We start from the raw sequence: 72,089 nt of genomic DNA on the forward strand, positions 1-72,089 counted from the left end.
CCGCTGGCACTGACAAGCTCAATGCTTGGTTTTCACCCAGATTTTTGCAACCCACCTCCACTGTATTCTAGGCAGCCGGAGCTCCGAGAGAAATCACTGCCAGCCGACCAGCACCACCGAGCACATGACTGGGAGGAACCGAGCTAAACATAGGGACCGAGGAGGCCTGTGCATCACCACTCACCAAAGCTCGTATAAAGGAGGAACTCGGCCAGCTTCCGCCATCCTCCGCCGCTCGAGCCAAGTTCAATAGGAAGCCTCACCGCCACCTCTGAGATCGACGTGCCCATGCGTTGCACCACCGAAAACCGCTCACCACTCCACCATCACGCGCATGGCCATAGGAAAATGAAGCCCCCACCACCCTGCTCCTGCGTGCTGCCCATATACAATAGTCAATGCTCCTGTGGACGAAATCCAGGAGGACGCAACTGCCGACTGAGGACCACGCCGAACCATTGTCCCCGGCGCCATCCGAGCTTTGCCTGTGGGTGCCTTAGGCAGCGGCAAGGGAAGGGGTGAGATGAAGGGAGGTGGCGGCGGGGTTATGGGTGCGCCCCCGAGACACCAGAGCAGGTGGCGTGGGGGTACCGTTTCGATCAATCGATCTTTTTTAAGCCCTCTCAATCGAGAGGGTCCAATCAAGATTCAATGCAATGAGAGGTAATTGCTGAAAACCACCAAATATGAGACTAGGGTAACCGATTGATGCCACTTTTGAGACAACTCACAATGCATCACCATTTTTGAGGCTAATTGGTAATAAAAAGCACTAACGGTCGTTTGAGATCGCGAAGGCAGTGGATCCCAGTTGTTAGGCTGAGTTGGCCTGCCGATGTGGACAATACGCCGAGGTGGATGAGGGACCCATGTGTTAGCTTCACATCTTTCCTCCTTATTTTCTTACTCCTCATCATCTCACTCTTCGTATCCCATGCCACTGCACGCCCGTCTAAACTGTCGACGGTCGCCATGCTACTCGTGCTCACAACAACGAGGTCCCACGAGGCTGCGCTGCAGATGGCCAGGGTGGGTCGTGGCAGGTCCATTCACGAGACGATGACGTCAGACGCTATCGAGGCACGCATGACCTGTAACTCCCACACCTCGCCTCACGCTCCCGCAACCCCCACACCCCACCGTACCCATCATCTGTCCTAACTGCTCACCACAATGGCCCGATACATAAAACCATTGGAGAGAGAAGTGTGAGGAGATTGCAGAGGACGACACAACTAGTGCCATGAAGGAGAAGTTGGAGGCGCTACTGAGGCCTACTCCTAGCTGTGCACGCACGTGTGCGCCTGCTTGGTACGCCGTGGACGCTGACTGATACGTCTCTGACGTATTGGTAATTTTTGATTGTTTCATGCTATTACCATACCACTTTTCCATATTCTTTGACAACAATTTATATTATTTTTATTTGTACTAACTTATTAACCTAGTACCAAAGGTCAGTTTCAGTTTTATAATGTTTTGGGGGTTCTAGGTGAAAAATTCACGGAGCCGGAATTGCCTAATTTTTTTGTGATTTTTATTGGAATTATTAGGGTTTTTGGTGCAATAATCAATGCAAGACGAGACCCATGGGCCCCACAAGGGTAGGCCGCACGGGTACTCCATGGTCACTAATACGTCTCCAACGTATCTATAATTTTTAATTGTTCCATGCTGTTATATTATCATTCTTGGATGTTTTACAATCATTTTGTAATAACTTTATATTATTTTTTGAGACTAACCTATTAACATAGTGCCCAGTGCCAGTTGATGTTTTTTGCTTGTATTTTACTTGGCAGAATATCAGTACCAAACGGAGTCCAAACGCAACGAAATATTTTGGAGATTTTTTTGGACTAGAAGACATCCAATGTGCCGAAGAAGTATGAAATACCCAAATATTCCAAAAACTCTAGGAGAGTCGATGAAACACAATTCCAGCCGCCGCAAGTTCCAGAACCATGGGATTTAATCTAGACACCATCATAGAGGGGTTCATCATCCTTATTGGTGCCTCTCCGATGATCCGTGAGTAGTTCATCATAGACCTACGGGTCCGTAGTCAGTAGCAGATGGCTTCCTCTCTCTTTTTTGATTCTCAATACAATGGTCTCTTAGAGATCTATTTGACGCAACTCTTTTTGCGGTGTGTTTGTTGGGATCCGACGAACTTTGAGTTTATGATCAGATCTATATCCATGAATATTATTCAAGTCTTCTTTTGATCTCTTATATGCATGATTATTTATAGCCTCGTATTTTTTCTTTGAATCTTTGGTTTAGTTAGGCCAACTAGACTGATTTTTCTTGCCATGGGAAGAGGTGCTTTGTGATGGGTTCGATCTTACGGTGTTCTTTCCCAGTGACAGAAGGGGCAGCAACACGCATGTATCGTTGCTATTAAGGATAATAAGATGGGGGCTATTCCTACATGAATAGATCTCGTCTACATCATGTCATCGTTCTTATTGCATTACTCTGTTTCTCCATGAACTTAATACACTAGATGCATGCTGGATAGTGGTCGATGTGTGCAGTAATAGTAGTAGATGCAGGCAGGAGTCGGTCTACTAATCTTGGACGTGATGCCTATATATTGATCATTGCCTTGGATATTATCATAACTATTCGATTTTCTATCAATTGCCCAACAGTATTTTGTTTACCCACCGCGTGCTATTTCTTGAGAGAAGCCACTAGTGAAATCTACGCCCCCCGGGTCTATTCTTCATCATATTTGCTTTGAGATCTATTTTTCTTCGCTTTTGTTTTCTGATATATTATTCCAAAAGCCCAAAAATACTTTGCTACACTTTTTTATTACTTATTTTTTTCCGCGTTTTATCGAGATCTATTTGTCCAATCTATCACAAATTTATCCCATCAACTTGACAATTTCTTGCCTTGTTACCCGAATAATGATTGACAACCCCTCATACGCGTCGGATTGCAAGTATTTGTTCTTTGTGTGCAGGTACCGTTTACATGGTGTTGCTTGGTTCTCCTACTGGATTGATACTTTGGTTTCACAACTGAGGGAAATACCTACCGTGTTGTACTGCATCATCCCTTCCCCTTTGGGGGAAATACCGATGCAGTTTCAAGCGACATCATGCTGGTATTGGATATACTCTTGATGATCTTGAGAGCATTAGTCCCACTCTATGTCAGCACAAGATTAATATCGAACTTGATGCCAAATCCGTTGTTGATCACCAACGGCGTTTGAATCCTAATATGAAAGAAGTGGTAAGAATTGAAATACTAAAGCTTCTGGAAGCAGGTATAATCTATCCCATTGTTGACAGTAGATGGAAAAGTCCTGTTCATTGTGTCCCTAAGAAAGGAGGTATTACCGTTGTTCCTAATGATAAAAATGAACTTATTGCACAAAGAATTGTTACTGGCTATAGAATGGTAATTGATTTTAGAAAATTAAATAAAGCTGCTAGAAAATATCATTACCCTCTGCCTTTTATTGATCAAATGCTAGAAAGATTATCTAAGCATACACACTTTTGTTTTCTTGATGGATGTTCTAGTTTTTCTCAAATACCTGTTTCACAACCTGATCAAGAGAAAATCAGTTTTACTTGTCCTTTTGGAACCTATGCTTATAGACATATGCCTTTTGGTTTATGCAATGCACCTGCTACGTTTCAAAGATGTATGACTGCTATATTCTCTGATTTTTGTGAAAAGATTGTTGAGGTTTTCATGGATGATTTTTCCGTTTATGAAACTTCTTTGATGATTGCTTAATCAACCTTGATCGAGTTTTGCAGAGATGTGAGCAAACTAATCTTGTCTTGAATTGGGAGAAGTGCCACTTTATGGTTAATTAAGGTATTGTCTTGGGGCATAAAATTTCCGAATGAGGTATTGAGGTGGATAAAGCTAAAGTTGATGCAATTGAGAAAATGTCGTGTTCTAAAGATATAAAGGTATTCATAGTTTCCTTGGTCATGCTGGTTTCTATAGGAGGTTTATTAAAGACTTCTCCAAAATTTCTAGGCCTCTTACAAATCTTTTACAAAAGGATGTCCCATTTGTTTTTTATGATGATTGTGTAGAAGCCCCCGAAACACTTAAGAAAGCCTTAACTTCGGCACCTATAGTTCAACCACTTGATTGGAATTTGCCTTTTGAAATAATGTGTGATGCTAGTGATTATGCTGTTGGTGCTGTTCTAGGACAAAGAGTTGATAAGAAACTAAATGTTATCCATTATGCTAGCAAAACTCTAGACAATGCCCAAAGAAATTATGCTACCACTAAAAAAGAATTTTTAGCAGTTGTGGAAAAGAAATATTCACACTGATCATGCTGCTATAAAATATCTTATGGAAAAGAAATATGCTAAACCTAGACTCATTAGGTAGGTTCTCTTGCTACAAGAATTTTATTTACATATCACTAATAGGAAAGGAGCTAAGAACCTAGTAGCTGATAACTTGTCTAGGTTAGAAAATATTCTTGATGACCCACTACCTATTGATGATAACTTCCCTGATGAACAACTAGATGCAATAAATGTTTTTCATAATACTCCTTGGTATGCTGACTATACTAATTACATTGTTGCTAAATACATACCACCAAGTTTCACTTACCAACAAAAGGAATTTTTTTTTATGATTTAAGACATTACTTTTGGGATGACCCACATCTTTATAAAGGAGTAGATGGTATTATTAGATGTTGTGTACCTGAGCATGAACAAGAACAAACCCTACGGAAATGTCACTCCGAAGCTTATGGAGGACATCATGCGGGAGATAGAACTGCTCACAAGGTATTGCAATCTGGTTTTTATTGGCCTACTCTCTTCAAGGATGCCCGTAAGTTTGTTTTATCTTGTGATGAATGTCAAAGGATAGGTAATATTGGTAAGCGTCATTCTTGTATGTTTTACAATCATTTTATAGCAACTTTATATCATTTTTTGGGACTAACCTATTGACATAGCGACCAGTGCCAGTTGCAGTTTTTTCCTTGTTTTTTTACTTCGTAGAATATCAGTACCAGACGGAGTCCAAACGCAGCAAAACTTTTTGGAGATTTTTTTGGACCAGAAGAGACCCAGTGGGCCAAAGAAGTACTAGAGGGGAGGCCTGTGGGGAGCTGATGTCTACTACACAACCTTCTTCTCGTAGACATTGTTGGGCCTCCAAGTGCAGAGGTTTGTAGGACAGTAGAAAATTTTCCTCAAGTGGATGACCTAAGGTTTATCAATCCGTGGAAGGCGTAGGATGAAGATGGCCTCTCTCAAACAACCCTGCAACCAAATAACAAAGAGTCTCTTGTGTCCCCAAGACACCCAATACAATTGTAAATTGTATAGGTGCACTAGTTCGGCGAAGAGATGGTGATACAAGTGCAATATGGATGGTAGATAAAGGTTTTTGTAATCTGAAAATACTCCCTCCGTCCGAAATACTTGTCATCAAAATGGATAAAAAGAGATGTATCTAAAACTAAAATACGTCTAGATACATTTCCTTTTATCCATTTTGATGACAAGTATTTCTGGACGGAGGGAGTATAAAAACAGCAAGGTAAGTAATGATAAAAGTGAGCACAAACGGTAATGCAATGCGTTGAAATAAGGCCTAGGGTTCATACTTTCACTAGTGCAAGTTCTCTCAACAATAATAACATAATTGGATCATATAACTATCCCTCAACATGCAACAAAGAGTCACTCCAAAGTCACTAATAGCAGAGAACAAACAAAGAGATTATTGTAGGGTATGAAACCACCTCAAAGTTATTCTTTCTGATCGATCTATTCAAGAGTCCGTAGTAAAATAACACGAAGCTATTCTTTGCTTTCAATCTATCCTAGAGTTCATACTAGAATAACACCTTAAGACACAAATCAACCAAAACCCTAATGTCACCTAGATACTCCAATGTCACCTCAAGTATCCGTGGGTATGACTATACGATATGCATCAAACAATCTCAGATTCATCTATTCAACCAACACAAAGAACTTCAAAGAGTGCCCCAAAGTTTCTACCGGAGAGTCAAGACGTGTGCCAACCCCTATGCATAAGTTCATGAGGTCACGGAACTCGCAAGTTGATCACCAAAACATACATCAAGTGGATCACGTGATATCCCATTGTCACCACAGATAAGCACATGCAAGACATACATCAAGTGTTCTCAAATCCTTAAAGACTCAATCCGATAAGATAACTTCAAAGGGAAAACTCAATCCATTACAAGAGAGTAGAGGGGGAGAAACATCATAAGATCCAACTATAATAGCAAAGCTCGCGATACATCAAGATCGTGCCAAATCAAGAACACGAGAGAGAGAGAGATCAAACACATAGCTACTGGTACATACCCTCAGCCCCGAGGGTGAACTACTCCCTCCTCGTCATGGAGAGCGCCGGGATGATGAAGATGGCCACTGGAGAGGGATTCCCCCCCTCCGGCAGGGTGCCGGAACGGGTCTAGATTGGTTTTTGGTGGCTACGGAGGCTTCTGGCGGCGGAACTCCCGATCTAGGTTTCTTTCTGGAAGTTTGGGGTTATATAAGAGGTGTTGGAGTCGGGAACAAGTCAGGGGGGGGGGGTCCCCGAGGCGGCCACGAGGTAGGGGGGCGCGCCCCCACCCCCGTGGTGGCCTCGGGACTCTTCTGGCACATCTCCGGTACTCCGTGGGCTTCTCCTGGTCCAAAAATGATCTCCGTGAAATTTCAGGTCAATTGGACTCCGTTTGATTTTCCTTTTCTGCGATACTCAAAAACAAGGAAAAACAGAAACTGGCACTAGGCTCTAGGTTAATAGGTTAGTCCCAAAAATCATATGAAATAGCATATAAATGCATATAAAACATCCAAGGTTGATAATATAATAGCATGGAACAATCAAAAATTATAGATACGTTGGAGACGTATCAGGAGCACAACCCACCAGGGCATGCCCAGGAGCCCAGGCACGCCCAGGGGGTTGTGCCCCCACGGATGCACCTGCATCGCCTCTTCGCCCTATAAATTCCAAAATATTCCAGAAACCCCAGGGGAGTCGATGAAACACAATTCCAGCCCCCGCAAGTTCCAGAACCACGAGATCCAATCTAACACCATCACAGAGGGGTTCATCATCCTCATTGGTGCCTCTCCAATGATGCGTGAGTAGTTCACCATATACCTAAGGGTCCGTAGGCAGTAGCTAGATGGCTTCCTCTCTCTCTTTTGATCCTCAATACAATGGTCTCTTGGAGATCTATTTGATGTAACTCTTTTTGCGGTGTGTTTGTTGGGATCCGATGAACTTTGAGTTTATGATCAGATCTATATCCATGAATATTATTTGAGTCTTCTTTGATCTCTTATATGCATGATTATTTATAGCCTCGTATTTCTTCTTTGAATATTTGGTTTAGTTAGGCCAACTAGATCGATTTTTCTTGCCATGGGAAGAGGTGCTTTATGATGGGTTCGATCGTGCAGTGTTCTTTCCCAGTGACAGAAGGGGTAGCAAGACACGCATGTATCGCTGCTATTAAGGATAACCAGATGGGGGCTATTCCTACATGAATAGATCTCATCTACATCATGTCATCGTTCTTATTGCATTACTCTATTTCTCCATGAACTTAATACACTAGATGCATGTTGGATAGCGGTCGACGTGTGGAGTAATAGTAGTAGATGCAGGCAGGAGTTGGTCTACGAATCTTGGACGTGATGCCTATATATTGATCATTGCCTTGGATATCATCATAATTATTCGATCTTCTATCAATTGCCCAACATTAATTTGTTTACCCACTGTGTGCTATTTCTTGAGAGAAGCCACTAGTGAAATCTACGGCCTCCCGGTCTAATCTTTATCATATTTTCTTTCCGATCTATTATTTGCCACTTGTATTTTCAGATCTATTATTCCAAAAACCCAAAAATACCTTGCTGCATTTTTTACTTACTTATTTTATTTTGTGTTTTTGTGAGATCTATTTATGCAAAATCATACAAACCAATCTATCTTTTACCCGAGGAGGGATTGGCAACCCCTCTTACGCGTCGGGTTGAAAGTATTTGTTCTTTGTGTGCAGGTACCGTTTACATAGTGTTGCTTGGTTCTCCTATTGGACCGATACATTGGTTTCATAACTGAGGGAAATACGTACCATAGCTGTACTGCATCATCCCTTCCTCTTTGGGGAAATACCGACATAGTTTCAAGCGACATCAGTCACGCCATCAGGGCTTGTGGGGGACCCGTAAGTCGGATGGAGCTCTCCTTCGGCCACAAGGAAACTAATTTAGTGAAAAATTTGTGTTAAAATTTCATCCCAATCGGAGTTAAGAAACTCTAGTTATTTAAGAAACGGCGTTCGACCCGAAAACAATATCAAAATAGAGAGGAAAACCTAGAGAAAAAGAGGAGGAGAGATCCAATCTCGGAGGGGCTCCCGCCCTTCGGGGACTATGGAGGCCAAGGACCAGAGGTGGGGACCCTTCTCCCATCTAGGGGGAAGGCAAGCAAGGGCAAGAAGAGGGCCCCTCTCCCCCTCTCTCTCGGTGGTGCCGGAGTGACGCCGGGGGAACCATCATTATGACAACCATCTCCATCAACACCACCGTCTTCATCAACACCTCCATAACCTCTCTATAATCAGCGGTCGACTCTCCCATGACCCACTGTAATCCCCTACTTGAACATGGTCTTTGGTGCTATGAGTTAGTACCCAATGATTTGTGTCATCGTATTATGGTTGAGTAGATCACTTTTGTCGTATGGATTGATTGGTGATCATGATTGGCTTGAGTTGCATGTTTTATTTTGTTGTTGTCCTTTGGTGCCCATTATATATATGAACGCACGCTATATGTATTATATTATAGGGTGTTGCAATATGTGATTAATTTGCTTATGACGGGTTGCGAGAGTGATAGAAGCCTAAACACTATTTGGTTTTTTGTTGCATATGGGATGAAGGGGGGCCAATTTTATCTTAATGATATGTTTGGGTTTACCTTAATGGACAAGTTAATAGTTGTGGATGCTTGCAAATAGTTCCAGTCATAAGTACATCAAATTTGGTCTAGTTATCAATTGACTAGGGACAATTTCACACATCCTACCACTGATAACCCACAAGTATAGGGGATCGCAACAGCTTTCGAGGGTAGAGTATTCAACCCAAATTTATTGATTCGACACAAGGGGAGCCAAAGAATATTCTCAAGTATTAGCAGCTGAGTTGTCAATTCAACCACACCTGGAAACTTAGTATCTGCAGCAAAGTGTTTAGTAGCAAAGTAATATGATAGTGGTGGTAGCGGCAACAAAAGTAAAGACAGCAAAAGTAATGTTTTTGGTATTTTGTAGTGATTGTAACAGTAGCAGCGGGAAAGTAAATAAGCGAGAACCAGTATATGGAAAACTCGTAGGCACAAGATCAGTGATGGATAATTATGCCGGATGCGGTTCATCATGTAACAGTCATAACATAGGGTGACACAGAACTAGCTCCAATTCATCAATGTAATGTAGGCATGTATTCCGTAAATAGTCATACGTGCTTATGGAAAAGAACTTGCATGACATATTTTGTCCTACCCTCCCGTGGTAGCGGGGTCCTATTGGAAACTAAGGGATATTAAGGCCTCCTCTTAATAGAGAACCGGAACAAAGCATTAGCGCATAGTGAATACATGAACTCCTCAAACTAGGGTCATCACCGGGAGTGGTCCCGATTATTGTCACTTCGGGGTTGCCGGATCATAACACATAGTAGGTGACTATAGACTTGCAAGATAGGATCAAGAACTCACATATATTCATGAAAACATAATAGGTTCAGATCTGAAATCATGGCACTCGGGCCCTAGTGACAAGCATTAAGCATAGCAAAGTCAAAGCAACATCAATCTCAGAACATAATGGATACTAGGGATCAAACCCTAACAAAACTAACTCGATTACATGATAAATCTCATCCAACCCATCACCGTCCAGCAAGCCTACGATGGAATTACTCACGCACGGCGGTGAGCATCATGAAATTGGTGATGAAGGATGGTTGATGATGACGACGGCGACGAATCCCCCTCTCCGGAGCCCCAAACGGACTCCAGATCAGCCCTCCCGAGAGGTTTTAGGGTTGGCGGCGGCTCCGTATCGTAAAACACGATGATTTCTTCTCTCTGATTTTTTTCTCATCGAAACTCCATATATGGAGGTGGAGTTGGAGTCGGAGACGCAACAGGGGGCCCACGAGGTAGGGGGCGCGCCCTAGGGGGGGCGCCCCCACCCTCGTGAGAAGGGTGTGGGCTCCCTGGTCTTCATCTTTGGCGAGGATTTTTTATTTTTTTGTCTAAGATGTTCCGTGGAGTTTCAGGTCATTCCGAGAATATTTGTTTTCTGCACATAAAACAACACCATGGTAATTCTGCTGAAAACATCGTCAGTCCGGGTTAGTTCCATTCAAATCATACAAGTTAGAGTCCAAAACAAGGGCAAAAGTGTTTGGAAAAGTAGATACGACGGAGACGTATCAACTACCCCAAGCTTAAACCCTTGCTTGTCCTCAAGCAATTCAGTTGACAAACTGAAAGAAAGAAAGAAAAACTTTTACAAACTCTGTTTGTTCTTGTTGTTGTAACTATGTCAAGCCAGCATTCAAGTTTTCAGCATAGATCATAACTAACCACACTTGCAATAATTCTCAGGTCTCGTCATTACTCATATCAATAGCATAATCAACTAGCAAGTCATAATAATAAATCTCGGATGACAACACTTTCTCAAAACAATCATAATATGATATAACAAGATGGTATCTCGCTAGCCCTTTCTGAGACCACAAAACATAAATGCAGAGCACCTCTAAAAATCAAGGACTGACTAGACATTGTATCATGGTAAAAGAGATCCAATCATATTCATACCCAATATAAATTAACAATGATGAATGCAAATGGCGGTTGTGCTCTCCAGCTAGTGCTTTTTAATAAGAGGGTGATGACTCAACATAAAAGTAAATGGATAGGCCCTTCGCAGAGGGAAGCAGGGATTTGTAGAGGTGCCAGAGCTCGGTTTTGAAATAGAGATAAATTGTATTTTGAGCGGTATACTTTCATTGTCAACGTAACAACTAAGAGATGGCGATATCTTCCATGCTAAACACATTATAGGCGGTTCCCAAACAGAATGGTAAAGTTTATACTCTCCCTCCTCCAACAAACATCAATCCATGGCTTGCTCGAAACAACGAGTGCCTCCAACATATATCAGGTCCCAGGGGGAGTTTTGTTTGCAATTAATTTTGATTTAGTTTGCATAAAGCATGGGACTGGGCATCCCGGTGACCAGCCATTTTCTCGTGAGTGAGGAGCGGAGTCCACTCCTCTTGAGAATAACCCGCCTAACACGGAAGATAAGGACAGCCTTTGTTGATACATAAGCTATTCGAGCATACAAAACAGAATGTTTATTTGAAGGTTTAGAGTTTGGCACATACAAATTTACTTGGAACGGCAGGTAGATACCGCATATAGGAAGGTATGGTGGACTCATCTGGAATAACTTTGGGGTTTAAGGGATTGGATGCACAAGCAGTATTCCTGCTTAGTACAAGTGAAGGCTAGCAAAAGACTGGGAAGCGACCAACTAGAGAGCGACAACAGCCATGTACATGCATTAAAATTAATAAACATTGGATGCAAGCATGAGTAGGATATAATCCACCATGAACATAAATATCATGAAGGCTATGTGATTTGTTTCAACTACATGCGTGAACATGTGTCAAGTCAAGTCATTTAAATCATTCAAAAGAGGATACCACCCCATCATACCACATCATAATCATCTCAATAGCATGTTGGCACACAAGGTAAATCATTATAGCTCATAGCTAATCAAGCATGGCACAATCAACTCTGATCTCTAATTGTTATTGCAAACATGTTTATTCATAATAAGCTGAATCAAGAACGACGAACTCATCATATTTACAAAAACAAAAGAGGTCGAGTTCATACCAGCTTTTCTCATCTCAGTCAGTCCATCATATATCATCATAATTGCCTTTCACTTGCACGACCGAACGGTGTGAATGATAATAAGAGTGCACGTGCATTTGACTAAGCTGGAATCTGCAAGCATTCAATAAACAGGAGAAGACAAGGCAATATGGGCTCTGGGTTAAATCAACAATAATGCATATAAGAGCCACTTCAACAATTTAATTATGGTCTTCTCCTACTGACCCCCAAAGAAAAGAAAAGAAATAAAACTATTTACACGGGAAAGCTCCCAACAAGCAAAAGAAGAACGGGAAATATTTTTGGGTTTTCTTTTTAATTATTACTACTACAGCAGAAAAATAAACTACTGCTAATTTTTTTGGTTTTTTCTTAAGGTTTAACAAACACACAAGAAGAAAGCAGGAAAAGGAAAATAAACTAGCATGGATATTACAGTGAAAAAGTATGAGCACCGACATTTAGAAATGAGTGTGTGTGAGCATAAATGTAATGTCGGTGAGAAATACGTACTCCCCCAACCTTAGGCTTTTGGCCTAAGTTGGTCTATGGCCACGGCTGGCCTGGCGGATATCCATAATAATAGTTGTTGGGGTCGTACTGTGATGAAGAAGAAGACTCTGACTGCCACTGGCTGACAGTCATCTCTGGATCCCAAGAATAAGCAGATTGTCGTGGAGGCTCATCTTGTGGTTCCTGTTCTGTCTCCTCGACTGGTGCAGGGTTCCGGTAGGCGTGAATAGCCGTCAACGGAACAAGGTACGTGCCTGCAGTCAAATCAAACAAAGAAGGAGCGGGCAAGATAATAGTCTCAGGATGATGTTTATTAAAGAATAATTGATATTTAAGCTCCCCTGCCCTATTTTTAATAATAAAATCATGTGCCACCATACTTTTATGATCTAGATAAACACGGGGCAGCACCTTTTCTTCCTTCTCAGCATGCCTAATAGGTATGTTAAAATGTGCGGCTAGGCGTGTGGCATAGATGCCTCCAAAGATGGGGCCCTTAGTACGGTTCATATTTAACCGTCTAGCAATAATACCGCCCAAACTAAAAGTGTTATCACTGTATAAACCTTGGAGCAGAATAATTAAATCAGGGATACTAAGGTTTCTAGAATTTCCGCGTCCAATTAAACATCGACTAGCAAATAATGCAAAGTAACGCAAAACAGGGAAATGTATGCTAGTGATTCGTGCGTCGGAAACCTTCCTGGTTTCTCCTATAGTGATATTATCAATAAACCCAGCCACATCATCATGATGTGGTTCTTCTGTCTTGACCTCAAAAGGGACTAAACAAATCCGACAGAAATCATAAAGTGACATCTCCTTATGCTCATCATATAAATGAAACTCCACCGTAGGTGGTGAGTTCCTAGAATGAAAATGAAAGTTTTGCACAAAGGTATTTGTGAGTAAGAGATACTGATCGCATTGGTCGTGGAGAAAAGCCGTGAGGCCTGCATTGTGAGCCAATTCATGAAAATCTTCATAGATACCGGTTGCTCTCAAGAAATCATCAGAAGGCCATTCACACGCCCGAATCTCTGCGGTGCGTGGCAAATTATACTTAGGCTTCGGTGTCTTCTCCTTCGAGCTTTGGCTCGATGAGACCCTCAATAATCTCCTCATCATTTTCTGAATAATTCTGAAATTTTTAGTAACTTCAAAATAAAAGTGAACCAACTTCAATAATATTGATAGTAACTACTCATACAAGTGCCTAGAGCCTATATCAAGCATTAGAACTACTTGGAACCATATAAATTTGACATGCAAGCTCAAGAACATGGTCACCTATGCAGCACAAATTTGCAAAGAATAAAGCACTAGAACAAAAACTAATTGGACCAATGGAGGAGTCACATACCAAGGAACAATCTCCCCAAGCAGTTTCGCGAGAGGTTCTTTGAGCAAGGAGATCGAAAATCGCAGCAAAAGTGGCTGGAACTTGTGCTTGAGTTGGTTTTTCGGGTTTGTGTGAGATAGAGGAAGAAGATGGGTGCTGGGATAAGTGGAGGAGGGCCACCATGGGCCCACGAGGCAGGGGGGCGCGCCCTATAGGGGGGGGGGCGCCCACCACCCTCGTGGCCAGGTGGCAGCTCCTCCCGCAGTAATTTTTGCACAGTAAATCCTCAAATATTCCCGAAAAAATCATATTAAATTGGCATGGCATTCTGAGGACTTTTATTTTCGGGATATTTTTATATTGCACAGATAAGTCGGGAAACAGACAGAAAATACTATTTTACTTTATTTAATATAAATAACAGAAAGTAAAAGTGGGGTACAGAAGGTTGTGCTTCTAGTTTCATCCATCTCATGCTCATCAAAAAGAATCCACTAACAAGGTTGATCAAGTCTTGTTAACAAACTCATTCCGATAATCATGAAACCGAAGAAATTTCGAATAACACTAAGTTACCTCAACGGGGATATGCACATCCCCAATAATAAGAATATCATATTTCTTCTTGACAGTAGGAAGAGGAAATTCAAAACCTCCAAATATAATCGATGGAATTTTTCCAATAGAGTTGATACTATGAACTTGAGGCTGTTTCCTCGGAAAGTGTACCGTATGCTCATTACCATTAACATGAAAAGTGACATTGCCTTTGTTGCAATCAATAACAGCCCCTGCAGTATTAAGAAAAGGTCTTCCAAGAATAATAGAAATACTATCATCCTCGGGAATATCAAGAATAACAAAGTCCGTTAAAATAGTAACGTTTGCAACCACAACAGGCACATCCTCACAGATACCGACAGGTATAGCAGTTGATTTATTAGCCATTTCCAAAGATATTTCAGTAGGTGTTAGCTTGTTCAAGTCAAGTCTACGATATAAAGAGAGAGGCATAACACTAACACCGGCTCCAAGATCACATAAAGCAGTTTTAATATAATTTCTTTTAATGGAGCAAGGTATAGTAGGTACTCCGGGGTCTCCAAGTTTCTTTGGTATTCCACCCTTAAAAGTGTAATTAGCAAGCATGGTGGAAATTTCAGCTTCCGGTATTTTTCTTTTATTAGTAATGATATCCTTCATATATTTAGCATAAGGATTTGTTTTGAGCACATCGGTTAATCTCATACGCAAAAAGATAGGCCTAATCATTTCAGCAAAGCGCTCAAAATCCTCATCATCCTTTTTCTTGGATGGTTTCGGAGGAAAAGGCATGGGTTTCTGAACCCAAGGTTCCCTTTCTTTACCATGTTTCCTAACAACAAAGTCTCTTTTATCATAACGTTGATTCTTTGATTGTGGGTTATCAAGATCAACAACAGGTTCAATTTCTACATCATTATCATTACTAGGTTGAGCATCATCATGAACATCATCATTAATATTTTTACTAGGTTCATGTTCATTACCAGATTGTGTTTCAGCATCAGACATAGAAATATCATTTGGATTATCAGGTGGTTCAGCAATAGGTTCACTAGAAGTTTGCACAGTTCTATCATTTTTCTTCTTCTTCTTTTTAGAAGAACTAGGAACATCAATATTATTTCTTTGAGAATCCTGCTCGATTCTCTTACGGTGGCCTTTAGGATACAAAGGTTCCTGAGTCATTTTACCAGTTCTAGTAGCCACTCTAACAGCATAATCATTTTTCTTACTATTCATTTCATCAAGTACTTCTTTTTGAGCCTTAAGTACTTGTTCTACTTGAGTGGTAACCATAGAAGCATGTTTGCTAACAAGTTTAAGTTCACCTTTAATATTAGCCATATAATCACCCAAGCATCTAATCATATAAGCATTTTCTTTTAATTGTCTACCAAAATAAGCATTGAAGTCATCTTGCTTATACATAAAGTTATCAAACTCATCCAAGCATTGACTAGCAATTTTAGTAGGAGGGACTTCAGCTTTATCATATCTATAGAGAGAATTTACCTTTACTACCTGTGTCGGGATATCGGGATCAGGAGGTTCTTCAGTAAATAAAGAATTGAGATCATAAGTTTCTTCAACAGGCGGTATATTAAGACCATGTATTTCTTCAATAGGAGGTAAATTCTTAACGTCTTCAGCTTTAATACTTTTTTCTTTAATAGATTTCTTTGCCTCTTGCATATCCTCGGGACTGAGAAATAAAACACATCTCTTCTTCGGAGTTGGTTTAGGAATAGGCTCAGTAATTGGAGCAGGAGATGGCTCAGGAGGTGCCCAATTATTTTCATTTGTCAACATATTATTCAATAGAATTTAAGCTTCATCCGATGTTCTTTCCCTGAAAAGAGAACCAGCACAACTATCCAGGTAATCTCTGGAAGCATCGGTTAGTCCATTATAAAAGATATCAAGTATTTCAGGTTTCTTAAGAGGATGATCAGGCAAAGCATTAAGTAACTTGAGAAGCCTCCCCCAAGCTTGTGGGAGACTCTCTTCTTTAATTTGCACGAAGTTGTATATTTCCCTCAAAGCAGCTTGTTTCTTATGAGCAGGGAAATATTTAGCAGAGAAGTAATAGATCATATCCTGGGGACTATACACACAACCAGGATGAAGAGAATTAAACCATATCTTAGCATCGCCCTTTAATGAGAACGGAAATATTTTGAGTATATAAAAGTAACGCGATCTCTCATCATTAGTGAACAGGGCAGCTATATCATTTAACTTAGTAAGACGTGCCACAACAGTTTCAGATTCATAGCCATAAAACGGACCAGATTCAACTAAAGTAATTATATCAGGATCAACAGAGAATTCATAATCCTTATCAGGGACACAAATAGGTGAAGTAGCAAAAGCAGGGTCAGGTCTCATTTTATCTCTAAGTGATTCTTTGTTCCATTTAATTAATAATCTCTTAAGCTCATATCTATCTTTGCAAGCAAAAATAGCGGCAGAAGATTCCGTATCAAAAAGATAGCCCTCATGAATAACAGGCATATTTTCATCATCACTATCATCATCGTATTCAGATTCAATAATTTCTTTATCTCTAGCCCTAGAAATTTGTTCATCAAGAAATTCACTAAGGGGCACAGTAGTATCAGGCATAGAAGCAGTTTCATCATAAGTATCATGCATAGCAGAAGTGGCATCATCAATAACATGCGACACATCAGAACGAATAGCAGAAGCAGATGTAGGTGTCGCAAACTTACTCATAACAGAAAGTGAATCAAGTGCAGAGCTAGATGGCAGTTCCTTACCTCCCCTCGTAGTTGAGGGATAGATCTTGGTTTTGGATCTCTCAAGTTCTTCATAGTGTCCAGCAGATATAAATCCCAAGTGACTCAAAGAATAGAGCTATGCTCCCCGGCAACGGCGCCAGAAATTTGTCTTGATAACCCACAAGTATAGGGAATCACAACAGCTTTCGAGGGTAGAGTATTCAACCCAAGTTTATTGATTCGACACAAGGGGAGCCAAAGAATATTCTCAAGTATTAGCAGCTGAGTTGTCAATTCAACCACACCTGGAAACTTAGTATCTGCAGCAAAGTGTTTAGTAGCAAAGTAATATGATAGTGGTGGTAGCGGCAACAAAAGTAAAGACAGCAAAAGTAATGTTTTTGGTATTTTGTAGTGATTGTAACAGTAGCAGCGGGAAAGTAAATAAGCGAGAACCAGTATATGGAAAACTCGTAGGCACAAGATCAGTGATGGATAATTATGCCGGATGCGGTTCATCATGTAACAGTCATAACATAGGGTGACACAGAACTAGCTCCAATTCATCAATGTAATGTAGGCATGTATTCCGTAAATAGTCATACGTGCTTATGGAAAAGAACTTGCATGACATATTTTGTCCTACCCTCCCGTGGTAGCGGGGTCCTATTGGAAACTAAGGGATATTAAGGCCTCCTCTTAATAGAGAACCGGAACAAAGCATTAGCGCATAGTGAATACATGAACTCCTCAAACTAGGGTCATCACCGGGAGTGGTCCCGATTATTGTCACTTCGGGGTTGCCGGATCATAACACATAGTAGGTGACTATAGACTTGCAAGATAGGATCAAGAACTCACATATATTCATGAAAACATAATAGGTTCAGATCTGAAATCATGGCACTCGGGCCCTAGTGACAAGCATTAAGCATAGCAAAGTCATAGCAACATCAATCTCAAAACATAATGGATACTAGGGATCAAACCCTAACAAAACTAACTCGATTACATGATAAATCTCATCCAACCCATCACCGTCAGCAAGCCTACGATGGAATTACTCACGCACGGCAGTGAGCATCATGAAATTGGTGATGGAGGATGGTTGATGATGATGACCGACGAATCCCCCTCTCCGGAGCCCCGAACGGACTCCAGATCAGCCCTCCCGAGAGGTTTTAGGCTTGGCGGCGGCTCCGTATCGTAAAACGGATGATTTCTTCTCTCTGATTTTTTTCTCATCGAAACTCAATATATGGAGGTGGAGTTGGAGTCGGAGACGCAACAGGGGGCCCACGAGGTAGGGGGCATGCCTAGCCCCCCACCCTCGTGAGAAGGGTGTGGGCCCCCTGGTCTTCATCTTTGGCGAGGATTTTTTATTGTTTTTTCTAAGATGTTCCGTGGAGTTTCAGGTCATTCCGAGGAATATTTGTTTTCTGCACATAAAACAACACCATGGTAATTCTGCTGAAAACAGCGTCAGTCCGGGTTAGTTCCATTCAAATCATACAAGTTAGAGTCTAAAACAAGGGCAAAATTGTTTGGAAAAGTAGATACGACGGAGACGTATGAACCACCACTTTTCCACACTCACTATATTTACTTTATTGTTCTTTATTAAAACAACACTTTACTTTTATTTTCATGTTCTTTATTATCTTGCAAACCTATTCTATTACACCTATAGAGTAATTTTATTTCTTGTTTTAGGTAAAGAAAACATTAAGTGTGCGTAGAGTTGTATCGGTGGTCGATAGAACTTGAGGAGTATTAATTCTACCTTTGCCTCCTTATTGGGTTTGACACTTATTTATCGGAAGGGCTACAACTGATTGCCTACACTTGTGGATTATCACCAACTACGACCGCATCAACGTCGACGACGATGGTTAGCTAGACACCCGGCAGACCTCATCCTATCGTCCTCCAATGCCTCCCCTTAATTGGGCTTGATTCAAGCACAAGACAACACCAGAGCCCTAATACGTCCATTTTGCATCAAGAGATCACACGCTCGGCTTATTCGTTAGCAGATTCGGTGAAATCGATGTCGCCCGCCGTCTCATTGCAGTCGACGATGCGGCCAGCAGCCCCGGGACTTGGGCGCCAGCTGCACGGGTCGCCGCCCTGCCACGGTCCGCTGCTCCGACCGAGGAGGCCGCGGGCGATGGCGACGGTGTGCTGCGGTGCCTTCCGGCGGGACCACTACGGGGGCGCGCTGGTGGACGAGGGCATGGCGGTGCTCCGGCGGAGGATCCGGGAGGCGCGGATGACCGAGACCAACTACGAGGCGCCGCCGGGGTGGGCGGCCTGGGAGAAGCGCTACTACCGGGCGTACGTCTCTGATGTGTCCACGCTCGCCGGCGCTCTGCAGTTGCTGGCCATGGATACCAGGCCCGGCGTCGCGGCTGCTGTTGCCGCGCTGGTGCTCGCCGGCGTGCCGGTGTCCGCCGTCTTCGCGCTGCACCTCCTTGGGCAGGCGGCGGGATCCGTTTTGCACCTTGTTTCTTGATTGACTATCATTCATTCGCCGGCAGCGTGTGCTATCTGTGTCTGTAGATAATTAGATACACAGTGCAATGGAGATATGTAATTCTTTTGGTTTTAGCTGCAGTATAAACGCAGAGTAATATGTATTTTCTTTTCTTATTTCACTGGTTTTAACGAGCGAAGGTGATCCGTCAATCTTTTTCTTCGGTGGCTGCTATGGTGGTGCCGGAGGTAAATGACAGAAATTGGTGTCAAGCTCAGAGATGTTTTGCTATCTTTTTCAGTTTTGTCATGTCGGTCCTTACGTGATTTGTATTTTGACCTTTTTTATATGAATGAGACACATATTACTATGCAAAAAAATTCAACGAGACAACTTGTCAAATTGCTGGCTTCAACGACCCAACATTTTTTTAGAAAGGACGCGATTGGCCGGCTCTAGAACTGAAGCCTGAAGTTTACAACACCACCGAGAGAGTGGACCCGAAGTCAAATGCTTTGTGGAATGTGATAACGACACCTGTTACATTACATCATAAGATTGCCTTGTGTACCCTTCAAAAAAAAAAGATTGCCTTGTGTCATTTTGGGGTTGAAGATCAATAACCTATTAGAATTTAGAAGACGAACCAGACCCGCGTCACTCTGCTTGTACGTGCAACTCATGGGAAACCTAATGCGCTATGAGCCGGCATGAGGAGGGCTGGCGGTAATTTAGCCGGATGTCCAAGTTAGGTCCGGCTTGAACGATCACAAAATCAAATTATTTCACAGATTCCAAAATAAAAACGATTTCAAAACTGGTAATTTCAACTATTTCATAGATTGAAATACCAACTTCACCAATTGTAATAGGTTATTTCAGCTATTTCACGCCACTAGTACTAATGGCGATTCTGCCGGGGTAACTTCACCACCAACACTCCATTCATCATGAGGATCATCATCTCCATCAACATCTTCATCAGCACCATCTCATCTCCAAATCCTAGTTCATCTCTTGTGATCAATCTTTGTATCAAACCTTAGATTGCTACCTGGGGGTGCTAGTAGTGTTGATTACATCTTGTAGTTGATGCTTGTTGGTTCAATTGGTGGAAGACTATTATTTTCAGATTGGTAATCATATATTTGTAACCACTGATCATGATCAATATGATGAGGTTTGAGTAGTTCCATTAGTTCTTGAGGACATGAGAGAAGTCTTGTTACTCATGTGAAGTTGATGATCGTTCAATGTTTTGATATTATGCTGTGTTGTTCTTCCTCTAGTGGTGTCATGTAAATGTCGACTACATGACATTCGCCATCTTTGGTCCTTGGGGAGTGCATTTTGAAATTAGTTTGTGGATCATGGTTTGTGGGAGTGATAGAAACCTAAACCCTGATTTGTGAATTATTCCGCAAGGGGTTGTTTTGGATCCAACTCTTTAATGTTATCGTTAGATTTATCTTAATTACCTCTTGTAGCTGTGGATGCTTGCATAGAGAGTATACTTATAAGTAGGTATATGTTCAAGTTAGGACAATATCTTAGCTCGGGTCCACCCACATAACACTTATCAATGCAATGAATGTAAGTCAATGAATCATGGTGAATGTAACTTGGTGATATTCCCGTGTGTCCTTAAGAGCGTTTTAATCACTATAAGAAATATCACTAGCTTGTCCTTAGCACAATTTAGGATTGGGCCACTTTCTGTATCTTGCTACCTTGTTATAAATTATCTTGCTATCAAACTATCTATCAAAACCATCTTACAACATTTGAAGTGAAATCCTTGCTGAAAACCGCCTATCAATTCTTTTTGTTCCTCGTTGGGTTTGATACTCTTACTTACCGAAAGGACGATGATTGATCCTCTATACTTGTGGGTCATCAGGCCCTCCTCGTCAAATACGCGTCGGCAAGGCTACGGAGACGTGCCCGTCAGGCCCTTGGAGCTTCTCGCCAGGCTACATGCCCTCTGGCTCGTGCATGTCTTCCTGGTCGCATTTCTCTCGGCCGACGTGGCCACTCTATACTTGATGATGTGGCCGCGCCCCGTGTACCTTGTCGACTACGCCTGCTTCTGCACCAAACCCAGCCACCGCGCCCATCCCAGAGTTTTGCATGGTGTTCGACTCCTGCAAGTTTGCTTGCTCCTGCGAGGGCTATAAGGACCAGAAGCCCACCTCAAGCCCAACAACACCGCCGCTAGGCTCTCCCGTGCCACCACCATCGTACCCATGCTTGACTAGCAATCAGCGTTTGTGCCTGGAAGGCTAATCACGGATAACATAATTTCAGCCTATGAATGCCTTCACTTTATGAAGAGGAACAGATCCAAAGCTAATAGCTATTGCGCGTTAAAACTAGATATGATGAAAGCTTATGACAGGGTGGAGTGGACTTACCTGCGTGCTATTATGGAGAAACTGGGTTTTGCTCCACAGTGGGTAACGATTATCATGAGCATGATAAGTTCAGTATCTTTTTTAGTGATGTTTAATGGGGTTAAGTCAGAGGTGTTTAAGCCTACCCGTGGTATTCGACAGGGAGATCCGATTTCACCGTATCTTTTCTTGTTGGCAGCAGAGGGCCTTTCGTGCCTATTAAAATCTCAGAACGAGTCATCCCAGCTCAGCGGCATTAAGGTGGAACCATCGACTCCGCCGGTGAACCACCTTTTATTCACGGATGACAGCCTGCTGTTTTTCAGGGCAAGTATCAGCGGAGCGGAGTCGGTTTCAAATCTATTGGATAAATATTGTTTGGCATCAGGACAGAGAATTAACAGGGACAAGTCATCGATCTTCTTCAGTAGAGGATGTTCAGAAATAGTTCGAAATGCCGTGAAGGGTTTTTTGCAAGTTCCCAATGAATCACTTAATGACAAATATCTGGGTATGCCATCTGATGTGGGGCACTCCAAAAAGGGGACTTTCAAATATTTGAGTGATCGGGTTTGGAATAAGGTGAAGGGTTGGATGAGCAAGTGCTTGTCGGCAGGAGGAAAGGAGGTGCTTATAAAATCTGTACCACAAGCTATTCCGGTATTTTCAATGTCTTGTTTCAAATTGCCAAGATGCCTTTGTGATCATATAAAAACTATCATCAGGAAGTTTTGGTGGGGCTGCAAACAAGGCGAACGCAAACCAGCATGGGTATCATGGGATGTAATGACCAGGCCAAAATTCTTGGGAGGTTTAGGCTTCAGAGATCTTGAACTATTCAATCTAGCACTACTTGCTAGGCAAGCGTGGAGAATCCTTCAGAATCCAGAAACTTTAAGTGCAAACATTTTGAAGGCATCGTATTTCCCAAGCTCTACAATCCTTGAGGTGGAGCTAGGGTCTCGGCCATCACAGATCTGGCGGGCTATCCTTGAGGGCCGGGATGTGTTGCAGCAAGGAGTTATCAGAAGGATTGGGAACGGACGATCCACTAATATTTGGGAGGACAATTGGATACCCAAAGAAACAACACCGAGGCCGATCACGTCGCTGGTTCAGACACCGCCGGAGAGAGTATCTGACCTATTGCACCCAGCTACGGTGGCATGGAATGAACCCCTAATACGGTCAGTTTTTCCGCCGTTTGATGCTGAGGCTATTTTGAAGATACCGATGTGCACCCGCAACACTGAGGACTTCTGGGCTTGGAATCCTGACAGGAAGGGTAAGTTCATGGTAAGCTCGGCGTACAAATTACTTGTCACAACAAAGTTACAGAGAGAAGCTTGGTTAGAAGGAAGAGGAGGTGCATCGTCTAACTCCAGAGAAGAGGATGCATGGAGCAATCTATGGAAACTGAAAGTGCCATCAAAGGTGAGAATTTTTCTGTGGGGTCTAGCACGTCATTCCATACCAACTACGAACGTTCTTTAGAGACGGAATATGGCAACTCAAAGTACCTGCCCTCTATGTGGCTGCCAAGATTCTTGGAGACATGCGCTCCTGTCTTGCACGATATCGAGATGTGTTTAGGCATTAACAGATGAAAACATTGTGTCCAAGATGACGGCGAGTACGGAGCCAAGTGCAAAGAATTGGCTTTTTGAGCTTTATGAGGCACTAGACCATGCGAGCTTCTCGAGGATGAGTGTCACATTATGGGTCGTGTGGTACGCAAGGCGCAAGGCGATTTATGAATCTCTTTTTCAAAACCCACACCAGACTGTTTCCTTTGTAGACTCTTATCTTCAAGAGCTACATCAAGCTATCGCTTGTGAACCTAGGGTACAAGTTCAGGCGGCAAAGGAGCAACAACGGCGCTGGATTCCACCTCCGCGTGGCTCAAATAAGATAAACGTGGATGGGGCACTATCAAAAAACAGGCGAGTGGGAGTTGCTGCCGCAGTCTGCCGTGACTCAAACGGCAACTATCTTGGCGCGTCGGCGGTGGTCTATGGGGGCGTACGCGACCTGATGATCTTGAAGACATACGCGTGTCGGGAGGCTTTAGCGTTGGCTGAAGATCTCCATGGGCAGAATATCAGGGTGGCATCGGATTGCCAAGGTGTGGTGCAGGACATCAATGAAGGGACAGCTGACCCCAATGCGGCTGTTATACATGAAATAACGAACCGCAAGGATAGTTTTACTTCTTGCTCTTTTGTGTTTGAGCGGAGGAATTTTAATTTCGAGGCTCATAATCTCGCTAAGTTTGCTTGTAATCTAGATGTAGGTAGACATGTTTGGCTGGGCACTCCTCATGACCTAAGCCGTGTACCTATGAACATTGTCATGTATCAATAAAGACAGCGAGATTTCTCAAAAGAAAAAAAACCCATGCTAGACGGTAGGATCACGTGCAACGCCCACGGGCTTGCCGCCACGCGTCCGGAAGCTGCTTGAGAAAATGCCCAATTGGAAGAAGATAAACATTCAGTCATTACACACCTCTTATTTGCCATCTCAGCTGGTCAAAGTATTTGTGTTTGGTCTTTGTCACATCAGCCCAACAGGTGGGCCATACCTGGCGGATTCGCTGTTTTCACAAGCTCAGACGGTCATCATTGCTTTGATTAGCCTAAGAAATAGTGGTTCGCTGTGAGTTATCTCAAAAGCGGCACCAATCTGTTATCCTAACCTCAACTGTAATGATTTTGAGTGATTATACCTTGTCCAATGATAAAGAGCCGAGAAAATATTAATATGATAAAACAAAGTGCTGCGCTCGACCGGCGCTAAACGTTTGTGACGTATGACCAATGCGCACATGTTTATTTTCTTTGTTCGTCGGCCAAAAGAAGAATATTTAGATATCAACATTGAATAGTTGGTGTATGTTCAAGGGTCGATCAGCGGCGTTCCTTCCAACAGAAAACAACATATATATATAACAAAACAAATATGAAGAACCATCGTCGATCCAAAAAAGACATGGTCGATCAGAGCTTCATATAAAAAATTGAGAAGTATGTTGTATACTATACCAACATCCAGAGAACCTGTTGCTTGCACTTTTTTCTCTAATAATAAATAAACCGGCCGCCCCGGCCAGGCATGCATTGCTGGTTCAACTCATCTCAAAATATACAATTTCGTCAACCATGATGGCATTTGCGAACGGCGTGGCTGGCAGTTTCTGCAGTGGGAGATGGCAAATTGCAAAACTGCCATGACAGTTTGTTTAAATCGCGGGAGTTTTAGTTGTAAAAAACTGCCACCGTCCGACGGCTCTGGCGGCGAACGTTCACCATAGCTATTCCGTTCTTTAATCAATCACAACTGGCACTGTGCTACGTAGTAGACCATTCAACCGGGCGATGATTGATCAATTAATCGATGAGACCAAGCGGCAACAGGCGCGCAAGCAGGTGTTAGTTGGAATCCAATCCACATAAACAACATCAGATCACCGGCAAGAAGCCGCCGTCCATACAACCGCGTGAACCCCCGGTGCCAGTGCCTATAAGAATAAGAAGCACACCCACTCAAGCTGCATCTTCCATCGCTTCCTGCCCCTCCTTCCATCGCTTCCTTGTTGTGCACTGCTAGCTATTACCATATCTTCTTGACTCAGGAGATCACACGCTCGGCTTATTCGTTAGCAGATTCGGTGAAATCGATGTCGCCCGCCGTCTCATTGCAGTCGACGATGCGGCCAGCAGCCCCGGGACTTGGGCGCCAGCTGCACGGGTCGCCGCCCTGCCACGGTCCGCTGCTCCGACCGAGGAGGCCGCGGGCGATGGCGACGGTGTGCTGCGGTGCCTTCCGGCGGGACCACTACGGGGGCGCGCTGGTGGACGAGGGCATGGCGGTGCTCCGGCGGAGGATCCGGGAGGCGCGGATGACCGAGACCAACTACGAGGCGCCGCCGGGGTGGGCGGCCTGGGAGAAGCGCTACTACCGGGCGTACGTCTCTGATGTGTCCACGCTCGCCGGCGCTCTGCAGTTGCTGGCCATGGATACCAGGCCCGGCGTCGCGGCTGCTGTTGCCGCGCTGGTGCTCGCCGGCGTGCCGGTGTCCGCCGTCTTCGCGCTGCACCTCCTTGGGCAGGCGGCGGGATCCGTTTTGCACCTTGTTTCTTGATTGACTATCATTCATTCGCCGGCAGCGTGTGCTATCTGTGTCTGTAGATAATTAGATACACAGTGCAATGGAGATATGTAATTCTTTTGGTTTTAGCTGCAGTATAAACGCAGAGTAATATGTATTTTCTTTTCTTATTTCACTGGTTTTAACGAGCGAAGGTGATCCGTCAATCTTTTCTTCGGTGGCTGCTATGGTGGTGCCGGAGGTAAATGACAGAAATTGGTGTCAAGCTCAGAGATGTTTTGCTATCTTTTCAGTTTTGTCATGTCGGTCCTTACGTGATTTGTATTTTGACCTTTTTTATATGAATGAGACACATATTACTATGCAAAAAAATTCAACGAGACAACTTGTCAAATTGCTGGCTTCAACGACCCAACATTTTTTTAGAAAGGACGCGATTGGCCGGCTCTAGAACTGAAGCCTGAAGTTTACAACACCACCGAGAGAGTGGACCCGAAGTCAAATGCTTTGTGGAATGTGATAACGACACCTGTTACATTACATCATAAGATTGCCTTGTGTACCCTTCAAAAAAAAAGATTGCCTTGTGTCATTTTGGGGTTGAAGATCAATAACCTATTAGAATTTAGAAGACGAACCAGACCCGCGTCACTCTGCTTGTACGTGCAACTCATGGGAAACCTAATGCGCTATGAGCCGGCATGAGGAGGGCTGGCGGTAATTTAGCCGGATGTCCAAGTTAGGTCCGGCTTGAACGATCACAAATTCAAATTATTTCACAGATTCCAAAATAAAAACGATTTCAAAACTGGTAATTTCAACTATTTCATAGATTGAAATACCAACTTCACAAATTGCAATAGGTTATTTCAGCTATTTCATAGATTGAAATACCGATTTCACCAATTGTAATAACCAATTCCATAGATTGACATAACATTTTCACACACTGCAAAACAAATTCCACCACATTCAGTTTCACAAATTGTAATCACATATTCCACATGTCATAAGCATCACTTTATGTTATTTTTCATCAATTTCACAGATTCCACCGAATCACGCATTCACAAGTCACAAATTTCACAAACAACACACCACTCAAATGAGTTTCACATATATTGTGCATATATGTCGCACACATCACCAAAATGAGTTTAATCAAAATCATCTTCACGAATATAAATTTCACATACCATTTAATAAATTCCACAAACCGTAATCCACAAATGTCCCAAACCACAATGGTTATGTATATTTTACATGACAGATAGAAAATTGATGAAAAGGGCTTATAATTTTTGAACAATTCCGTACTATCTGGATATGATTGGGGGTGGCGGTGCATGTCAATTTTCCTTCACCGGAGAGTTCTAGAGATCCCGGGGAGGAGTCAATGATAGTGCTCGGCGTCGTGGTCTGCGCCGGAGTAATCGTCCATGCGGATCTAGTGTGTCTCTCCACGAAAGAGAGCTGGATGTGGAAGAGGGACAACACCGTGGATGGGTGGATATTTCTCTCTCGCGGGGATCCATCTCGCATTCCTGTTTGTATAGATTTTGTATTCTAGAAACAGAGGTGGAAATGAAATTGCATCGGGTCCACCCGCACCAATCTAGAAGCACTGGCGGACAATGGATTTCTCACTGCTACGTACCTCTTCCATTATATTTACTTATTTCTTGGTTCGTGGTGTGTGAGGCTGCCAGAGCAGCGGATCCTAGAGGAGGAGCATTTCATGTTATTAGATGCACGTGTTTGTAAAAAAATCACATCTACATTTTACTGATCATAATTAAAATCTTAGCAAACATATTTTTGAGGCCATGGTTGAGCAACAACAAGGAGAGGCCAACATCAAAACATGCACGCATTTAGTATTATAGATTTTTTTTTTCGGAAACTCGATTGGGGGCGCTTACCTTTGAGTGTGTTGGCCGTGAATGTGGGCAGTTGCTACATTGACTCACTGGAAAAAACTTGTGCAAGTGCAAGTTGTAGCAGCATCACGGCGTTGCAAGCATCACACTTGGTCATCTAGTGAAACTGCTGATAGAACTCAAGTCCTCGAGACAATAGGTACAATTTGCATGTGTCAACCCTGGTATGCAGTGCGTCAGACCGTAGGCCGTGTAGACAGTTGGTATGATCCTCAATCTCCTCAACTGCAGTGGCGAACTCTCGGACATATTGAGGGCATGTTTGTTGAACAAGTAATAAGTGCACCGCACGATAACATTACCATCCTATTCCGCTAATATCTTATGCACATGAGATGCCCGATTAATTACCTTGACATAAAGTTTAAGATTGCACACCATGTCAATGATGATCACTTACTTATGTGCCCACAGACAACTATGCCTCTTGGAGAGCTTCATTGACGCATGTGCTGTGAGCTGGAACTGTTCGTGTTGCCTCGGCACAACACTATGGCGTATGTGATCTCTCCTGCCACCACGGTGTGTGTGGCGAATATTCTGGTGGAAGTCAGCTTTTGAAGCAACGTCATGGACATCAACTTCAATGTTCCATGTGTGCTGGGCTTTCTTCAACTTGAGGTTGAACTTGTGATTGAAGTTGAGGCCACTTCCCTTGTTATAGGATTTACAGAGGATCTCCTCTGCAAATCAAAATTTCTATTCCCATCTCTATTAAGTGTCATTTCTCCCGTGTTTCAGGAATCCCGTGAATGGAAGTTTTCCCCTTAAACCGTCTATACATATACCACATACTTGTGGTATATATAAGAAAAATTCACTACAGGGCATGTAACTTGCGTTGGCGTTAGCTTTAGTCCTTGTGATTATAAATACCCGAAATACAGTTATCAAAGTTATTCGGAAATGTTAACGCCCACACGTGTGGGCGTTGACCATCTCGACCACACGCATCCATCACCGTCCAGTACTATATGCACGAATCTTGACACAATCTGGTTGATTTTCTGTGCCTGGCATTATATGGTTTGCTATACGTATTCGCTGACCTGGCCCGAGTCAACAGACGCCAACTGTGACTGACTGCCACATGTGCTAAGTTGGCTTGAATACGCGCGCACGCAAGGGTCTTTTTGCAAAGTTGCCAGTTATTTAAAGATCTGCCCCCTTGGTCGGACCGAGCGCACCCCCTGGTCCGACCGATCCACCCCTGTCTCGTCCTCATAACGCACAGCCCCAGCAGCCCGAGCGGTCCCCGCGAAAGACGCTCGCACGCGATCCTCACGACGCGCCCGGCGGTTCCCGCCGCCGGTCGGGTGAGCCTCGCCACCTGCACCGTCCTCCTTTTCCCCTCCACCCTCTCCTCCTCCTGGCCGAGCTCCGCTCGAGGCGCCCGCTCGCCTCGGCCATGACCGCCAAAGCCACCAGGGCCGCACCAGCCTCCGCTTCTCCAGCGCGAGGCCGATCCCTCGCCGGCAAGTACACACGTGTCGCCGCATTTTAAAGTGGCAGCGTTGACCACTGACATGCTCTTTCCCCCCTTCTGTCCAGTGGCCAAGCTCGTGCCATGGACGTCGCCCTGCGTAGCGTGGCCGGAGATCATCCCATGGTGCACCACCATGTCAAAGAGCTTTGCCAGGGTCCCCGTTTCTTCCTCTGATGTTTTAATTAGAGCAAGACGACCTATAACGCCGACGCCCTTGCCGTCTTCGTCACCTCTGTCCGTCGGCCTCCCGGCCAAACTGATCGCCGTCCGACGCGCCCCGAGGCCGACGTCACCTCCTATGAAACCGCGTGTCATCAAGAAGCCATTGGACAATGCCACATCAAGATTTTCTTCCTCCTTCTGCCTTGCTACAACGCAGTGCTCGGGTCACCGCCTCCGACAGCCAAACCGTGCAGCGCTACTGTGGGGAGGCGACGGAGGTGAGTGGGGAGCTGGGAAGAGCGGAGGAGTGGGGCTCGCCGAAGCTGTGTGTGGCGGCGGAACGACATGTGGAGGTAGCAGCGTTCGTGCTCGCTGCCGGCGGCGTGGGGCAGGAAGGTGGTCATGGCGCATGGCATCGAGCGAGGTGGTAGCATGGGGCAGGGAACCGACGTTTGGGAGGGCGATACAGGCCTCCACTTGGCACTGAGCACTAGGTCCCGACCTATGAGCAACTACTCAACAAAAACAGAGCAAGGCAGAGGTCACCGCTCTGTTCTTTGTCCTGCACCTACACGCTACAATGGCGGATTGGGCGCCATCGATTAGCAGCCACCGAGATCCATGACGAACTCCAGCACCAAAGCATCGAGCAAGGCGGTCTCTATGTCGGCGCTGATGTCCCGTCGCTCCGCCTGCACGCTAGCGGCGTCCAGTCTCGACCTCGGCACCTCTGAGGAGACTAGCTCGGACACCCTGGCCAGCTCAGCTCGGTGCGTCGCCCAGTAGGCGGCGCTCGTGGAGGGGCTTCCGGCGGCCGTGGTCCCGTCTTCCTCGTGGATGTTCTTAGGGCTCGTGCGATAGTAGTAGTCGTCGTCGCCGTCGTGGCCGGCAAGATCGTTGGCGTCATTGATGAGGTCCTCAGACTTGCGAACAACTGGGTGCGCAGCGCAGGCGTGTACGCTGTCTCCATCTCCATGAGGAGCAGGAGCTCCCGGACGATGGCCATTGCGTTCTTGGGCGAGCCTTGCACGCAGGAGAACCTGCTCTGGCCGTGGACAGGAGTGCTTCAAAACGGCTCTGCTGCTTCTCGTCGTCGTATTCGGAGTCGGAATACTCCGTCTCCTTCTGGTCGCCGACGACATCTGCGTGGGTCCTAAGCTTTACGGCGTCGAGATGCTTGGAGCAAGGCAACAGCGACGGCGCGACCCTCTTGAAGGACTCGGAGCACTGCAGGGAGCCTGGAGCCCGCCGTCCGTTGCTGCTGCTGCCGCTTCTTACCACGGGTGCTCCCTGCCGCCGTCTCGTGCACACCGCCGCCGTCTAGTACGTCTTGCACAGCGACTGCTCCTTGTAATTGTAAGTAGTGTACGCCAACGACATCCTGTCCTTGCAGGTCGCTGGTCTGCTCTCGGCGGTGGGGTCGATCTTGACGGTGATGTTGATGAGTGACGCACGCAACTTTGCAAAAAAAAAAACCTTGCGAGCGCGTATTCAAGCCAACCTAGCACATGTGGCAGTCAGCGCACAGTTGGCGGCTGTTGACTCGGGCCAGGTCAGCCAATACGTATAGCAAACCATATAATGAACCGTAGATGACCCTCTAGAGCAACTTTGATGACTGTATTTTAGGTATTTGTAATCATAGGGACTAAAGCTAACGCCGGCGCAAGTACTAGGGCCTGTAGTGAATTTTTCTCTATAGGTAACATTGGGTGGACACCGTCTGGCTAAATGGCGCGTGAATTACTCATACAACGCGTCGCACTTGTAAAGAAGAAAAAAAGAGAGAGGAACGAATGGATTGAATAGTTATTCTATTGATTGAAGATTGGGGTATTTATACCCAGTTTACAAGGCGGTTACAAAAGGAGGCAGTTGCCAAAAGTGGCACCGACATAGCAGTGATTAATAGTTAATTAACCTAATTAATTAATTCCTAACACTCCCCCTAATCAATGCTTGTCTTTGTGAATATACATCATCTTGATAGTCTCCTCCTAGTATGTATTTGCCTTGAACGTTCATCATCTTCATCTTGGAAGTCTCCTCCAAAAACCCTGTGGGAAAAATATGAGGAGAATAGTGTAGATATGTTGCTAAAACTCCTTTAAACCCAGTGAGAAAAATAATAAGGAGAAAATGATGCAACATATAATGATTATTGTCTCTTGATAACTCATACGAGAAAAACCTTTGAAGAAGGAGAAAAATCATTGGTGAGTTTAGAGAACAATAAATATGCTTTGTATATTTTCCTTTAAAAACCTCAATGGGGAAAACTTGAAAGTATTGCATATTATCTTAAAAGATATTGCCTCATTAAAAACCGTTATGAGAAACTTTGAGAGAAAACTCATAAGGGAAAAGAGTGCGATTATATATGCCATTGAAAACTCCTTTAAAACCCAATGGAAAAAATATAAGGAGAAAATGATATGACATATATGAACACTTGTTTCTATATTGTCTCGTTAAAAACCTTTTATGAGAAACCATTAGGGAAAAACTCATGAAGGGAAAAAGAGTACAATATATGTAATCTGATGGTTGTTAACAGGTATACTTTGGGAGATTACTCCCCCTGGACTTTGTAAATCTGGAGGATGTCTCATATCAATTACATTGACATGATCATGACATTATGAATAATATGTCGGTTTTTCCAATTTTCTGTTTGCAAATTGTTTCATCACTTTTCTAAAATTCATGAGGATAAGTGATCTCGAGCAATGTGCTTTGTGATATTGCTCTTCATATAACCTGTATGTATTGAGTAATACAAGTGGTAGCATCTTGATAAATCAAGTTATGTTATTCTGATGAATCTCAACCACATGGTTTTGAGTGTGGTTTATCATTCTGCCGAGCCATGCATATTTTGCAATGCTTGTAGATAAAGAAATTATGTGAGAATTATAAGTGGAAGTAGCTGTTAAAGTCCATTTTGATGACTTTCATAAGAAGACTATTCCAATGAATTCAGTCATTAATGTGGCATTGTTGGGATCAAATAAAGAGCCAATATCATTTCATATATCATGGTCATATCTTGATTTTCTTGATGGAATTGTCCAACGATTTATTGTGAGCTTGAGATATAAGTTGATAATTCTTATATCGACCATATACCTTTGTTGGGGGTTGCACTCTAAACAAAGATAGCAAGCATAGTGTCAGGCTTGACATGGTTTGCAATTATATGAGTGCTTTGTTATTAGTAAGATAGAAATTCAGGTGTTGATATCACTTAATTATCACCCCTAGGTATGAATGGATTTGTATCCTATTAGTATGACCATACATGACTTATTGTTGGCACAGTATATCCACATTGAATTCTCATATATGTATTGGATATATGTAGACTGATAGTTCTTGAGAGAATGCTCAAGTTGTAAACTTAAGCTAAATTTGGTTCAATCCAAATTTTCCGTCTTGAGATGATTTTGTGTATGTTTAGGTCTTGTATAGATATTAATGATGAGGTCATCAATATACACTGAGGTGATGAAAGAAAATCAAATTGATTCTTTTACTAAACATGTAAATAATCATCATTATTCGAGTAACCTTTTTGAAGAAGGAACTCATTTAGTCGGTAGTACCATACGATTTCCGATTTCAAGTCATAGAGTGACTTATGAAGTTTTACACAAAATTTGTTGCGATTTGCTTTTGAATTCGGAAGTATAAGCCCTTCAGGGACTTCAGTATAGATTTCCGAAACAAGTGACTCATATGAGTATGTAGCCACTTCATCCATCAACTGCATGGATAATTTTATTATTTTATTGCCAATGGTATTTAGTATCGAAACATAATTCCACTCATACCAAGCGGGTATGTTACATCATAATCGATGTCGGGTCTTTGCGTGAACTCTTTTGCTACAAGCCTCGCTTTCTCACCACCTCATTGACTTTGTTCATGAATGAGAAGTTTTTAGTATTTCATATGGAATATACTTATGAGAAGTAGGTATTACTGCGGTAATACCACTCGTTTGCAGAGCGAGTGCTATTCTTCGTTACTTGCTTCCTTTTATGTGAACCAATATGAGTGCAAGAGGCACTCTACCATGGATTTTGGTTCAAGGCCCAAAAGGTTTTAGCAATTTGAGAAGAAATATATGTCGACAAATGTAGTCTTTAATTCATATGATTCTAATGGAATCATTGAAGTTTGTGGAGTATATTCATTCCTTTTTAACTCCATGTGATTTCCTACAGCAAATGGAGTCAAGGTGTCTCGATGTCCCGGCACCAAAACATTTGTGCACATTTATGCCGGGCTTTGGATGATGAGCATCTAGTGAGGTGTCTCTCAACTTGATGTTGAATTACATTTACTGGTTGAGGATTTGATTTCCTCTATTTCCGCGGAAGCATATGAGAAGTTATATCTCGTTTTGTCAGATTTTCTCCTCCCTTGCTCTCATTTGGGGAGAAGAGTGGTTTATCAGGTACCTCCACTCTTTCTGACACTTTACTGCAGGAATATAGAATTTAGTGACACCTTGTCATCAGTAAATGTATGTGGCAAATTTGCAATGTGTTGCAAATATATGATTCTCTAAACTTCTAGTTTAGATTCTTTGAGTACGTGGATATAAGGATTGAATGTCAATAACATTTCTAATTTATTTCTCGGCATTCTTTATGGTACTTATCTCCCCCTAATGCCGGAAAATATCCTTATTGCTGATGCAATCAACATACAGGCTATGAATAATTTTGATTGACGGATAAATTGTTATTCCTCACAAGATCCCTAATTTTCTGTGAGTGTCCATTGATGTACGCTGGAGTGGTGATATTGGTATGTAACCGAATTATCGCAGATGGGAAATACTTTGTTGATTTCCACGTAGTTACTACAAGGGGAAAATAGTATGATATGCAGTTGGTATGAGTTAGATCATACTTACGGTGTATAAGGCCGTATGTGTCCAGCAAGAGGCTGGTAAATTTACAATTCTTTAAAAGTGGTCATGTAATTCATTTAACTCTCTTTGATAAGAAATTTAGCTAAACCATTCTGGGTATGCACATAAAGTACCTAATACAAAAAAATTCTCATCTAATTAGTTCAACAACACTGTTCATTCGAATGGGTTTATAGATCATGTTTTCAGGAGAATTTGCTCCTACTTTGATAAGTTGAGTAATTTATTTAGTAAGATCATGCATGCTTGTGTGTGATAAGAGACACACTTAAAAACATTTTATGAATGTGTATATGAGTATCATGAAGTATCTAAATTACCCCAGATAATGGTTAAGCAATCCAGACATATCTTTTGAATGTGTTCAAGGAAGAATAAGTGTCTTGCTTAGAATTTTAAGGTGAGAGTGCCTTAAAACTTATTTCCCCTATGGCACATGCGGTGCACATAAAATCTGATGATTTGGGAAAATTTGTAACTTGATAAGTTGTGACCAACAGAATTGTCAATAATTTTCTAATCATCCCCAAACCAGGATTGTTAAGGCTACCAAGCCAAATATTTAATATATTAAGATCTAGAAAATTATTGTGTACGCAACAATATTGAGTATTACTTGATTCATACATTCAAAATTTATCGAATATCATGTCTGAGAAATAAGATATTGAACATCGCACTACTTGTAGTACAACAAGTATAGGCTAATAAAATTTTGGGATAATTAAGAGATTACATGAGGTCTCCAGTATTATTGAAAATTTCATTACACAAACATATCATCATTGCAAAGGAATTTACCATCCTTTTATTGCACTAGATTTTCTCTCCTTCTGATGAAGATTTGAGAACAATCCAATGAACTTATTTTCCTTTTCAATAAATTTGCAGTGTGGTTTGACCATAGCTTTGAGGGTTTGGTAATCATAGGTGCGATGTTTGTATAACCACACATTTGACAAACTTGAGAGTTGTCTTTGTGATCGTTTGAAAATGATTTATTCCCTATTAAGAGGTAATTCCGTCTTCGGTTGTCTTTGAAGTCCTCATACTAGCAAGAATTACAAATAATGGGTTAGAACCCGTTGGGTGAATCTGATGATTTTAAGAAATTCCATGTTTCTCCATCATGGAAAAATGATAATACCATCATATGAGGATGTAAAGGGTATTAAGTGGTTTTCAACCGGATTACATATGAAAATATTTGATCATGGGATCTCAACTTGAAGTTGATTAAATGACAGAATTGTGAGCTGAGATAGACTTGAGGTCTTGAAAAACGAATGGGTGATCATTCGCGATGTGCTCATGGCAGCATGTTTCTCTTAAGTGAAACATTCGAGATGAATAAATATTCATCCATTATGTACTTAGTTTGAGAAGTAAGTGAAGTTGGTGACACATAAAATGCATATGAGCGTTGCAACTTTAGAGTCACCGCCAGAAACATAGACGTTGCATGTTTAACATTAGTTTAGTCACTATGAAAGTATAACCACAATGTGATGTGGACATTGCGAAAATGTTGAGACACTCAATCGGTACCATAAATTATGGGATCCATCTTGATGGATGGACGACACCATAATTATAAATAGTGACATACGCTCCATTGCCATGTATTTTACTATGTAATAGAAGGTAATTACCAGGATATGACAATACTTGAGTAATATTCTATGACTTTTTCAAGCAAAGTGAGGCTTAATTAACTAATATTCATGAAAAATATATGTTATTTCAGCATGTAGTGTTCATGCATGAATACCTTTTACTATGAGAGTAAATATCTTCTTTTTAGTGAACAACAACAATTGCTTCAGAGGAGCAAATTTTTACGATAGCTGATGCTATATACTCATATGTGTAGACCTCAATTTATATAGGATAACACTTTGAAGATAGTCACCGGATGTGGTGTAGATCTCGCAGTAATAGAAAGCATAGTCTGACTTTTGTCAGTAGATGTTCATAATTCTATTACCTTATGTTATGCTAAATATATGAAATCACTTTGAAGGTAATCATCTATCAAAGTGACACGATGTAGACCTTACAGTAATAGTGGATAGTCTGCAAAATTTGCAGTAGATGCCAGTATTACCTTATGATATCTTGAGGTAGTCACATCTAATATTAATATTTGGAATAGCACTTTGAAGGTAGTCATCTTGTTAAAGTGACAAGATGTAGACCTCACAATAGTGATGGATAATCTGCAAATGATGCAGTAGATGTCACCAATACCTTGTGGTTCACAAATAAAATTTGAAGATAGTCTCATACTATAATTTTGTAGTATGAGTTTACATCAACATTTGCAAGAAAAATATATTTCAATTGCCAAAATAGAGTTGTTGTACATAGTTACATGTTATAGAGATTGCATGAGGCAAGAAGATTGAACACATTACAACTTTTTTAATATGCTTTACAGCAAGTACATAGATTAAAATGCTGACCAAACAAAGTCTGTAGACTTAATTGCATGAGGCAAGAAGATTGAACACATTACAACTTTTTTAATATGCTTTACAGCAAGTACATAGATTAAAATGCAGACCAAACAAAGTCTGTAGACTTAAAACTGCAACCGCAAGTGTTAGAGACTGAATGACAATTTCAGAAATCTGGGTACTAAAACATGCGGTTTAGTAAATCCCAGTTAAGTCTTACTGGATCTGAAACTGCAGGGGCAAGATATGATTATCTCTAAGTACAGGGTTGAATTGAATAAATTCCAAAGAAGATAAGATCCCCAATTTCTTATCCCATGCGAGCGTCGTGGCCATGGTAACTGCTGCCGCTGTGCAGTGCGGGCAGACTGATGGTTGCGCCGCCGCGTTTTGCGCCTCGTGGGCTGCCTCTGCCCGGGCTGAGGACCGCGCTGCCGCACGCCGGCCGATGGCCGCCGCCGCGGAGCCGCGAGACACCGTGTTTGCTGCCAGGCTTTGCCATGCCGGGCACCGGCCGTTGGCCGCTACCGCCGTTGTGCGTTACGCGCCTGGCCGCCTCATCGAAAAAAATGCAGGCCCGGAGTGCATCCTCCGCCACGCCGGGGCCGTGGTCCACGGCCGCCTCGGGGTGCAGCGCTGGGAGCAGCCGGGCCGAAGGATGTCGCCGCTCCGCGAGGAGCCTAGCCGAGGTAAACGTCGACCGGGCCATGGGTTGCTGCCGAAGTTTGCTTTGGACGGCATTAAAAACGATGCACTAGAGGTTAGTATAACGAAATCGGAATTGAATCACCTGATTGATGTATGATGCAGAGTTGGTCTTTGCATTATTGTCGTTTTGTACGAGATGTGTCACAGGGATCTTGTATGTTTTCTTCTGATCCGCTTGCCGTTCTGCTGTTCTTGACCTTTCTCTGAATTTTGTGCTTTCTTTCTCTTTGCATCTGGTTTCTTCCCTGATCGAGAGACTCGCAGCACCTGCGCCTGTGCCGCGAACGCCTCAGGCTGATGCGGGAGGTCGAGGCCACGCGACCACGCGCCGTCTGGAGACCTGCGCCGCCGTGCCGCTCTGCAGGGTGAGGCGTGCTCGCACCACGCGCCGGAGGGCGTGGGCTGCCGCCGGGGACAACGAGATGCGTCAAGGAACGCTGGGCATCCGGTCGTGTCGGAGAAACCTTGCTGCCTCTCGGGCATCAAGGACGTCGCCGGTGACGGATTGATGTGGGTGGCCGAATCGCTCGCTCCAGGTTAGGACAAAGTGCTGATAACGTGTAAAGAAGAAAAAGAGAGAGGAACGAATGGATTAAACAGTTATTCTATTGATTGAAGATTGGGGTATTTATACCCAGTTTACAAGGCGGTTACAAAAGGAGAGGCAGTTGTCAAAAGTGGCACCGACATAGCAGTGATTAATAGTTAATTAACCTAATTAATTAATTCCTAACAGCACTTACTCACACCATGTGATCGATCATCGTCAGAGGTGTTCAAGTGGATATGAGAGTTGCAAATGGATGATTCGATTGATAGCAGCTGGTCGATATGGACGTCTCTGCTTGCCCGTAGACTTTCCTGGAGCTCTTTCTGGGCCTAGGACTAATTCGTGGATGGATCAATTAAATAACCTAGAAAAGAGCCTCGAGGTAGCTAGGCGTTGAGGCGGTGACAGATAATCAGAGAAAGAAAAATGATAAACCCGCGGCCAGCACATGTTCTCGTGATGTATGCGACGATTAATTAATATGCACGTGTTTATTAATATCTTATTCGGCTGAAAAAAAGAATTCAAGTAGTCGATCCAGAATGCATAGCATGTTCCTTCCAACAGAGAACACATTAGGTATTTCCCTCTGCAACATTGATCACTGGAAAACCGTGGATTACCTTCAAAGACAGGTTGGTGTATATAGACATCTCTGATGTGTTATCCTATGGTAGCTAGAAGCATTATACTCTCTCCCTCTGTATCAAAATGTAAGATGTTTTTGATTTTGCATAGGGCAACAAAACTTCTTGCAATATTTTGTTATAGAGAGACCAATGCACATGGATGAATGAACTAATTAGCCTTTTCTAGTAGGATACTTGGTTGAATTATGATTTAATTAAATTCGAGGTACTACTGTACTAGTAGGATACTTGGATGAACTATGATCTAATTATTTTTTTGCGGGTGGAACTATGATCTAATTGAATTCGAGGTACTATTGTACATCCATCCCGGTTTGTTAGTCTCAACCATATTTAGGGTCATATTTTAACCATGATTTTAATTAATAGAATATAAGTTATGCATAGCAAAATTATTATTGTAGAAAACTATGTTAAAAAACGAATCCAACAATATATTTTTTGGTGACATGTATTAACATTTTGTTAGTTAGATTTATGTTTAAAATTTGGCATAAAATACGAAGAGACTAATACACTACGACGGGAAAATGATAGAGTAGTTCGACCCAAGGTGCTGGGATGGACCGGCACTATACGTTGGTGACATATGCGATGATTATGATCATCTGCGCATGTTTCCTTCGCTGACTATTTATAATTCAGTTCAATGCAAAAAAGTTGGTGTATTCAGCATGCCTGGTCAGCTGCGTTCCTTCCAATAGAAGGCAATAAAGAGAAAATGAATCAATCTCACTCTCTATAAATAAAGTCAGAAATTCGTTGTGGAAAAACCATAGTCTTTGATCATACAATTTCTTTTTTGAAGGGTGGTTGATCATACAAATTAATTTAGTACTAAGTACATATACCCATCCAGAGAACATGTTGCTTGGACTTTTTTTCCTTAAAATAAATAACCCGCCGCCCAGGCTACCGAGGCACTACCAGTTCAACTCATATGAAAACAGTATATATGTAGGTACATATATACTCTTTTTAATTACCTGGCGCTCTGGTAGGAGTACGATTCAACTCATCGATGATTGATCATTTAATCGATGAAACTGAGAGGCGGTAGGCAGGCAGGTGTTAGTTGGAATCCATGGTCCTTCGTGGTTGTCGTGTTGTTGCTTAACGAGCTAGCTAGGTGATTACCGCTCCATCCATCGTCAGCTGGATCCAAACCACAATTAAACAACGAGATTCCAAATCACCGGCCAAAACCCGCCAAGGATGACCGTCCATGAAACCGCGTGAGCTCTCTCTACCACTACCTATAAGACGCAACGACACCCACTCGATCGAGCTGCATCTCTCGCCATTATTCAGCATTCACTTCCCTCCATTGCTTCATTCCTGCTCCTCCCTCCATCGCTTTCTTGCTGTCTCATCTTCGTGTCTGACAGATCACACGTTCGGCTCATTCTTCAGCCGATTCGATTCCATCGATGTCGTCCGCCCTCTCCTTACCGGCGACGGTGCGGCCGGCATCCTCCGGGCCTGGGCGCCAGCTTTACGGGTCGCCGCCGCGCCGCTGTCCGGTGCTGCCACCGAGGAGGCCGCAGTCGGTGCCGTGCCACGGTCTGCTGGCGCTGCGACAGAGCACGAGGCGCTGCGCCGCTTTCGGGCAGGACCACCACTACGGGGGCGCGCTGGTGGACGAGGGCATGGCGGTGCTCCGGCGGAGGATCCGGGAGGCGCGGATGGCGGAGACAAACTACGAGGCGCCGCCGGGGTGGGCGGACTGGGAGAAGCGCTACTACCCGGCCTACGTCTCCGACGTGTCCGTGCTCGCCGGAGCGCTGCAGCTGCTGGCCATGGGCACCAGGCCTGGCGTCGCTGCGGCCGTAGTCGCCATGCTGCTCGCCGGCGTGCCGGTCTCCGCTTTCGCAGTCCTGCACTTCCTCGGTCAGGCGGCGGGATCCGTTATGCACCATGCTTCTTGATTGATTGATTCATTATTCATTTGTACGCAATGTATGCTCTCAGCTGTGTGTATAGTCTATACATAGACAATCCAACGGAGATATGTAATTCTCTACTAGGTTTATGAACCAAACTGACCCTCTGGCGTAAGTTTTGTGACCCTCGGTGTATGTAGTATCTTTTTTCCTTGGCAGTGTGCCTATTTACTGGCGTCCATCTCGCCCTTCAACGAGTCGACCAAAATGGACCGGCCCACGCGCGCGGCAGGCGGAATGCTCTTTTTTTTGCTTTATTTTTTACTTTTGTTTATATGTTAAAATATTCTCTCTCTCTCTCTCTCTATATATATATATATATAACACGCGAAACACTCTACAAAAAACATTTGAAAAATATTGAAAAAATATTTGAAAAATGTTGAACAAGTATATTTGGAATGTTGAATAGGTATTAAAAAATGTTGGACAAGTATTAAAAAAATTGTTGAATAAGTGTTCGAACAATGTTGAACGTGTATATAAAATATGTTGATCACTTATTTTAAAAAAACGATGAATTTTGTTGATCATGTGTATAAAGATGTTAATCAAGCATTTAAAAAAAATGTTGAACAAGTATTTAAAAAATGTTAGTCAAGCATATGGGAAATGTTAAATGTGTATAGAAAAAATGTTCACCATGTATTAAATAAATGATGAAAACATTTGATCATGTATATAAAATGTTAATCGAGCATTTGAAAAAATGTTGAACAAGTGTTTGAATATTTTTAATCAAATGTTGAACAAGTGCCTAGCGCAGCGTGCGATCTCCCTGGAGACAAGGGACCGATCCCAATACGACACAAGGGGAGAAAATGCTTCAGCGAGAGTTGCTACCGTCTCGCTTAATGCGAGACATAGCGCTCACATGTATTTACCACTTAATTTTTTTGGAACGAATGATTGGCCCGTACGATGATGGGCTGGAGGATAGGTGGGCCGAACCCGAGGGACGACGGCTTTCGCTGTCGGGGCGCTACGAGTGATATATAGCAGAAATCCCTAGTTAGGGGGCATCCCTCGCGAATGTTACTCCCACGTTTATTCATTGTGACAAGTGCATGTGCATCACTTGTGGCAACCTAGGAGTGTTTCCATGACTTTTTTGAACAAAAAAGAAATAAAAATTAAAAACCTGAAAAAACAAATGAAAACCTAAGGAAAAAACCCAGAATCCAGAAGCAGAGTTGTGCTTTTCACTTTTTCTGGGAGGGGGGGAGCACAGACTGTGCTTCTTACGGAAGTATAGACTATGTTTTTTCCATTTTCGGAAAGCACAATTATACTACTCATGAAAGCATCGGTTGTGCTTTTCTCTTTTTCGAAAAGCACATCTTGCCTTTCCCTTTTCGGGTAGGACAGACTGTGCTTTGCAGAAGCATAGCCTGTTTTTTTTTTACTTTTTGAGAAGCACACCATTTCACACGCGTCTAGGTCTAGATACTGATCTTTACGGGAGCCCTATAAGGGATCTCTACTCCTATAAAAATATGAGTTGATGGCGATGATGTGTCTGTCTTTGAGCCATATGAACCGTCTGATATGTAATCTAAGGCTGAGATTGGGATTGAGATGTGTTGTGCCGAGCCAACCGCCGGGTCTCTAGAGGCTTCTCCTTCCCTGGCGAAACAGATTCTCGCTCCCAATTTTCATGTTGTTGGCCCCTCCCCTCTCCTCCCGCGTCCGCCGGAGTTGAGTTGGCGGAGCTTCATGTCTCTTGTATAGATTAGTTGTAGTTACGGTCTCAATAAAGCAGATTTGGATTTGATATTTCTCCGGCATCACTCCTTCCTTCTAGATCTAGCTGTTGGAGAAGGAAACATGGCGGTGGTTGCTACCATGTCCAAGTTTGACCTCGACGCGGGCGCGAAGACCCGGTTGGCCATGGGGCACGCGTATTGGGTTGACAAGGTCCGGCGGCTCCGGCCGCTCGGACATGGGCACCGGTTGCTGTTGCTGCGCGCATGCTCTGGTGTTCATGTTGTTGTCCTCCGTCTTGTCTGGTAGAACGGCTGGTGCGGGACGAAGGAATACGACAGCCTGCTGGCGGGTCGCTCATCCAGTACAATACCCCGCCGACGCAGGCGAGCAGCGTGTCGTCCGCCGCTGGCAGGGGTGGCGGCATCACCGCGTACTCCCGGGAGTGGTACTTGAAGTTGTCGCACTGCAACACCGCGCACAGCTGCACACCAAGAAGTGCTTGCGAGAGCCGAAATCCCTGGAGGCTGGAGTAGTATATGATCTCCACGAGGTTGTGCTAATGCGACAGTGCGAACGCGTGCTATCGGTCGGCTCCTCGTGTCCTTCAGTAGCTTCCGAAACCACCTACCAGAACATCAGTGGTGATTTCTCTGTTTTTAGAAAGTACACTCTCTCAGTTCCTAAATACTAATTCTTTTTAGAGATTTGAATATGAATTACATACAGATAAATATAGATGTATTTTAGAGTTTAGATTCACTCATTTTGCTTCGTATGTAGCCCATATTAGATTCTATAAATGCACTTGTATTTACAAATGGAGGAAGTACATCCAAATGTAAGAAAGTTAGAATTAATTCAATACTAATATTTTTGTACATACGTGTATGTGCACTCACCCCTTCTATATACTTCGTATGTAAATTAATATAAGAACATTTAGATCACTACTTTAGTATTCTAAACGCTTCTATATTAGTTTACGGAGGGAGTACATATGATTCAGGAGCATATTTTACTTACATTTTGTTTCTTTGCCCCATGCAAAATGTACTGCAAGTGCCGTCTATTATTTTTTCCTTTGCCTAAATATACTACAGAAGCATGTGTTAAACAAAAGGTGATTGGCGTCGTCGCAATTGCCAAAATGTGTGTGAACATATTTTTCATTTGCCCCATGCTCTTTGTCGAGAGCAATGAGAAAGCTAGGTAGGGAGAATAACAAGTCTTTTGCAAGATGAAAATTGAGAAGAAAATATTTAGCTTAGACAACAGGGTTCATCAGGAAACCATATGTTTGATTTTCCTCGATATGTACTTAGCAACAATATGGCATCACTTTCATTGATATCTTGGTGCATCTTTTATTGTTCAGCAGGCTCCACTTATTAAGTAAACAATGTCCACCCGATCTTTTGTTACTTCCTCCGTGCTACGGGCATCTTGCTAGTAACTCCTAATTAGTTGCCCCCATACACTGCGCTCCCTAATGGGCAATGCCACTGGGCCAGCCCAGTAGCCATAGACTCCGATGGTTTTTTATATGCCTTTTGTGGAGCTGCATGGTTTTGTGCCAATGTTTTCTCTTTTTCTGTGCTTTTATTTTTTCCACAATTTCATTTCTTTATATATATTCATATTTATGTATTTTGTTTTATTTATATTAGTTTCCTTTTTCTTTTTCTATTCTAGTATTTTTCTATTTTCTTGTTTTCTGTTTTTCGCTTTTTTTTTTTTCGTTTGTAGAAAACAAAGAACAAATATGAAAATATGTGTCATGATTTTTTAACATATTTTAGACAGTGGTCGTATATTTTTTAAATATTCAAAGTTATTTGGAAAAATGTTTTGAAAGTTTATTTGCTAGTTCAAAAGAAGCCGATACGGGTGCAAATTGTATTCATAGTGATTCTTATGTTTTGTAGCAAGCTGCACGGACTCATTTGGTAAATAGCCTTCCCTAAAAGAGTTGAATTGGAGGAGACCAAAGAAAGTGGAAAAACTCAGGCAACTGCTACTAACGACTCTGTCCTATAATGCTGAGTAGGAGTAGCATTAGGAATTAATACCGCTTGATTCATCAAAGTAGCAGTCCTTTGGGGCCGAAAAAGAGTCGTGATTCGCACAAAATATATGAATAAAAGGCTGCATTATGTTTGCAATGTGATCACGAAACATGGTCGTTCTGCAACTATGCTCCGATACACGATTGAATCCACACCACTGCAAGCTCAGGTAATTCCATGATTTAAAATAGCTCGCTATAGCTCCTTTATAGCATGCTATAGCATTTAGAAGAGGTCATGCGCTAAGAGTCTTTGATCCAAACACATGAAGACACATTTTAAATAGCCCACTATAGCATTTAAAAGAGGTCTGCCGCTAAGATCCTTAGCAAGCTATCTACAACTATGGGTAATTCATCGAAAGTAGATTAGACAGGGGGTAAACAATGCACGATGAAACGTATCGACATAGTAATGGATAAACTCTCCTATAGTAGCTCACCAGAAACATAACATTCCAATATTAACCGTCTACTTCTTATATGAAATCGTCTTACTTCAAAAGGTCATAACAAATATGTAGATATTACTTCATGCCAATTTGACTACAAAGTAATATGGCTTCTCTTCATATACTTGCATCACTCCCTTGCAATACGGCGTCGCGGCAACACGTGTCATCAATAATATATTGACAGATTTCTCCACAAAAAAAAAATAATCTTGTGACAGATTAATAGAATTCCCTTTATGCAGTAACAGCTCAGTGAACATCAGACACCAAGTATTACCGTGTACTAACTATTCATGACCACTCTTTTACAACCAATTGGGCGAACACAAAATCACCAGGTAGCTATATATCCATCAAGAGTCGCAACAAATGTTCATATATATATTTGTAAAAAAATGTTCATATTTATTTGGAAAAATAAATGAAGACCATAGATATGTAATGTCACGGCTGGATAGTCCATAGTGAACTCACTTCATCATCTCACTGACCGTCTTCCTGATGAGCTCCCAAGCGCTCAAAATGTGCCTCTCCTCCTGAAGTGACGATCCCACGGCGAAGCGCAGGACGAGCCTGCCACCTACCACTGTGTGCGTAAGGTACGCCTTGCCGGTCTTGTTCACGTTTGCCATGAGCAACCGGTTCACCTCGTCGGCGGCCTGAACTCCAGTCGCCTTGATCCTGAAGCAGACCAGAGCAAAGTTTCTCGGCACGATGATCTCGAACCGATCATCAGCATGGACCAAGTCCTCAAACATCTTGGCCATGGCGACATCTCTGCGGATGTGCTCTTGGAGATTGGCGGTGCCGTAGGTGCGCATGACCATCCAAAGCTTGAGGCCACGGAAGCGGCGGCCGACTCCGACCTGCATGTCCTTGAGGTCAGTGACGTCGCCGGACACGCTAGCTTCGTTCTTGAGGTACTCGGGATCAGTCTCGAGCGACTGGCTGAGGCGGTCTGCATCACGCACGTAGAGGCAGGTGCAGTCCAGGCACGTGAGCAGCCACTTGTGCGGGCTCATGCTTATGGAGTCCACGCGCTCGATGCCGTTGAGGTGGTGCCGAAACTCTGGGCAAATGCACGCGCTGCCGGCGTAGGCGGCGTCGACATGGACCCACGCATTGAACATAGCCGCGACTTTGGCGACGTCACCTATGGGGTCAACAGCATTGGAGGACGTGGTGCCCACCGTGGCACAAACGTAGGTCGGCACGAGGCCGGCCATGGCGTCAGCCTGCATGGCCGCGAGTAGCTTCAACGGGTCGACGCCGTAGTCAGTCTCTGGCCTGGTGGGAATGGAGCGGAAATTTGCAGGGTCGAAGCCCGCCAGCCGGCACGCCTTGAAGAACGTGGTGTGGGTCTGGTCAGAGGCGTAGACGGCGAGGCTCGAAATCCCGGCCCCACTCCGGCGCATCGCTATGTCACGGGCGGCGGCAAGCGTGACGAGCATGGCCTCGCTCGTCGTCCCTAGAATGACGCTGCCGCCCGTCCCCCGGGAAGCACCGGTGCGGTTCATGAAGCTCCTTGGAAGGTGCAGAAGCTGCGCGAGCCAGTCGAGCACGAGCACCTCCATCTCCGTAGCAGCAGGAGCCGCCTGCCACGTGAACCCGACGGTGTTCATTGCGGAGGCGATGAGGTCTCCGGCGACAGCAGCCGCGCTATTGGTCGCCGGGAAAAACGCGAAGAAGTTTGGGCTGGCCCAGTGTGTGATACCAGGCACCACAGACGCCCTGAGCTCTTTCATGGCGACGTCGAAAGGGGCTGGGTGCACCGGCGGAGACGCTCCGAGCTCATCCCGCAGGTAGCCAGGTTTGACGCTGGGCAGCACCGGCATGGACTCGACGGACTTGTAGTAGTCAGAAACGAAGTCGACGGCCTTGTGGAGGTAGGAGCGTATGTCATCGTCGTTGAGTGGCTGGAAGGGTGGCAGCTCACCAAAGGCGGTGGCGGGATTGCTTCTTGCAGGAATGCTGCCCATTTGTGGATAGTACCAATGAGATGGGTGCCTTGATTGGTACTAACACCAACACGTACCTCTCTATTATAGAGTACTTCAACTAGTTCTCCCAAAAAAAAAGAGTAGTACAACTAGTAAGGACTAAGGACTCCATACATAGCAACTGACCTCACAGCAGAAGCAACACTGAGCCGAGTTGTAAACAAGGCACCCCATCTCATTGGTACTATCCACAAATGTAAATTATGTTTATGTCCCAGGTTGGCACCTAATTTGTTACCACAGGCTAACATGAACCTTGAGCCAGAGCCAGCAAAAACACTTAACCTAACATCTCCGAAATTATCTTCCTAATTTTGGACCCACTCTCTCCAAAAGCCAAGGCCCAAAAGGCCATAACAGTTGGATGAAGATAGCTAGCTAGATTTTGACGGAGACCCAAAAGCCATGATCCAACACCATGTCCCTTCCTCGACGGAGAAAAAAGGGAGGCACCGAAGCAACCAAGGAACAGTGCAAAAAAGTACAGCATGTTCGACTCAGCTAGTTAGATCCAAAGCTCTTCTTTGCAAAAAAGAAAGAAAAAACAAGGAAGAAAACAAAACAAAAACTAGTTGGATGCCTCGTATATGAAGGGGTTGCTTGGTTTGAAGCCACCTTCTGCCAAGGTAATATATTGGCAAGTTTAAAAGGTTTGGACTCCATTTGTTTGGTGCCAAATTATTGACAGTGCTTACAATGTTTGAAAATTCGCAGGGGCACACACGTACACATGCATACGGCAATCCATTTGCTTAAAAATTGATGCACTAGTTTATTTCATTAGCCCTTAATTGTTGCATTGGGTTCAATGCATGCCAGCTTTTGGCAGAGTTGCATGAGCCACCGACCCCACCTCTCATGCCTTTTCATATCATCTCAAAATTTGAATCTATTTTATCTTTTAACAAGTCTAAATTAAGTTTTGTTTGCATATTGTGTTCGTTGGAACGAGTATACTTTCGAACAATATCAATTTTGAATACATTTAGACACCCTTTTTTTACAATTTTACCAAGATTCAAATATTTAAACTCCATAGTCGTGATGTTAAGATCTACAAAGTTTCACCAAATTTTACCAAGTTTCATTTTCTTTTGGGGGTTTATGGTTTAAGGTTAGAGCTTGGGGCTTAGGTTTCGATGGTTAGGGCTTAGGGTTTAGGATTTAAGTTTTAGGTTTTGAAACTTGCTGAATTTATAATTTGTTATATTAAGTTTTAGTACTCCTCTGTATCAAAATATAAGACCTTTTTTGATACGGAGGGAGTATAAAAAACCATCTTATATTTTGATATGAAGAGAGTAGTTGAAACTTGCTGAAGTTTTTGAAACTAGTCAAAATGTATTCGAAAGTGGGTTTATTTCACAGCCCTTTTTACAAGGAAAACGAAGATGCGAATGAAATATAAAATGGTATTTCAATTCAAAAGGTATAATAGATTCAAATAATTTACAATCAAAAGGAAAAGCATAAGAGGTGGGATGGGTAGGGCATGCTCTAGTCACGAAACCACTTTCCTAATCTTGGCCTGCATGCATGCATGCATGCATGTCCCGGTCCCTGTGTCTTCCCTACAATGTTGGCAAGGCAAGATCCTTCAGTTTTAAGTAACCAACCAAATGCATTTTTGTTTGTCTTACAAAAATTTGGTTCATTACTCTCAATAACATTTTCGCTTGGTGTCATGTTGGTGTAGAATGTCTTGTCAGCGCCTAGTTGGTCTAATGAGTATGGAAGGCATTTTAGATCCACTGCTAAACTAAATGTGATGATTTTATGGATTCTGCCATGTCCCATATGCCGCGTCATGCAAAAATTGGCGTGTAAATCACATCGTTGTCTGAAAAGTGTACGTTTTTTTTTTCCATATTGTGGAACTGTGAATTGTTTATCTATTGTTATTCTTTATCCCATTATCTTTCTTCCTTTAGGGTAATATCAATGCCCTTATTTTATGTTATTTAGAATAATTTGTGTTTCTATGTGTGTGCCAATTTATGAGTATATCTCTTATTAAGAAATAATGTTTCGTCCAAAAAAAATGTTTGACTATTAGTCGGCTCAAGAATTTTCCTATTTCTCAATGGATTGAGCAATAGTCACGGAAGAGTAACACCCGGAAGGCCCAGAGCGGAGCTTAAAGTAATGAAAAAATTGTTTCCTTGATGACCCAATCCTATATTGCTCATCCAAATTGTGTTCCTAATAACAAATGGTCGAGAACCGGGCACGGAGCTTTGCTACACGTACAAGGTGTTACAGGGATAAGGGGATTACTGGATGTTATGGCAGCCTTTAATTAGTCAGTAGTAGAGGCACGGCCCACCCCTTTTGAATTCAGGAAGGGGATGTTCGGAAGTTCTTAAGGAGCCTATAAAATCCCCGTAAAAGCCTATACGTCAAGCATTTTTGCCAGCCATGTCGTTCAATAATTCTAGACCTACGAAAAATCTATAAACATTCAGATAACTTTCTAAACTAGAATTCTTTCCTCCATGTTGCCTCTAAGGGGAGAACCAAATAACAAGCCATCAACTTTTACGTACATTGAAGATAGTGCCAACAAATTGGATGTAGGAGAACAATGGCATCCCAATCCATCGAGGTTTAAGTACTAGACTTGACATTGATGTCTGTATTTTTCTGAATTTATTTCAGGGCGATGTTCATTCTGTAGGATGAGACACTCCCGTCGACTATGAGATGTCTGTGGCGATTTTGTCAATCTCAAGATGTTACGCCGGCTCAGTCACTCCGAGGTGCTCACAGAACAGTGTGTGCGTGCGTGCGTGGCATGGGTGGCTGTAGACGTAGGTTTGCTGGAACAAACGCACGCACCGACACACGTACTCCCTCCTTTCCAAAATAGATGATCTAACTTTATACTAACTTTGTACTAAAATTAGTATAAGGTTGAGTCATCTATTTCGAAATGGAGGAAGTAATATGACCGGTCGTGGTCTGGTCTCTCCATCCATCCATCAAGGCATTGGATTCGAAAGGTAGGGTAATAAATAAAGAAATTTGGCAAAAGAAAAAACAGCACTCGATCGTTTCTCAATAAAAAAAAGTAGCAGCAGTGGAGAAGGAATCGAATCGAATCGAAGAAATAAGAAGAAGGCGTACATCCGCGCGAGGCGTCATGCATGCGGACCCAAGGATTTGTTTTGTCAGGAGGAGATTCACTTGAAGAACCGAATCAGGGCCTTGTGCGTATAATTAAGCCAGGCCAAAATGCCCAAAGAAAGCGTTATCACTTAGGCCTCCTTTGGTTTGGAGGAATTTTGTAGGAATTTTATAGATAGAATTTTTATAGAAAAAATTCCTATGGAGCTATTTGGTTCGTAGGAATGGAATCCTATTTCTACGGAGGAAATCTTTATATTCTCCACATTTCATAAAAAAAATAAACATTAGCCTAGACTCAATGAAAAAAAATCCTATAATGTGAAACAAAGGATATCTTCTTTCCTATTCCTACTTAATGAAAAAATCCTATGATGTGGGAGACGACGCCGGCGATCTCTGCATCGCATGCACCGGCAAGGACGTCGAGTTCGTGGCCGCGACAGCCAACTGCGCCTTGGTGGACGTCAAGCTCTTCCACCCGCCGTTCAATCACTCCGAGGTGCTCATAGAAACAGTGTGTGCGTGCATGTGTTCATAGAGGTGAGTGTTTACTCATGTATATGAGCGACTTTGATTGTGCTGTATTAAAAAAAAGTAGACAAGCACTTGTATATAAGCCGGGGCAAAATGCCCAGCGGAGGCAATACCACTTAGCTGAGAACTTGAGATTCCTATTGGAAATGAGGGTAATCGTGTCCAAGTGTAGTCCGTTGCTGGTCCGCCCGTCGACGGAGCAGTCGACGCCGGCCGACCACATCAAAGTCTCCTCCTTCGACAAGCCTCTCGCCTTCTCCTCCTTCTCGTCGTTCCACGTCTTCGACCGCGCCATCCACGAGCCCGCCGAGACCATCAAGAGGGCGCTGTCCCGCGCTCTGGACCACTTCCGCCTCATTGCAGGCCGCGTCGTCGTGGGAGACGACGACGGCGATCTCTGCATCGCATGCACTGGCGAGGGCGTCGAGTTCGTGGCCGCGACGGCCAGCTGCGCCTTAGTGGACGTCAAGCTCTTCGACCCGCCATTCGCGGCGCTGCTTAAAGACCTCGCCGTGGAATACCCGGAGGCCAGCTGCCGCGTGGCCGATCCCTTGCTGCTCATGCAGGTGACCGAGTTCTCCTGCGGCGCGTTCGTTCTTGGGGTCACGTGGAACCACGTCGTCGCCGACGGCACAGGGATCGCGCTGCTCCTACGGGCAGTGGGCGAGCTCGCCCGCGGGTTTGATCAGCCGTCCGTCCCTCCGGTCACCTGCGCCGACCAGCTCCTGCCGGACCTCCCGCCTTTGGCCGCCGCCATAGAGCAGACCATTGTTGGCCAGCTGAAGCCCAAGGATTACGCCTACCTCGACATCACCGTGCCGATGAGCGCCATCGACCGCATCAAAGCCGAGCTGGGCAACGAGCTAGGCGCGCCGTGCACCGTATTCGAGGCGGTCACGGCGGTCATGTGGCAGTGCCGCTCCCGCGTTATCATGCCGGACGACGACCCGGACAACCCGGCGCCGCTCGTGTTCGCGGCCGACGCGCGCAGGGCCGTCGGCGCCGCCGAGGGCTACTACAGCAACTGCGTCACGACCCAGGTAATCGCGCCACCTCCGACGATCCGTGAGGTGGTCGAAGGGGACATCAAAGACGTGGTCAAGCTGATCAGGAGCAGCAAGGAGCAGATACCGGCCACCTTCGCCGGAGAAGGAGAAGAAGGCGTGCCACTGCTGCCATGCGTGGAGGACACGCTGTTCGGGTACAGCGCGCTGTTCGTGACGAGCTGGCGGAACCTGGGCTTCGAGGCGACGGACTTTGGCGGCGGGACGCCGGCGCGGGTGATGTGCCACCCGGGGCCGGAGTCGCTGCCGGCCTGCGTGGCGTGCCTGCCGCGCAGGGGCAAGGGCGGGGCCAACGTCCTGTCCCGCTTTCTCAAGGAGGAGCACGGCGGCGCCTTCCTTGCCGAGCTGGCCAAGTTCACCTGACCGCGCGCGTGCCTTGGATCGACCGGTGCAAAATCTATCTGCATGCCTGGGAGCTGTAATGTTTGGTCCTAGTGCTCTACTAGTATAAAAACAAAAGGTAGCTTTAAGTTTGAACTGGAAATGCAGAGAATATTCGATTGTATCACTCGAAATTGCATTTTAGAGTTTCTTTGTTGTTTCCCTATAATCAATAAATTTATTTAAAGAATGTTATAAGCCTTTGTTTTTGTTTTTATTTTAGAAACACATGCAACTTTATTCATACTCATAACAATTACAGGTACACTTATTTCAACTTAAGATTCAAAAAAATACAAAGTAACTCCTACGACTAAGAATTACAATGAAATCTCTTGTAAACACCTTCTTCGCGGTATCAATCTCTACTTGAAGAAATACACCAAAGACTACGGTAAAGAGGCTGCAAAATTAGATTGGGGCAACGATGTTGCCATTCTTTCACCAGCAAAAACATTATCAATAATGGTTTTTGAAAACGCCTCAAGTCGTCCATCTAAAAGGATGAGAAGCCTTGATCGATAAACATTTTTTGGACCGGGGATGATCCCCTAGAAGTACAGGCTGTTGAATCACTATACCTTCATCATGATGTCGATTAAAATTTTCACCTGCACAAAGAATCAAACTAACAAAAAAAGATGGATGTACAATTAGAGGAAGAAGATGACTAGTATATTTTTAAATTTAATTTTACTATTTACTGGTTGTTCTACGTCCAGTTGTCAATCCTTTATACCGGCTTTTGTTTTTCTTGATATTAATCGGGTCTAAGATGCCCTATGGGTGTCTTTGTTCCGAAAAAATAGCAACCAAATTGCTAAAGATGCCCCCTCTCAATAGTTGTTTCTATAGAAACAACAAGATTGTAGTGCATTTGGGGATGGCGTTTTGGCTCTCGGGTGCATTTTCTCCTAGATGAATAGTAAAATAAAAGTACTAAAAAACATGATTCTTTTTTGTAGATTTTTGTGTTAGTGTCGGAAGCATGCTTGACAATTTTCATGCGAAATAGAGTAGCAGTGCTTTATTGGTGAAAAAAAAACAAATTTAGATGCAACAATTTGGGGGTGACATTTGGTGATCAATTTGTTTTTTTCTCAGTCCAAAATTCTTAACCTTTTTCCTAAAAATTTGCAGGTAGCATTTGCATGTGACTATGAACATATTAAAATTTTGTTTGGATTTTTGAAATTTCTAAAATCATTTTCCACACGAGGAGCATGTGCACCTGGTACGGTGTCATGGACTAACGGGTGCTAACCACCACCACGACCCCCCAATCATGGGCCAGGTCGGGGACTCCTAGACAATCTACGAGTGGGCCATGTTTGCCATGCCCCACAGCGCACCCAAGATGGAATCCTCCGAAGACTTGGCGCATACTCCGCGTCGCGTTTAAATCGTCGTCATGTTTATCCCTCAATGTAACCGACCTAGCTACATGTAACCCTAGGTACCCCCGGTGCCTATATAAGCAAGGGGTTCAGACCATAGGGTCAGATTCATTCACATACGGTCTTGAGGTAGATCATCTTGTACTGTGTACTCCAACCAAAATCAATACAATAGAAGCAGAACGTAGGGTTTACCTCTTCGAGAGGGTCTGAACCTTGTTAAAAGCCCATGTCCATCTTTGTCATGTTACCATTTAGCCAAAATCACCAGCTCGGAACCCCCTACCGAATATCCGTCGGATTCAACCCCGACACCTAGGAGCCGAATTGGATTTCCGAAAACATTTTTATTAATTTATACATAAATATATATAAAAAAACATGGTGCTAATTTTTACACCAATAGATATCAAGAAGGCATGAAGATGATTCAAAGCTCGAAGCATGAACCATCACGTCACTCTTTCTTGGTGCATGAAATAAAGGAGATTATGAGAGGGAACCGTAAAAATTTGTATTACTAATAGTTAGCACTTCATCATATGTCAAACATTTGTATAGGTAGTAATACCGCAATCTAGTTAGGTTCTAGACTAGACAATGCAATAGATATATGTACTTCAGACTATAATCATTTGATTGAGTAATACAAATCCTCTTTCACGAAAAATAATGTTGTGTGCTCCAAAGTGATACATACAATTTATTGTATATGCATTTATGCGAATTTAGAACAAATCACATGAATCGCATAATACTCATTTCATTGGCTATCAAGAACTTCCGTAGGATACCTAAACATTTTATTGTGATCTCTAGGATAAAATTAAAAATTCTTGTGGTCTCTTTTAAAGATCTACCTTATTACCTGAAAAAAAAGATCTAGCTTATGATAAAAAAAATGACATGATTTCGAATATTTAATATGTGATCCAGTCGTCTTAAAATATAGCGTGTATTAATCATTGTAAAATTTGATCAAGTTTATATAAAAATGTATGAATACCTAGAATACCGAAATAAAACCATTAAATATGTTTATATATTTAATATTGTAGTTATAAATAGTTTTCTAAATAAATTTGGACGCGTTTTGTAAACTTTAAAATATTTTTTAAAATAAAAATAAAAATCAAAGCACATATATAGGACGGAAGCATAAATAAAAATGTTAAAAAGCATGGTGCTAGTGTCTAGCACATAGTGCGTCCCACGGTGATACATATATGATTTTCGGCCGTATGCGTCAGTTTCGGCCCATGGTTTCTGATCAATGCAGGGACGCGTTTTGCATTGATGCAGCCACGGGCCTACAACCGAGAGGCAGTCTCGCTGATGTGGCCTATTTTTTTTTCTCAGCTAACGGCCGTGTATCTACCGTGGGGCGCGAGGCAAAGGCAGTGAATCCAGTTTATAAGATGACGGCCTGGTTCCTAATTAACCGGTATGGTACTAATCGCTAATGATTTTTTAGGGCACTAATCGCTAATGACGGCCTGGTTGGCGCCGTCGGCTGAAGCACCGGTTTGGCCCCTATCGTGCTGGGCTGAAATGGGCCGGACCCAGGGGCGAGAGACAGGAAGGCCGGGCAGGCAGAGCCACCCGACGAGCAGATGCTCGTCATCGGCTGGGATTCTCGATGGGAGAAGCTCTCCGGCGCGTCCGCCCCTGGCCGGCGCACTGCAGTTCGTCACCCTGGAGCTCTTCGGCGTCGCTGCGCTACACCTCGGGCAGCGACAGGATCCGTTTTATTGATTAGCTCGCCGGTGTGTGCATATACGCAACAATGCCCTGGTTTCGGCGATGCAAAGTCAGCGAGCCAAAGAAAGAGCAGCTTGTCAAATTGCCCCCTTTTTCAGCAAAAGGAAAGAGAATAAAATGATATCCCAAGGATGCTTTGCCAAGATTGCCCAGGGTGTGTCCGATCAGCCGCTTCCTTCAGGGCGTGATCCAATTGTTTCAACACAGTGCCGACCCTCATACTGTCGTACATATGCACATACACTCACTACTACGAACACACGCATGCACACCCAACTTATATGAGCATCTTCGAGAGACTAGGTCGGTACATCATTTTGAGTTTGACAAAAGATTTAGGATTGAAAAGCCTAAATACAGAAAAGTCTGAAATAAATCCAAGAAAATACGAGCACCAACGTCAAGTTTAGGATTTAAATCTGGGTGAGCTGGTTCCATCACAAAGAACCTAACCCCTCCATTAAAGAAGTCTATGTATGTACTCGTGTTTTCATTGGTGTAAACTGTACAAAATACTAATCCCTCCATTCACAAATATAGCTGCTCATGGGAAAAAATGTGATATGCAAATTGTATGACCGTATCTAACTAAAAATTAAGCATAACCATGATGCTGTCACGTAAAAAAAACAGTTTGTAAAAATAATTTGGGCATTAATGCACATGTTTCTCCCAAAATTCGAGCATCATAAAGCACCATGTTGGAACAGCAAAAGATAAGACAATAAGGCATTAAGTTGACAATAAAAGTGTCGTGTTGATTTGAGAATCAAGTTTACCAAACAATTCTCACCAAAAATTTTGGTGTTCAGACATATTCCCTCCGTTCACAAATGTAAGATGTTTTGGACATTTCAATAACATACGGGCTGAAATGAGTGAACAAACATGAGTATATATTTCTTGAATTAGATGCATATAGACATCTGATTTAGAAAAAAGTTAGAACATCTTATATTTGTGAATGGAGGGAGTCCATTTTTGCCCTTATCAGATGTATATACAGCTGATTTGAAGCCAACAAAAAAATTCGTCAACCATTGTATTTGTGACGTATTCACCTTTTGCTTTGAAAATATATAATTCTCAAGAGGAAATATTTTCATGATGTACATAGATAAAAAAAATGTGAATGAACAATGAAACTTGATTGGTTTTGTAATTACAAAATAACTTTTCTTAGACACGTGAATATTTTTTTTTGTAAATTTTTTGAAACAATTATTGAGAGGTGAGTGAACATTTTATGCGGGGTCAAAACAAATTTCATGGGCTACATGAATATTTTCTTGGAAGCTATCAATAATTTAGCAAAAAAACATGTCTTGTTTGAAATGCTCAAATAAAATTATTAGAAAACATTATGCTATTTTCTAGACAATAGCACGCTCCACGGTGATGCATACAAATTTTCATAACCACATGAATATGTTTTTACAAGCTATGAATACTTTTTTTGTAGTACTAGAATACATGAATATTTTTATGAATGAAAACGAAAACTGATTCAAAAAAAAACTCTAACAAATGGCATGCCAAAAAAAGCATTGTGCATATCTGTTTATGTACATATCTGTTTTTTATTTATGTACAGCGCGCTCCATGGTGAGCATACAGATTTTTTATTTATGTACATATCTGTTTTTTCGACCGTGTGCATCGGCTTCGGCCCGTGGACTTATACACTGGGTGAGGCAACGCGGCCTAGAACCGAGAGGCAATCTCGCTGCAAAGGCCTTTTTTATTTTCGGTCAGCTGACAGCCGTGCTTCAAACCGTGGAGGCGCAGAGCATAGGCCGTTTATCCAGTTAATAAGCTGAGGGCCTGGTTCATCAATTAGCGGTACGGTACTAATTAATCACGCTAACGGTTCGCGGCATACCGGTCAGCCCGCATTACGCTGTGCCGATGAGGCCTGTAGGAGTACATTGGGCCGGACCACCGCCGGTTGGCCCTTATTAAGCTGGGCTGCTGACGAGGCCCCCTCAAAAAAAAAAGCCGACGGAGACAGGCCCACGTCACCGGCTGGGTTCTCGAACAGCTGCTTTCCTATTCTCAAAAAAAAAGCTGCTTTCCCAACATGTGCAACAGACGGCCAGTTTCTTATTTTTTTCAAATGCGAAGAAGAATCATCCACGTGATGGTTCTCCCACGATTTTATTTCTCTTGATTCTTCAAAAGAGGGATGCTTAAAATGTCACAGAAGCAGAAAAAAAAGAAGGAAACTGACTACAACACACGGCCTGCCCTGCCATGATGTCTTCACAGAATAAATATGACGCAAATTATGATTACGCCTACTCCGTCTGCTGCTTACTTTGATCTTCCTCGGAGGGCGGCAGGAGCTGCTGGTACCTCGCTCTGTTTTTCTTCAGGAGGAGGTAGGTCAGCCAGTACCAGAACATCAGGATCCTGCCCTGTGCAACCAGCGTGTAGGCAATGCCGATTCCTCCCAACGAAAATCTCTCAAGGGCCTGTCACAGACAAGGATGTGTTCAAAACAGGCATATTTATCTCTCGGTAGAAATTCTCCCTCCGTTTCAAATTACTCGTCGTGGTTTTAGTTCAAATTTGAACTAAAACCACGACGAGTAATTTGGAACGGAAGGAGTAGATGAGAATGAGCTATTAGCCTTGACATCTAGTATAAGTAGACATCTAGTATAAGTAGCCATCGAATCACTATATCTTCATCACGGTGTCAATGAAAGATTCCACCTTCATAAAGAATCAAACTAACAAAAAATGGATGTACAATTAGAGGAAGAAGACGACTAGTATTTTTTTAATGTAATTTTACTATTTACTGGTTATTCTACGTCCAGTTGTTAATCCTTTATATTGGCCTTTTGTTTTCCTTGATATTAATCGAGTCTAAGATGCCCTATGGGTGTCTTTGTTCACAAAAAAAATAGCAACCTCATTGCTAAAATGCCCCCTCTCAATAGTTGTTTCTATAAAAACAACAAGATTGTAGTGCATTTGGGGATGGCATTTTGGCTTTCAGGTGCATTTGCACCTACATGAACAGTAAAATAAAAAATAGTACAAAAATAAAAAAAATCTGATTTTAAAAAAAGATATTTGTGTTCGTGTCGGAAGCATACTTGACAATTTTCATGCGAAACGGAGTAGCAATGCTTTATTGGTGAAACAAAACAAATTTAGATGCAACATTTGGTGTTTAATTTGATTTTTTTTGCACAGTCCAAAATGCTTAACCTTTTTTTCCTAAAAATTTGCAAGTAGCATTTGGATGTGTCTATGAACACATCAAAATTTTGTGTTGATTTTTTTCACATTTCAAAAATCATTTTTCATGAGGAGCACACACCTGGTAACGGTGTCCTAGACTATGGAATGCTAACCACGACAACCCCACAAACATGGGTCGGGCCGGGGACTCCCAGATAATCTACGAGTGGGCCATGTTTGCCATGCCCCAGGGTGTACTCAAATGGAATCCTGCGAAGACTTGGGACATACTCCAAGACACGCTTAAATCATCGGCATGTTTGTCCCTCAATGTAACCGACCTAGCTACATGTAACCCTAGGTACCCCCGGTGCCTATATAAGCAAGGGGTTTAGACTGTAGGGTCAGATTCATTCACATACGGTCTCGAGGTAGATCATCTTGTATTTTGTACTCCAACCAAAATCAATACAATAGAAGCAGAATGTAGGGTTTACCTCTTTGAGAGGGCCTGAACCCTAGTAAAAGCCCGTGTCCATCTTTGTCATGTTACCATTTAGCCAAAATCACCAGCTCGGGACCCCCTACCCGAGATCTGCCGGATTCAACCCCGACACCTAGGAGCCGAATTGGATCTCCGAAAATATTTTTATTCATTTGTACGTCGATATATATCAAAAACATGGTGCTAATTTTTACATCAATAAATATCAAAAAGGCATGATGATGATTCAAAGCTCGAAGCATGAACCATCGCGTCACTCTTTCTTGGTGCATGAAATAAAGGAGATCATGAGAGGGAACCGTAAAAGTTTGTATTACTAATAATTACCACTTGAGCATATTTCAAACATTTGTTAGGTAATACCGCAATTTGGTTAGGTTCTAGACTAGTCAATGCAATAGATTTTTGTACTTTAGATTGTAATCATTTGATTGAGTAATACAAATCCTCTTTCACCAAAAATAATGTTGTGTGCTCCATGGTGATACATACAATTTTGTGTATATGCATTTATGCGAATTCAGAAAATCAGATGAATCACATAATACTCTTTTCATTAACTATCAGTAACTTCCGCGGGATATATTGAACATTTTATTGTGATCTCTAGGATAAATAAACAATTTCTCGTGGTCTCTTTTAAAGATCTAGCTTATGCTAAAAAATGATGTGATTTCGCATATGTAGTATGTGCTCCCTTCGTCCAAAAATATAGTGTGCATTAACTTCTTTTAAAAAAATAGCCATTGTAAAGTTTGACCAAGTTTATATAAAAATGTATCAATACCTAGAATACCAAACTAAAACCATTAAATATATTTAATATGCAGATATAGCTAGTTTTCTAAATAAATTTGGACATGTTTTGGAAACTTAAAAATATTTTAAAACATAAATAAAAATCAAAGCATACACGTAGGACGGAAGCATAAATAAAAATGTATATCTGCATATTAAATATCTGCCGGATTCAACCCCGACACCTAGGAGCCGAATTGGATCTCCGAAAATATTTTTATTCATTTGTACGTCGATATATATCAAAAACATGGTGCTAATTTTTACATCAATAAATATCAAAAAGGCATGATGATGATTCAAAGCTCGAAGCATGAACCATCGCGTCACTCTTTCTTGGTGCATGAAATAAAGGAGATCATGAGAGGGAACCGTAAAAGTTTGTATTACTAATAATTACCACTTGAGCATATTTCAAACATTTGTTAGGTAATACCGCAATTTGGTTAGGTTCTAGACTAGTCAATGCAATAGATTTTTGTACTTTAGATTGTAATCATTTGATTGAGTAATACAAATCCTCTTTCACCAAAAATAATGTTGTGTGCTCCACGGGTGATACATACAATTTTGTGTATATGCATTTATGCGAATTCAGAAAATCAGATGAATCACATAATACTCTTTTCATTAACTATCAGTAACTTCCGCGGGATATATGAACATTTTATTGTGATCTCTAGGATAAATAAACAATTTCTCGTGGTCTCTTTTAAAGATCTAGCTTATGCTAAAAAATGATGTGATTTCGCATATGTAGTATGTGCTCCCTTCGTCCAAAAATATAGTGTGCATTAACTTCTTTTAAAAAAATAGCCATTGTAAAGTTTGACCAAGTTTATATAAAAATGTATCAATACCTAGAATACCAAACTAAAACCATTAAATATATTTAATATGCAGATATAGCTAGTTTTCTAAATAAATTTGGACATGTTTTGGAAACTTAAAAATATTTTAAAACATAAATAAAAATCAAAGCATACACGTAGGACGGAAGCATAAATAAAAATGTTCAAAAAGCATGGTGCTAGTGTCTAGCACACACAGCGTCCCACGGTGGCCATATGCATCAGCTTCGGTCCATGGTTTCTGATCAATGCAGGGACACGTTTTGCATTGATGCAGCCACGGACGTACAACCGAGAGGCAATCTCGCTGATGTGGCCTTTTTTTTTCTCAGCTGACGGCCGTCTATCGACCGTGGGGCGCGAGGCAAAAGCAGTCAATCCAGTTTATAAGATGAGGGCCTGGTTGGTAATTTACCGGTATGGTACTAATAATCGGTAAAGATGGTTTGCTGGCGTCGAAAAACCATATACTACGCAAGTTGCGTCAAGTTGTCGAGGATTCGCACAGGGGATTCCCGAGCGAGCGACGCGATCTGGGCCGGCCCGTTAATCATTTCAGCTATCCCGATTTTGGGAACCTTCTAGAGATTCCCAGCCGTTTTTTTTTCTGATTTTGGAAACCTTCTAGAAGGTTCCTGAACATTTTTTTCCTTCCTTTTTTTCTTTTTCTATTTCTTTTTCGATTTTCATCTTTCATGTTTCTTTTTTTTGTTTTTCTCTCCTTTTTTACTTTTTTCTTCCTTTTTAGTTTACCTTTTTTCCTTTTAGATTTTTTAAATGATCATCTTTTTGGCATTGGGCCAGGCCAAGGGGAGTAAAAAACAAATGCCCTAGTTTTAGCGAGCCAAAGTCAATGAAACTGCTTGCCAAATTGCTCCATTTTTCAGGAAATTTTTTGCCCTGGTTTTAGTGGCCAAAGTTAATGAAACAGCTTACCAGATCGCTCCATTTTTCAGGAAAAAAAATTACCCTTGGCAGCATGAGTGCAGCATTTGCAACAGACGGCCAGTATGTTCTTTTTACCAACTAATGGGAAGAAGAATCATCCACGTGATGGTTCTCCCATGATTTTATTTCTCTTGATTCTTCCAACGAGGCACGCCTAAAATGTCACAGAAGCAGAATAAAAAGAAACCGGCTACAACACGGCCTGCCCTGCCATGACGTGTTCACAGACAAAATATGACAAGTGCTACAAAATTAAGAGTGAGTCGGCACGCACATCCTACTTCTATGAATGCGTGCACGCACATCCTACTTCTATGAGCATCTCCACGAGAGTGAGTCGGCACGTTATTTTGAGTTTGACGAAGTCACCACAGGTGTCTCCGTAGTCGATACGAGCGTCTCCTTCCACTGAATACATCATCGGAAAGTTTAAACTAAATTCAGAAAAATTACGGGCACCAACTTTTCGATGGGCTGGTTCCACCAGAAAGAACCTAACCATCTGAAGTAGGCTCAGTTCACCGCAGTGGTGGAGCCAGGAAAAATGAGTGAGGAGGACCAGAGTGTTGTTAATCCTTATTAAGGAGGGCCAGCCCACTAGATTACACTAGTTTAGCAGCCCAAAATCATCTGTATACATGCATATTAGGCATAACTTACTGTTGTTAGGGGGGCCCAGGGCCTGTCTCCGCCACTGGTTTGCCGCGAGATCCAACTTAACACGTCATTTCTTGTAGTTCAATAGTCGTAGCCAAAAATCTCGGGGGTGGGGGAGCAGGAGTACACTTGAACACTTACAAAATGATGAGCACTCATGCATTGAGCCATAAAACATTCATTGTCAAAGAAGTCTTTCACTGGTGTAAACAGCACAAATTACAAACCCCTCCATTCACAAATATAGCTGATCATGGGGGGGAAAGTGCGCTATGCAAATTGCATGACTATACCAAGTTTAACTAAAAAATTGAGCATAACCATGATGTTGTCATGTTAAAAAAGAAACGGCTTGTAAAAATAATTTGGGCATTACATGCACATGTTTTTCTCCCAAAATTCGAGCATCATAAAGCACTAGGTTGGAACAGCAAAAGATAAGACAATAAGGCATTAAGTTGACAATAAAAGTGTCGTGTTGATTTGAGAATCAAGTTTACCAAACAATTCTCACCAAAAATTTTGGTGTTCAGACATATTCCCTCCGTTCACAAATGTAAGATGTTTTGGACATTTCAATAACATACGGGCTGAAATGAGTGAACAAACATGAGTATATATTTCTTGAATTAGATGCATATAGACATCTGATTTAGAAAAAAGTTAGAACATCTTATATTTGTGAATGGAGGGAGTCCATTTTTGCCCTTATCAGATGTATATACGGCTGATTTGAAGCCAACAAAAAAATTCGTCAACCATTGTATTTGTGACGTATTCACCTTTTGCTTTGAAAATATATAATTCTCAAGAGGAAATTTTTTCATGATGTACATAGATAAGAAAATGTAAACGAACAATGAAACTTGATTATTTTTGTAATTACAAAATAACTTTTTCTTAGACACATGATACTTTTTTGTAAATTTTTTGAAACAATTATTGAGAGGTGAATGAACATTTTATGCGGGGTCAAAACAAATTTCATGGGCTGCATGAATATTTTCTTGGAATCTATCAATGATTTAGCAAAAAAATACATTTTTTGTTTGAAATGCTCAAATAAAATTATTAAAAAAACATTATGCTATTTTCTAGCATAGCACGCTCCACGGTGATGCATACAAATTTTCATAACCACATGAATATGTTTTTATAAGATATGAATACTTTTTTTGTAGTACTAGAATACATGAATATTTTTAAGAATGAAAACGAAAACTGATTCAAAAAAAAACTCTAACAAATGTCATGCCAAAAAAAAGCATTGTGCTACTGTCTAGCACAGCGCGCTCCATGGTGAGCATACAGATTTTTTATTTATGTACATATCTGTTTTTTCGACCGTATGCATCGTCTTCGGCCCGTGGACTTATACACTGGGTGAGGCAACGCGGCCTAGAACCGAGAGGCAATCTCGCTGCAAAGGCCTTTTTTATTTTCGGTCAGCTGACAGCCGTGCTTCAAACCGTGGAGGCGCAGAGCATAGGCCATCAATCCAGTTAATAAGCTGAGGGCCTGATTCATCAATTAGCGGTACGGTACTATTAATCACGCTAACGGTTCGCGGCATACGGGTTGGCCCGTATTACGCTGGGCCGATGGGGCCTGTAGGAGTGCATTGGGCCGGACCACCGCCGGTTGGCCCTTATTAAGTCTCCGATGTGTCCGCCCCTCCCGACGTGCTACAGCCGCTTTCCCAACATTTGCAACAGACGGCCAGTCTGGGTTTTTCTTTTCCAACTAAAGGGAAGAAGAATCATCCACGTGATGGTTCTCTCATGATTTTATTTCTCTTGATTCTTCCAAAGAGGAATGCTTAAAGTGTCACAGAAGCAGAAAAAAAAAAAGGAAACTGGCTACAACACACGACCTGCCCTGCCATGATGTCTTCACAGAATAAATATGACGCAAATTATGATTACGCCTACTCCGTCTGCTGCTTACTTTGATCTTCCTCGGAGGGCGGCAGGAGCTGCTGGTACCTCGCTCTGTTTTTCTTCAGGAGGAGGTAGGTCAGCCAGTACCAGAACATCAGGATCCTGCCCTGCGCAACCAGCGTGTCGGCGATGCGGATCCCTCCCAGCGAAAATCTCTCAAGGGCCTGTCACAGACAAGCATGTGTTCAAACAGCCGTATTTATCTTCCGGTAGAAATAGTTGAGAATGAGCTATTAGCCTGACATCTATAAGTAGCCATCCAGTACTTGTATATATTTAGAGCATATGAGCTTTTTCTTCGTTTGCATACATCATTACTCAAATATCATCCCTGGTTAAACAATATTTCCTTGACAAAGTTATGTATTTGGTGGCAGTGAAACTGCCTTTCACATGAATGGGCCATACCTGTTCTCCGGTTTGAACATCGTAAGAATGCTGGTGCTCAAACTGCAGACCCTTGAACTCATTGATGCAAAGTCCTTGAAAGGCCCTGAAAATATAAATGCAAAGAGACATCTAGATGTTAGCTGTCCCACCCTATTATGCCAGGAGCCACTAAGTATCACAAGAATAAGTATTACCATCTGATCAGAGACGCTTTTGGGATCCAGCGGAAGATGACGGGGGTGTTATCAGGGTTCACATAGTATCCTCCAAAGACGATGAACACCGTCATAAGGGATGGCCCAAGAGCCATCGCAGCTTCGGTTGTAGGAGCGATTGCTCCCACAGTAAGACCCATGGCTGATGCCGCAAATGATTCAACAGTCACGATGCCACAGAACTTGGCAAATCTAAATACGGCACATGGAATATTTGTTAGGAATATGCATAAGCCAAACCAATGCCAAATACTACCATATGGCATGTACTATGGCTTAGCGCAACACTTTAAGCTTTGATGTGGGGATAATACTGACCTAGAAACTGTAGGATGAAGTCTAGCCATTGGATATAGAATGGATCCAAATATCAATGGAAATGCTGCTCCAATCGGAATCTCCGCCAAAAGCTTAGATGAGAGATATGGTCCTAGTGCATAGGAACCTTTTGCTCGTTCTCTGTCTACTATAGCTCGTTCTTTCGGGAAAACCCCCACTGTCTTTGTCAGAGCAGCCATTGCAGTGTTTATGGCAGTCACCTAACGTGAAATGAAAGAAAACAGAACAATATGAGGAGGTGCTTAGGCATTTTTTAGGAAAACTGTTCTTTAAGACAAAATGGGAACAGTTATAAGATAAATCAAATATCAGAATGTGTATCTCCCATAGATTCAAGATATTCTACCTGAAGAAGTCCCATCCTATCCTGTATGGAAGTTTGAGTTTTTCCCATTCGCCAGAACACTGATCCAAATATAATTGCTGAAGCAACGGACATTCTTGCTCTCACTTTGTTTGTTGGTCCATCACGAAAAGCCTGAAATACTTCTCGTAATCAACCAATATGCAGAGTGATAGTCAATCTTCAGGTAAAACACCCATTTAGATTTCAGGCAGCTAAGCTCAGATATCTCGAAGCTACCCACGCTAAGATTCGAAATTCAGAAAATAACCAATCTAGAAGTGTTCAATTTATTTTGTTCGCATCAAGAGCCCTTTTCTTGAGTACTTACATGTTTCATGCAGTAGTTATGTGTTGCAGCTACATGAGCCACAGAGTTGGTGAAAGCACATCATGCCACCAAGCGTCAACTTACAGTAAATATTGAAAAGATAGATCCCCTGAATTTGGTACAGTATAGGTCCAGTCTATTTTAAGCTAAACACACACACCAAAATAACCTATCACCGTATGTCAAGGCAGAAGTAGGAAAATCATATTAAAGGGTCAAAAGCTGGAAGATACTATCAAAGAAGGTTTAGTGAAAAAACCTGCATCCATGCTCTCTTGAACAGCAAACGAAATTGTCTCCACCAACCACGTCTTTGCTTTCTAGTAGACTTCTGAGCAAGTTTGGTAGAAATTTCAGAGCCCTCTGATTGTGTTACTGGGCTGTTAAATTCAGTAATTAGAACCTTATTTGCAAATTCATCAATTAGGTTCTCAATCCTTTTCTGTGATGACTGTACACTTTCAGCTGAGCTATAATCAGTGGATATGAGATCAGCCAAGAACTCAGCAGGGTTCTCATGATCTGGGCACTGGTACCTGATGAAGTAAACAAACTCAAATTATTAATCAGTAATAGTACAGGTGCAGAATAAACAGAATTGAGATACGGGCCAAAACTTAAGCAGCTAATTAAACTAGGCCTGAAGTATTTCATGGCGTAAACAGCTAAACAAACATCAGTCATCGTGTCAAAAATTCCAACATTGTGAATGTTCAATTTCAAGGCTCTCCTAACAAGGATACATACAGCCAAATGGTAAACTACTTAAGTTTGAAGCAAGTGCGAAAAATCAAATGTACAATAGAACCTTAACTGCTGAAAACATGAAGGACTAATGTATGCCTAGGGATGGAGTACCTCCCTATATGCCTACTTATGTAACACTTGCTTCAGTACCGTGTTGGCCAAATGAATATTACTAAAATGTTGACACATCACCATATCCATGTCTATAACAAAGTGAACGTGACATGCTAGGGTGTCAAATACAAAATGACTGGGATGTGTTACCAAAATCCAATCTATGCCTGGGTAATTAACTTAACCCTGCTAACTGTATTATAGAAAAAGCAATTGCAGTGCATACATTTGAATTTGAGATATGTGGAAATCATGAAAATATTATGTTCCAGAAAACATTGAATGCCAGAAAGGAATGTAAGTGATGGCAGAATAACAACCCTAATGATGCAAAGTATTTCAGAGGTTCTTCTTTTGCAGGCCCCATGTATACAACTTCTCCCTCTGACAGTAGCACAATGTCATCAAATTTGCTATAGACTGAACCTCTTGGCTGGTGTATAGAGCATATCACAGTGTGCCCATCTTCTGCAAGCTGTCTAAGAGTCTCCATCACCTTCTCTGCCTGGAATGCATCAAGGCCTAAAAGAGAGTAATAAACATACACAAAGTTCATGTGCTATCAACCAGTTCATATTTTACAGCTGGGCATACCAGGCAATTGAAAAAACTCCATGGCTAATATTCACAAGAGGATCTCAGGAGAAAAAACTGATCCATGTGAAAATTCAAAACTTCAATAAGGGATCCCACTTAAAACGGTAAGTTGCAAGAACAGTCTGTCTCGTTTTTCTTCATGGGACCATGGGCGATACTTGGGTGGATTGTCTTGCCTGAGATAACCCTAGGTTGGTCACAAACTGCCACACTACAACCAGGGATTCTGTACTTCTACAGTATTACCATTATGTACTTTTTACAGGAATAACGAGGACGGCAACCTCCCTGCCCTTTGGGAGTGCAATGACATTGTCAAGGTGCCACGAAATCCTAGTTAACCTTCTATAGTTCTATTTGAGTGAAGTAGGTTTATGTGTTACTACTTTTTTTATTAAGTTCTTGTATATTACTATCTATTTACATTAACTTGCTAGATAAAGAAGAGACTCGAGCACTTGTAGTCATGCAAGTAAATCTAACTACAATAACTATACATAAGTAAAATAAAAGGCTAATTCAAAACTACGGGGGGAAATGGTGAATTGGCTAAAATACCTGTTGTTGGTTCATCCGCAAAGATGACTGAAGGGCTTGCAATCAGTTCACATGCAAGCGAGAGGCGCTTCTTTTCACCACCACTAATTCCACGTACTTTTGCATCACCCACGATAGAATCAGCAGAGTTGACCTTTCATTAAAAAGAGAGGAATACATAATTATAGTACAATAAAACTCAAATCAGAATGAACTGAGAGTAACATATATCGATCATCCAACAATCATGTAGGTTAGATTCCCTGATAAATTGAAAAAAAAAGTGTGTTGCTATTGATCAATCAATGATGACTTACCAATCCAAGGCGAAACAGAAGATCATTAACATACTTCTCCTTCCTCTCGGGAGACATGGTGTCATGAAGCTGGAGTTCAGCAGCAAGTGAGAGTGTTTCCCGCACCGTGAGCTGTGAGAAGAAGATGTCTTCTTGCCTCACATAAGCGATCCTACAGAAAGAAATACACATCAGTTCTCTTCCACAAATGTTTGCGAAAACTAAGACCACAAGGTGAATTAGCATAGCTTACTTATAACCGCCCTGCGACATAGGCTGGCCATTGACATAGAGAAAGCCCGAGAGGTGCAAGGAAGGTGATGCCGTGAGCTGCCCTGCCAGCACATTGAGCAGAGTCGTCTTGCCTGACCCTGACGGCCCCATGAGTGCTAGCAGCCTCCCTGGTTTCGCCTCCCCGGACAGATTCGACAGCAGGAACCTTGCCTGCAAACAATCACGCAGCACATCACGAACAATACATAGATACAGGGTTTGCATACTCTGGAAGATTCAGACAAGGATTAGCCCACGCAAAGTTATGCAACTTGTCCTGCAGTAACAGTTTGGCCTCACTGTTGCCACTGCTACATCCCGGGGGTCACAATGTAGGGTGTGCATACTCTGAATCGTTGTCTGATGCAAAATTACGCAGCACATTGATGAACAATGTAGGGTGTGCATACTCTGGAAGATTCAGACAACGCAAAATTATGCAGGTTGACCTGCATTAACAGTATGGCCTCACTGTCGAGTGCCACTGCCACATCGCGGGGTCAACCAGTCAACGCCCCAGCAGGGCCCAGCGCCAGCCACTCGGACCAGCCGAACGTGGCCCCTCGCTATCGTGCGCCCCCAACCCATGTACTAGCACGAGATAGAGAGAGACAAGACCAATGCGCGCGCGCGCATGGTGTTCGGCCACGGGGCTCCGGCGAGAAGAGAGACTTGAGAGGGAGGGCGGCGTCAACCACAGCGACTCACCATGTCCCCGCGCTTGTTCTTGAGGGCGCAGGTGACGCGGGCCCACCGGATGGTCACCGGCCGCACCCCGCCGCCGCCTCCTCCCTCGCCGGCCTCCACGTCCCCCTCCTCATCCTCCGCGGGCGGGAGGAGGGCGGGGCCGGCCCCCGCGGCGACGACCCGCAGGAACAGCGCCGCGGCCAGCGCCGCCAGGAGCTGCCCCAGCCCCTTGATCTCCATCCCGCGGCGACCGGCGACGAGCAGAGGAGGACGGGGAGGGGTTTAGTCGCGCCCTCAGGCTTAAGCCTCGCCGTCCTTCCTCGTCCAGCTCCAGCGAGGCGCGTTGTGTGGTGGTGGTTAGTTTGTTGCGGCGTGGCATGGGATGGGGAGAGAGAGTGAGCCTTGCCATCGGCGACCTGGGCCGCCGCTGGGCCGGTCGTCTGGACGGCGGGGCCTTGAAAACGTACGTTTGTCACGCTGGGCCGTGTCGTCCGAAGCGGACGACAGGTTCGAACAAAAAGGGATCGGGTCCACCCTTAATAAATTTTTCTCAAAGAAAAAAAAAGATCGGACCCATCTTAAAGAAAAGGAAGATCGGATCCACGTCGTGGCCCATGTGGCGGGTGACCCGTGAAGGAGTAGTAGCATCGTCGTGGTCACGACAGGCTGACTCACCAGCTAGTTCTGGAGTCTGCGAGTGGAGTGGAGTGGAGTAGCCGTTGCCCCCGCGCAAAAGAACAAGCCGTGATTCGGTGACGTTGATTACAGAATGGAGATGTGCTACTAGTACTTCCTATCTGCGACAGGATCCATCCAATTACAAACCGTCTCCCTCTACTCATGTGCCGTCTTCACTGACAAAAACCGGACATGGTGTTTTCCGTGTCAAGAAATTAGCAGTTGATCTTTCCAAGGTAATGTTTTTAGCGGTATCTTTCCAAGGTAAATGGGGACAGACGGCCAATTAACTACTACTCCCTCCGTTTGAAAATACTTGTCTTAAAAATGTTTGTATTTAGAACTAAAACAAATTTACATACAATCATTTTTAGAATAAATATTTCTGAACGGAGGGAGTACCTTTGTTTTAAAATAAGTGTCTTAATTTTAGCATACCTACTCTGGCACAAGATAACATAAAAAATAAAAACCGAAGATAGCAAGTGTCAACTGCCAACACACTCAGAACTCTGTGCGATAGAGCGACTAGTGGCAAATCAGATTTCTAAAGCGAGGGCTAGTCAACGTAGATCCCCCTTCCCACCTCAAACTGTTTGTTTAACAGCAAGAAGAAAAATCACAAAATGAGGTCTAAATACACAGATCCATTAGAAAAAGTTCATCAAATGTATAAATCACCCTAAAAAAATAAAAATAACATCGAGGTCCCTGTACCACTGGATGATCAACAAAACGAGCCTTCTATGAGCCCCTTTCACTGTTCCCATGCTGGAGCCGTCCTGACTTTGTCGATGACAGATGAGAAGCCTTATCGCACGCATCCCAAAGAAACCTTTGAATTGATCTCTAAAGCGTCTGACACCAACCGGTTCTCATTCTCGCGCACGTGCAAAGAGAAACCCTAACCTCGGCGCCCCATGAAGGTAGGGGAAATCTACGCCGGGGCTCCGTCGGCTCCGCTTTGATGGACGAATTCGAGAAGGATCAAAGATCGAAAGGCCAACTTGACGATGAAATGCCGCCATCCGATTGAGCGAGGACTTTGCCCTAGCCGGCTTTGCGCGAGGGGAGGAAAAGGATCCAGCGGAGCTTTGAGCGTGACGGGTTCATCCAAGATGGGAGGGATGGTTGGCAGGGGTCGTTTCAGCTAACTTGATGTCACGCAGCTGCTCGCAGCAAAGCGATAGAGACTCGATTTGAAAAGAGGGGGGAAAGGAGGTAGAGTTTCGGTCGAAAGGGAGAAAGAGATCGCCTGCACTAGTAGTAGGAGTAGTATATACTTTAGCGGCCACATTAGGCCGAGGAACAAGGCAAAGTCGTCTTAGTTACACTAATTAAGCAAAGACGTACGTACGTACTTACGTCAAATGCACGCGCGTGCGGGACAAACGCTTGCGGTTAAAGTTTTGCATCCCCTCCCATCCGACGCAAAAAACTAGATTTAAAATTTGCACTCCTCGCTGACTTGCACCCGGGCCCATGACTATAACACCCCCCGAAGCTCTCACTGACATGGCGGGCCACGGTCCATGGATACCATCCCGCTACTCGCCACCACCTACCCACCCCCACCCGATGGATTCTCGATTCTTTACCGCGCGGTGGCGGCACCCCCGACCTGGCCCACGCGCCAGCGTCGTCGGCCCGAAGCAAGCGCCGTTCGCTCGCCCCATCCGACAACTCCCCGCTCCCTCTGCCCGGCGGGGCCCGCCCGCCCCGTCCCCATCGCCACGCGACCCAGTTCGAACCCCACCCAGCTGCCCCTGCCCGGCTGATGAGCGGGCCCTGACGCTTAGGGCCGGCATGTCATGGAGCTATAGCAGTGCCGTCGACGTGTCCCCCTCGCGTTGGCGCCGGTACATAGCGACAGGCGCCTCACGCTCTCTCTCCCCTCCTTCCCACCTCCGTACGCGAGGCCTGGCAGGCGCAGAGAGAGAGAGAGAGAGAGAGAAACGTACGCGAGAGGGAGAGGAGATCGAGCTGCTGCTGCGCCCACCCGATCTCGCCCGCCATTCCCACCCCCCGATGCGATCTCGCCGCCAAACCCTAGCAGCGATCCCGCGCGCCACCAGCAGCACCGCCGCCACCCCGCCGCGGCCGCGGCCGTCGCCGGAGTCCTCCTAGCCCCGGGCGTTGACGCCGACACCTGCCCGCTCCCGCGCGCGGCC

General features: G+C 43.2%; 7 protein-coding genes across 7 annotated transcripts in view; 5 read left to right on the top strand and 2 right to left on the bottom strand.

The window, feature by feature from the left end:
- Positions 1–19,172: 19,172 nt before the first annotated feature.
- LOC125547598 lies at positions 19,173–19,813 on the top strand. The gene has a single exon (XM_048711418.1). The coding sequence runs from the start codon at positions 19,212–19,214 to the stop codon at positions 19,674–19,676; it is 465 nt and encodes a 154-aa protein (XP_048567375.1). The 5' UTR covers positions 19,173–19,211; the 3' UTR covers positions 19,677–19,813.
- A 5,615-nt stretch (positions 19,814–25,428) lies between these two features.
- LOC125547599 lies at positions 25,429–26,353 on the top strand. The gene has a single exon (XM_048711419.1). The coding sequence runs from the start codon at positions 25,710–25,712 to the stop codon at positions 26,172–26,174; it is 465 nt and encodes a 154-aa protein (XP_048567376.1). The 5' UTR covers positions 25,429–25,709; the 3' UTR covers positions 26,175–26,353.
- Positions 26,354–40,324: 13,971 nt separating this feature from the next.
- LOC125547600 lies at positions 40,325–41,011 on the top strand. The gene has a single exon (XM_048711420.1). It carries the CDS (start codon positions 40,472–40,474, stop codon positions 40,967–40,969), a length of 498 nt encoding a protein of 165 aa, XP_048567377.1. The 5' UTR covers positions 40,325–40,471; the 3' UTR covers positions 40,970–41,011.
- A 4,670-nt stretch (positions 41,012–45,681) lies between these two features.
- LOC125547601 (tryptophan decarboxylase 1-like) lies at positions 45,682–47,190 on the bottom strand. The gene has a single exon (XM_048711421.1). The coding sequence runs from the start codon at positions 47,188–47,190 to the stop codon at positions 45,682–45,684; it is 1,509 nt and encodes a 502-aa protein (XP_048567378.1).
- A 3,818-nt stretch (positions 47,191–51,008) lies between these two features.
- Positions 51,009–52,359, top strand: LOC125547602 (acyl transferase 15-like). Its single transcript, XM_048711422.1, has one exon. It carries the CDS (start codon positions 51,021–51,023, stop codon positions 52,299–52,301), a length of 1,281 nt encoding a protein of 426 aa, XP_048567379.1. The 5' UTR covers positions 51,009–51,020; the 3' UTR covers positions 52,302–52,359.
- An 11,807-nt stretch (positions 52,360–64,166) lies between these two features.
- Positions 64,167–69,620, bottom strand: LOC125542367 (ABC transporter G family member 7-like). Its single transcript, XM_048705384.1, has 11 exons — positions 69,262–69,620; positions 68,534–68,724; positions 68,302–68,452; positions 68,006–68,138; positions 67,171–67,372; positions 66,249–66,525; positions 65,662–65,793; positions 65,295–65,515; positions 64,956–65,168; positions 64,780–64,864; positions 64,167–64,535 (listed from the first exon to the last, which is right to left on the bottom strand). The coding sequence occupies exons 1-11, from the start codon at positions 69,478–69,480 to the stop codon at positions 64,359–64,361; spliced, it is 2,001 nt and encodes a 666-aa protein (XP_048561341.1). The 5' UTR covers positions 69,481–69,620; the 3' UTR covers positions 64,167–64,358.
- A 2,210-nt stretch (positions 69,621–71,830) lies between these two features.
- LOC125542368 (beta-glucuronosyltransferase GlcAT14A-like) overlaps positions 71,831–72,089 on the top strand; it is a 4,052-nt gene continuing 3,793 nt past the window's right edge. Inside the window, exon 1 of the mRNA XM_048705385.1 lies at positions 71,831–72,089. This exon is cut by the window's right edge and continues 580 nt beyond it. The gene's annotated coding sequence lies outside the window, so the exon portion shown is untranslated.

This window comes from Triticum urartu, chromosome 3 (genome assembly GCF_003073215.2).
Source record: "Triticum urartu cultivar G1812 chromosome 3, Tu2.1, whole genome shotgun sequence".
NCBI classification, from domain to species: domain Eukaryota; kingdom Viridiplantae; phylum Streptophyta; class Magnoliopsida; order Poales; family Poaceae; genus Triticum; species Triticum urartu.

What these genes read in the sequence shown, in the direction of transcription:
- LOC125547602 (XM_048711422.1), top strand. Translation starts at nt 51,021, where the DNA reads ATGAGGGTAATCGTGTCCAAGTGTAGTCCGTTGCTGGTCCGCCCGTCG.
- LOC125547599 (XM_048711419.1), top strand. Translation starts at nt 25,710, where the DNA reads ATGTCGCCCGCCGTCTCATTGCAGTCGACGATGCGGCCAGCAGCCCCG.
- LOC125547600 (XM_048711420.1), top strand. Translation starts at nt 40,472, where the DNA reads ATGTCGTCCGCCCTCTCCTTACCGGCGACGGTGCGGCCGGCATCCTCC.
- LOC125547598 (XM_048711418.1), top strand. Translation starts at nt 19,212, where the DNA reads ATGTCGCCCGCCGTCTCATTGCAGTCGACGATGCGGCCAGCAGCCCCG.
- LOC125547601 (XM_048711421.1), bottom strand. Translation starts at nt 47,190, where the DNA reads ATGGGCAGCATTCCTGCAAGAAGCAATCCCGCCACCGCCTTTGGTGAG.
- LOC125542367 (XM_048705384.1), bottom strand. Translation starts at nt 69,480, where the DNA reads ATGGAGATCAAGGGGCTGGGGCAGCTCCTGGCGGCGCTGGCCGCGGCG. An exon ending in TTCTGTTTCGCCTTGGATTG is followed by an intron (nt 68,139 to 68,301) that starts GTAAGTCATCAT and finishes TTTTAATGAAAG; the next exon opens with GTCAACTCTGCTGATTCTAT. An exon ending in TCAAGAGAGCATGGATGCAG is followed by an intron (nt 65,794 to 66,248) that starts GTTTTTTCACTA and finishes GAAGTATTTCAG; the next exon opens with GCTTTTCGTGATGGACCAAC.